A 72,089-nucleotide genomic window follows, 5' to 3' on the forward strand; every position below is an offset into this window, starting at 1 on the left:
TTTGTTGATAAAGGAGGAGAAATCGTGTTCTGAAAAACATGTCTGTCCTCCTTATTAGTACTGACTGAGCTCTGCCCTCTGCACAAAGAAAGCGGCTCATCTCGCTTCCGCTGCTGGTATCTGTGTGACCTCAAGATTTTGTCTGTGGTCTGCAGTTTTTTGGAGATTTTGGATGATGGGGACACATTGCTGTGGTGGATGACCTCATGTTCACAAATAGGGCATATGTCAGAAATCTTCTTTTTCTTTAGGGACTTCCTATGAACCAGCAAGGTGTGGCTGAGAAGTGTCCCGACTCTGTAACAAAGACAATGCAGATTAACGGAGGGCCCAGGAGACTACTACACGTACCACATGGGCAAGGATTCATTTATTTAACCCAACTGCTGGATGTTGGGCCAGTGCTGAGCAATGTAAATGTGTATGTGAGGGGCAGTCTGACCCTGCCCAGTTTGGAACCATACTCAGGTCTTGGTACAATTCTCTAACAAAATCTGTGCCACATTTATGGAAGAAAAATGAATGAGAGCTGTGGTTTTGTTCCCATGATGCACTCCCGTGGCCCCCCATGGAGTGAAAAAGCATTCTGGACTATACATACACATCATACTGTTTCTAATATGTATATTCCCAAATGCCTCATCTAGTTCAGACTCATAAATGTATATAACGCCATGTTTACTAAGCAGCCTTCTGTCATAAGGGAGCTTCCGCAACTAGAAGATACCATGCAACCCGTTGAGAGCAAGGAGATGAAAGGTGTCTTCCAGCACAAGAAGATGTCTATGTGGCAGAAAACAGCTTAGTAAATATGGCCCATAATCTTTCTGAATCATGGTAATTTCGAGTGCAGTTTATGACTTGTAGGACAGGAGTGGAGGCCGTTATTAGTCTCTCTTCAGATGCAGCTAACACAGAATACAGGAGATGAACCTTCGGGGGGACTTTAGGATGTCCACTAAACATAACAAAGGCTGGCACGGTGGTGACCCTTTACACATCCAGATGACATGAGGCTGGTTCCAACGAAATTATTTTAAGAGAAGAAAGTCTCTGTATGTTGCACTCTCATATAAAGGGAAGAGTAGTGATTAGAATGTAATAATTCACTTTTAATACAAATGATTAAAATATAGTCAGATTTGAGAACACAAACTAAATGGTCAATACAGTTATATACAGTGATACAACTCAATTCAAAGTGTGCATTTACCAAGGGCTATGGTAGAACAGTGGTGGTGTCTTATAGTATAATGACACTAATATTAGTATACGTTATATATTTGGATTCCAGATATTAGTGAACGGAATTTTACCCAATTTTAATCATGACTAGAGATTATCATAATAGTTAATCTAATTTAGAGCCATATGTAAGCGTACGGGTATACCAGTCAGTAACTAGTGAAATATTACAGCTCTGTTCATTATGCATACTGTAGAAAGGCAACAAGATGCTGTTTATGGTCTTTGTATATTCCCTATAGAGTAACAAGAATAGGGTAAAAATCCCTAGTTGTTGATGATAGGTATATATGTCTATGAATGGGTAGCAGTAGTGAACTGATTATCTGCAGGTATGATCGCCCAACGAAGGAACTTCGAGCAGTATAGTAGGACGCATTCAGCGTAGCAGTACAAGAAACTGCTTCGTATAAATCCAAAAATTAGTTACAGGTGACAACTCGTAAAGGCGACTGAAGTAACTGATTTCATATCACTGGTACAGTATACTAAGCAGGTGGCCAGATGGAGCCTCCAATGTCCATGGGTTTTCCCCATTAATTCATCTAACAGTAATAATAGGCAGCCGCCCGTGTGGATAAGGAGATACTGTATATATTAGTGATGTCATTGCAGCTGAGTGTGAATGCTATACACTCACTTAATAGACATGGAGTGTGCAGCTCCAGTGCACAAGGGCCACGAACAGGTCAGGTTTTTAGGATATCCCTGCTTCAGCAATGCTGGCTCAGTCATAATGATTGAGCCACTAATTGAGCCAGCTGTGCTGAAGCAGTGGTATCCCGAAAACCTGACCTGTTGGTAGCCCTTGAGGACTGGAGTTGGCCACCTCAGCACTAGACCATGCTCTAATATAACGGGCTTAGAGGGACAATGACTTACGCTGTAATGGTGGCAGTCACCATGTGACTGACTATTAACCAAAGCCGACGCCAACCATCTCCGGAGGCTGCAAAGTATCAGGAGAGAGAGAGAGTATGAGAAGCCAGATTCCAAATCAGCGGTGTTATTGGGAGAGAGAAAAGAGAGCGCGAGAAGGGGAGTGACAGAGAAGGATGGGGCTGGAGGAGGAAAGGGACGGAATGAAGGAGGGAGAGAAAGAAAGTAGAGTGTACAGTAATTATGTGTCAGTGGCACTACATCTCTACTGACCAGGATAAGGATAAACAACATATATATATATATATATATTTAGTAGATGACGTTGAAAAAAGACATGTCCATTGAAGCAGCAGTCCAAGCAATATCCTACGTGTGTGTTTTTTAGTAAATCAGTTCTGTACTATGAGAAAATAGTTGTTGCATTAAAAAAAAAAACAACAACTCTGAATTACATTTTTAATGTATTCTAATGTAAGAAGCATTTTTTTGTTTCTATAGCAACCATTTACAAAGTCACATCCCCTTCCTCTTCTGAAATAGGCTCTGGCACACTGCTTTTTGAGCCCTGCCCTGTCTCTAGCAGTGCACCAATTGTATCTAGTGACTGCCTGGTCACATGATCTTCCCCACACAACTTTGCATCTTTGGTCCTCTTCTGCTGCGCTGACAGCCATTTAGTGAACCCCGGAGCCGAATCTTCGCCGATCGATCACAGGAAATCGGATCGGTCGGCAACTTAGCTAATTACTTATCGTGTGGATTGTATTGATGCACATATTATAGGGGGGGAGGGGAACGCAGCTTGGACTGCGGCTTTAAGTTCAGCCTATGCTAAATTTAGACGACAGATACTTATTCTATATTTGTATTTACAGTATTTTAAACCAGAGGAAGGCAAACAAAAAAATAGGTGTTACGCATTATGCTGTATCAGGCTTGTGATCTGTGTTATTTCAGTATGTGACACAGCCTTGGGTTTTAGTGTGTGATAGTTACCAGGTTTGGGCGTCTTTATGTTCCTCTTCTTCACAGGAGAAATCTGGGCCTGTAGGTGAGTAAAGACAGCCTGGTTAGGACAGGGCAGCGGTGTGACGGATCAGACACAAAAGGTTCCTGAGAAACACATTCTTTGTTTCTCCTTTCAGCACTAAATAGGTTATCGAGAAGAGGCGACTTGTTTTTGCAGGATAAATGTACAAACCTTTTCAGAAGAAGCTTTGCCCCCACGCCTGATACATTCGGAACGTCTTGTACCACTACTTACCTAAACGTACTCTGAGTGCTCATTACACGTAGGGTTACGAGACGTCCGGATTTTCCAGGACATGTACTCTTTTTGGGTTACTCAAATTGGGCCTGGCTTTTGTTTTAAATGGTGTGTTGTCCGGGTTTTATGGTGTTATATCCGTGCCCATCGGCAGTGGGAGCGTGAGGAGGTGTCCAGCGTCACTGTGTTGGGTGGGCCAACGACTGTCAGACAGTGTTCAGCAGGAATGGCCCTGACGGACACTGTGCATAGACAAGCCTCTCTGTGCACTGGGCTGAGCCCGATGCACGGCTTTCTTTCACATACTTTGGGGGAGATCCACAGAAGTCCGTCACTTTTGCGCTAATAGCGATCGTTACTGAAATAGGGAACGGCTGTTATTTTTCTTCGTTTTAACGGGTATCCTCACAGCTAACGAGATGCAAAAATAACGTCCATTAGTAAAAATAGCAGCGCTATTAATGGGGAATTTCATGTCTGAGAGACACGTTCTCAAATATACTGCACATGCGCATTAGTCAAACGGTAACGTGCGTTATTAACTCTTGCAATAACGATGCGTTACTCATGTGCGTTACCAAAAAGGAATGCAAATCTTGTTATAATATCGAGAAAGTTTCATTTTTACACTTCTTAGTTTTTTGCCATTATTTATAGTTTCCCTTCATTTATTTTAATTGTACATTAAAACAAATGAAATATTAATTATTATTGTTGAGGTATGTATGGATATACATTATTGTACACCCATACTTAAAACAGTCATTATTACATTATATACTATGTTAGTTCACACAAAAATACCACTTTATTCACTAAAACCATACTACAGTTTGTGATGTTTTAGACATTGTGAGAGAGCGGCCTGTAGGCGAGCTCAGATACGAGTCCACACATGCATTTTTAGGGTAAACCGAATGTTGAGTGGTTTTATTTCTCCACAAAACAGCATCCAAATCATTGGGGCTACTGCCCCTTTAAGGCAAAACACAAAATCATAAAAAACAAACCCTACTCCATGTTAGGAGAATAAATAAACATTACTCTGGCCCTTTCTATCTGGGCCACCAGATTATCTGGTTACCAACCCCAAAACATATGGACAAATATATAGTCTTATCAGACTGATGCTGGTATTGCATCTCCAATTTCTCCAGCTGCAAGTTTTGAAGTCCTGCTGCTCCGAGTAACGTATTTTGCCCTATCCATGCAGGCTTCTCTGCTGTGTGGGGCTTTGGGTTCTCCATTGCTGCCAGGCCAAATCCTCTGGTCAACAAGCCTGGATCCCTGCAGACAGGCACTCTGTTGTCTGTGATCCTCTCACAGAGCTTCCTACAGGGACTCTGAAAAACAGCTACTTCTTGCCTTTTATCCCGTTCAATCAGGCGTTTTACACATCACCTGCAGGAAACCCGACACCTAGTTCAATCTCCTGCCATGTAAAGGGAGTTTAACTCCTTGACTCCCTTACAGACATTTATATGATACCTCATATATATCTTTGTATGACACGTGTAACTTTTTGTAGTGAAAGGGTTAAGTCCTATCCTCATTACATTGCTTTTAGGCTGTTCCCATTAATATCGCAATGATAATCAAGAGTCTCTTGACAAAGGGCATTTGCGCCCGATCGCGTCAGAGTTCTTTTTACCCCACCAAGTCTTTGTCTGTCTCCCATGTTTAGCCCTAATAAATTGATTTTTTAACCATGCTCGTGGGTGTGCCGTACCCCTAATTTTTTTCACCCCTGCATGCAGTTCTCCATGTCTCTCCACCGAGGATTCTACTATCAAAACCATTCCATGATGGATGCACGCAGCTGGATGCAACAGTACTTCAATGTGTGAGTAATGTTACCCTATGGAGGTGTTTTTACCTCTGCTTTAAACACAATTATTACCATTATACTCTAAGTTCTCTTTTATAAGTGTGGTGGTCAAAGGGTTAGAATAGCTCTAAAGGATTCATCTTTCCCAATTACACCATACATCCCACTTAGAGTTTTAAGCCCTGGTGTTGGCAACTACTATCATTTGAGTCATATGTTTGGTAATCAGTGTTAATTATGACTGCACATGGTATTCATTACATGCTCCAATTACTCCATTCTGTGGTTGGCTCTAATTAAGGGACATCAAGATATGCTTTATGATATCATGTTCAACGATCTGTCGCATGGATCCAGGGCTTGATCGTTCAAACCTTTCTATATATGTGTTATAGATGTAACACCTCTACTCCTGGCCAACAGAAGAGGGGCCGCACCAAACTGATCCACTGCCTCTGAAGTGGGGTTGGGTATGTGCACGGTGATGATCATAGTTACATAGTAGATGAGGTTGAAAAAAGACTTCCGTCCATCAAGTTCAACCTATGCTAAATTTAGACAACAGATACTTTATCCTATATCTATACTTATTGATCCAGAGGAAGGCAAACAAAAAAACAATTAAGGGGAAAAATGAATTCCTTCCTGACTCCAAGAATTGGCAATCGGATTAATCCCTGGATCAACATCCTTCCCATGTATACTTATTTGGTATATCCCTGTATACCTTTCCCATCTAAAAAGATGTCCAACCGTTTTTTGAACAAATCTATTGTATCTGCCATCACAGTCTCCATGGGTAATGAATTCCACATTTTAACTGCCCTTACTGTAAAGAAACCCTTCCTTTGTTGCTGGTGAAATTTCCTTTCCTCCAACCTTAAGGGATGGCCCCGAGTCCTTTGTACTGCCCGTGGGATGAATAGTTCTTTTTTTTTTCAACTTTCATTTTTTATTTGTGGATATCAGATATACAGAAACACACCTCCCATAGGCGTACATTACAGATATTCCACTTTTAACAACCGTCAACAATGACAGCATCAGACGAACGACATAAAGGGAAGCAGGACAAGACATACTGGACTCACTGGACTGGTGGGGTGGCACAGAGGGTAGAAGGGGGAGGGGGGGGTGCTCTTGCCGGATTCTGAAGAAGGGTTCCTGCGATCCGATGCGACAACTTCATGGCACTGCTGACCTTACTGCCTATTGTAACTGCTGGATGGCACTACCTAGTGTATCCTTACGTCAATGTCCTGTCTGTCCCATCCAAGGAGAACGCATTTGTGAATATTAATGCAGAATTGTAGCGGCGTCCACCCCTGGGATGTTGGATTGGTCTAGCCACGGGCTCCAGACTTTTAGAAATTTGGTGCCAGAGTCGTTGACCCAACTCGTCAACTGTTCCATCTGGCAAACTTGCCAAATTCGGTTCCTGATTTTGGGGATAGATGGAATCTTATTCTGCTTCCACAGTGCTGCGATCTCACACCGGGTGGCGGTAGCGAAGTGCGTGACCAGTTTGTGTGTCGTTCTAGACATTTCCTGAGGCCGCCTGCCCACTAGGAACAGCCACAAGTCCAGGGGGATCTCTAATTCGAGAATCCCTTGCAGCCAGTCTCAAATTACTTCCCAAATCGGGGCCACCCTTGGGCAAGACCACAGCATGTGTTTCAGGTCAGCCGATTCCCCGCACTGTTTTGGGCAGAGCGGCGAATAACCTCTGACAAATTTAGCTAATTTCACTGAGGTATGGTACCACCGCATTAGGACCTTATATGCGTTCTCCTTCAACGTGACACATATTGAGCTCTTTGCGGCAGCTTGCAATATGTGGTCCCAGTCTTCGTCCTCTAAACCATTCCCTAGATCTGTCTCCCACTGTCGCATGTATCGCAGTCGGGGGCGCTCTATATGAGCCGGACAGACTACCTCCCTGTACATCCGAGATGTCAGTCCCCGTGTGTCCGTTGGTCTGGAGCACAGCTGTTCAAAATTAGTTCGTGCAGGACGAACCGGAAATTTGTTATAAAATGCCCTGACCTGGAGGAATCTAAATAATTCTGAATTTGGGAAATTTGATGTCTCTTTGAACCAATCGAACGTCTTGATAGATCCCTTACCCCCCAGGTCCTTTAATCGATTGTACCCTGCCTGCGTCCACTTTACAAATTTATCGCTCAACAGCCCCGGAGCAAAGTCCGGGTTGCCCCATAGGGGGGACATTAATGTGTGGGGGGTGGTTAAGTTAGCTTTAAATTTAGATGTCTCCCAGACCGCTAAGGAGTTCGCCACTGCGCAGAGCGGCGTTCCAATGTCTTTTTTGCATCGTTTTGGTAGCCAGATCAAGTTATGGAGTGCAACTGGCGCACAGCATTCTCCCTCCAATTCTGTCCATCGTCTATTTGTGGGGTCCGCATGCCACAGAATGATTTGGGTCAATTGTGCCGCTTTATAATACGCCATCAAGCAAGGTACCGATAGTCCTCCCTTTGTCACTGGTTTTGTCAGTAGACTTCTTGCAATTCGTGGGCGTTTTTTATTCCAAATAAATTGTATGATGTGAGTTTGAAGGGCTTGGATCTCTGATTTAATTACCGGTATTGGTAGGGTTTGAAACAGATATAATAGCTTGGGCAACAGATTCATCTTTACGCTGTTAATCCTGCCAAACCAAGATATCCCGTAACCCGCCCAAACCCTGAGATCCTCCTTTAACTTCTTCATCATCTTGGGGAAATTTGCCTTATACAAGGTATTGTAATCCCTGGTGATATATACCCCTAAGTATTTGATTGCGGAGGTTTGCCATTGAAAATTAAAGTTACAGTAAGTTCCAGTAGTTTTTCAGTTGATTTTGGCAAGTTGATATTGAGCGCCTCTGACTTAGCCTGGTTAATTTTGAACCCTGAGACCATGCCAAAGGTGCTCAGGATCTCAAAGACATTGGGCAGGGACGTCAACGGTTTAGAGATAGTTAGGATCACGTCGTCTGCATATAATGCAGCCTTGTGATGTTGCTCTCCCAGTTGGATTCCTGTTATATTGGGGCTTAGTCTGATATGGGCTGCGAGGGGTTCAATACAGAGAGCAAAAAGTAATGGGGACAGCGGGCAACCCTGACGGGTCCCACTGCGAATATTGAATATTTCTGAAGGGAAACCCTGATGTCTTACCCTAGCTGTGGGTCCTGCGTAGAGTGCCATTATTGCCTCCAGGAGGCGGCCCCCGAAGAATAGTTCTTTTGAAAGCTCCTTGTATTGTCCCTGAATATATTTGTATATAGTTATCATATCCCCTCTTGGACGCCTCTTTTCTAATGTAAATAAATCTAATTTAGCTAGCCTCTCCTCATAAGTTAGAATGTCCATCCCCTTTATTAATTTGGTGGCTCTTCTCTGCACTCTCTCTAGTTCCATAATGTCTTTTCTTAGGATTGGTGCCCAAAATTGTACTCCATATTTAAGGTGTGGTCTTACTAATGCTTTGTAAGGGGGCATAATTATGTTTACTTCCCTTCCATCCATTGCCCGTTTGATGCAAGATAAGATCTTGTTTGCCTTTGCAGCTACTGCATGACATTGGGCACTATTGCTAAGCCTGCTGTCTACAAGCACTCCTGAATCCTTCTCCATCAAGGATTCCCCCAATATATCTCCATTTAATTTGTAAGTCGCCTTTTTATTCTTGTATCCCAAATGCATAACCTTACATTTATCTGTATTAAACCTCATCTACCATTTACCTGCCCACGTTTCCAGTCTCTCCAAGTCCTTCTGAAGAGAAATTACATCCTGCTCTGATTCTATTACCTTACACAATTTAGTATCATCAGCAAAGATGGAGACTTTGCTCTCGATCCCAACCTCAAGGTCATTAATAAACAAGTTAAAAAGCAGGGGTCCCAGTACCGATCCCTGAGGTACTCCACTCACGACTTTAGCCCAACCTGAAAAAGTTCCATTTATGACAACCCTCTGTTGTCTGTCCTTTAACCAGTTTTCAATCCAGGTGCATATATTATTACTGAGTCCAACTTTCTTTATTTTGTACACCAACCTCTTGTGTGAAACCGTATCAAAAGCCTTTGCAAAATCTAAGTAGACCACATCAACGGCATTACCCTGGTCTAGATTCCTACTTACCTCCTCAAAGAAACAAATAAGGTTAGTTTGGCAAGATCTATCCTTCATAAATCCATGCTGACTATTAATAATAATTTTATTTTCCATTAGGTATTCCTGAATATTATCCCGTATTAAACCTTCAAGTAGTTTCCCTACTATTGAAGTCAGGCTTACAGGTCTGTAATTTCCCGGTTGTGATCTAGCTCCCTTTTAAAATATAGGCACCACATCTGCTTTACGCCAATCTTGTGGTACTGAGCCTGTGGAAATGGAGTCCTTGAATATTAAATATAATTGTTTTGCTATTACTAAGCTCAACTCCTTGAGAACTCTTGGATGTATGCCATCGGGGCGAGGTGCCTTATTAACTTTAATTTTTTCAAGTCGCTTATGAACTTCTTCCTCAGTTAACCAATTGTTCATTAATATGGAGGTTGTGGCTTCCTCTTGCGGCACTACTATTAAACTTGATTCTTCCCTGGTAAACACAGAGGCAAAGAATTTGTTTAATACCTCAGCTTTTTCCTTATCTCCAATAATCTGCCTACCCATCTCACATTGAAAGGGTCCTATATTTTCTTTTCTCATTTTTTTGTTATTAAGGTACTTAAAGAATTTTTTAGGGTTGACCTTACATTCTATTGCAATCCTTTTTTCATTATCCATTTTTGCTAATTTGATTGCCCTTTTGTAATTTTTGTTACATTCCTTATAATTCTGATACGATGTCTCTGTCCCTTCTGACTTAAAGAATCTAAACGCCTTCCTCTTCTTGTCCATTTCCTCCCTTACCTGTTTATTTAGCCACATTGGTTTTGACTTATTTCTTTTATACTTATTACCCAAGGGTATACACTGATAAGTGTGCTTTTCTAACAATGTTTTAAAGACTGCCCATTTATCTTCTACATTTTTCCCTGCAAAAATATCACCCCATTGTATTACTAATAGATTAGACCTCAGTTTATTAAAATCTGCCTTTCCAAAGTTGAAGGTCTTTGTTGAACCCAAGTAATCTGTTTTTTGATCATTTATTTCAAATGAGACCATGTTATGATCACTGTTACCCAAATGTTCCAGGACTTGAATATTTGTTATTACTTCTACATTGTTTGATATGACCAAATCCAAAACTGCCCCTCTCCTGGTTGGTTCCTCAATAATTTGGGTCATATAATTGTCTTTAAGCACCCCCAAAAACCTGTTCCCTTTTGTTGTAACGCTAATCTCATTGCCCCAGTCTATCTCTGGATAATTAAAATCCCCCATTATGCAAACATGACCCAGTTTTGATGCCTTCTCCATTTGCAAAAGTATTTTAGCTTCCTCAATCTCACAGATATTTGGTGGTTTATAGCATATTCCCACAAACATTTTCTTTATACTTTTACCTCCACTGCTAATTTCTATCCACAAAGTCTCTACATTTTCATCATTCCCTTCATAGACATCATCCCTTATAATAGGTTTTAGATCCGGTTTAACATATAACCATACTCCACCTCCTCTTCTATTTGTTCGATCCTTCCGAAAAAGGGAATAACCCTCTAAATGAACTGTCCAGTCATGAGTTTCATCCCACCATGTTTCTGTAATGCCTATGATATCATACTGCTCCCTTGTAGCTATTAATTGAAGCTCCCCCATTTTATCTGTCAGGCTACTTGCATTAGCAAGCATGCATTTCAGGTTTTTTTCTGCCTGTACTATTATCTTATCTGCTCCTTCCTTTCTGCGCCCACTTTGTTTAGTCTTTAGAAGTTTACTAGTATTATCTGTGTCTCCGGGTGCTGGAACCCCTGCATGGCTGGCATGGTGAGCAATAATAAAACTGGGCGCCAGGAACTTTCTATTGATTTGTTTGAACAGGGTAAATCAATCCTTATGCATGAACAGGACCGGTTTTCATGCCGATACAGAAAGGCAGCTTCTTGTTACAGATCAGACACATGTAGACAGGGCAGCTCTTTTTCAAGTCTTCCAACCTGCTGCTGGGAACAGAACCAGGACCTTCCCTAATAATTCCCCAGCAACTGCTCCAGGTCTCCTTAATGAGAACCTGTAACGAGGAACCCGCTGTTCTGCTGCGGTAAATGACCGATTCCGGAATGTATGTTATAGGACCCCTTCACTGGGATACTTTCCCTAACAACAAATACCTGCGCTTACCCTTAATTATAGAGTTGACTAGCACTCGAGATCCCCCTCCCATGGGTCCACAAAGATCTGAAGGTGGCATGTTCCATCCCTAACTTATATACTCCAAGTGACATCACTATCCTTACCCCTGTAACTGGGCAGAATAAGGGCAGCCTTAGCCTATGCGGAGTCACCTTAGATGAGGTGACCCTTCCAGCATGTTCTAGTGGCCTAGCACCTGCCTAATTACTTTGCAACATTAACATCCTGACTACGGCAACATTCATCTGTGACCTTACCAGGATTAGCTCTCTAGGAACCATTAACCTAGTTAAATAACATAGCATACCACCAAGGGTGCTACATAGATAAGCCCCAAGTTCCACACTTTATTGAATTTAGGCTAGGTATTATGCACTCAACTCAATAATGTTTCCATTATTCTCTTTTCTGAGATTTTATTTCAATAAGTGAAAGAGAAGTGGGAGACACTCGTTTCCAATTTAGTGGCGTTGAGAAGATGCGTTATCAATGTATCTGTACGTTTCTTTATATCGGGAAGAGGCTTATTAAGTAGGAATAACGAATGGTCCCAGGGTAAGGAGCAGTCAAATCTAAAATCACAGTGAGGGTTAACATGGTGTATGAGGTTCATCACCCTCCTTATATTCTCAGAGTACATTCAGGCACAATGCCTACCTTATCCAGGTAATACATTCCCCGTGTATATTCAGCCAATTGGCTAATACTTACAGTATGTGAAAATGTTAACAGCCACATTAACTAAAGAAATGGGTCTACAGCTGGAGTACAACGTGGTATCAGATATCCGATATCGTGGCAGAGAGCATCTTGAGAGGCAACACTGCCCCATCTAAAACATCATCAACTAATATTTAGTAAGCAAGGAGCTAAAATGTAGGTAAACCTTTCGTAATACAGATTGCAAGAGCCATCACGCCTTGGTGCTTTCAAAGGCTCAAGGGATTTTACAGACTGCCCAGTTTCTTATAGTGTAACAGGATGACCGAACAGCTCAGACACTTGAGGACTCAAAGTGAAAATGAGTGGAGTGATTTGTTTAAATATTATAAAGTGACTTATAAAATGTAACAAATTCATGGGTAATATCTTTAGGATTATAAATTAATGATCCATAGCAGGTGCCCAGGTATAGGAATCGGCATAGCAGGGGAATAGCAGAGTACAGTATGGGACATACAGTAGCGAGGAATTTAGAACCACTGTCCCTTGGGACATATTAACACTTAAAGATCAATAAAAAGGAAACCGTCATAACCCTAGAAACCTTTTTTCCAGAGATGAAACTAATGCTAACCAGATTACAATATGAGAGGGATCTGAACCTTATGGAAGAATGGGGGAAGTGTTGGCAGCCCTAAAAATGGGGGCTAGCTGGATTGTTCAAATATAGTTAGGAAGGAGAGAATGGGCGTTGGACTTAAAACTAAAAATGTAAATATATTAGGGGATGAAGAGAAGAGGAAATAAAAACACCTCTTCAAGCCTATATTTTGTATGGACGTATAGCCAGGTCTCCCCTCTGGGCATCCCCTGGGCTCCCCTCAGGCTTCTCTTTACCTCCGCTGCAGTGGGAGATGCGGGCGCATGAGCCTCTGGGACAGGAACACATGGTGCCCAACAGCCAATAGGGCTGCAGCTTTCCCCCTGCTTGCTATTGATACATTTGGCTCGCTGCAAGCCATGCCAGTCGGAGCTGGGACGCCAGCAAGGTAGGTTGTGTATGTGCTGGTGTCTGTGGCACCTGCACTAGGCCACAGACCCCCTAGGCCCCAGCTAGGCCCCGACTCCCCTCAGTTTGTGGCTGCTGCAGGGACAGGCCCAGAGATAGGGACACTGCCCTGTAGCATCAGTGTGAGGGACACAGGCAGTAAGCGGCTGCATCCTGGCCTCAGGTGGTCTAGGGCCAGACCACCCATCTGCTACACAGAGACATTCTGCATGGTGGTACACTCCACGTGGGACCCACCCAACGTAGAGGCGGAGGCTTCGCAGGTAACATCACTGGATCCATGGATCCTAGCTTACGGCAACAGTAGATCGATAGATAGACAGATAGAGATATAGATAGACAGATAGATAGAGACATAGACAGACAGACAGATAGGCAGGTAGTCATAGAGATAGATAGAAACATAGATACATACAGACAGATAGATAGATAGATAGATAGATAGATAGATAGATAGATAGATAGATAGAATAGATCATTCCATAAATGATTTTTAGAACTAGATCATTTCATAAATGATTTAAAAATGGAAATCCTCAATGGAATGTTCAAACGCACCCAAGAACGGAAACATTTGAACTCAGAATGATAAGACTCTTTGACACCAAAACAAAAGGACTTAATGCGGTTATGGGGTTTCTCACACCCTATCACAATTGTTTGTAGCATCCTGCCTGCCTCTCTTCTTATCCACACCTTCCCCCTCCCCCCCCAGCATCCCCCTCCATGCTGTTCCTTGTCACCCTTTCATGGCTTCAAACACTTTATCACACTACTTTACAGTATCTACAGTACATAGCTGTTATCTTCCCCCCGCCCCCCTGCTCTCCCTTACACTGTTTTAGCCATATTCCTTTGTTAATCAGTATTGCCGACCTGAGGAAGAGAGGAGAACTCTCGAAAGCTTGTCCTATGGCATAAATTGTTAGTCCAAATAAAAAAGGGTTCACCCAATACTGAAGAACTCATTATATATATATATATATGTATATATATATATAGAGAGAGAGAGAGAGAGAGAGAGAGAGAGAGAGAGAGAGAGAGAGAGAGAGAGAGAGAGAGAGAGAGAGAGAGAGAGAGAGAGAGAGAGAGAGAGAGAGAGAGAGAGAGAGAGAGACCCCCACTGTCAGTAATAAAGTACATTTTTCCAAACCCCACACATTGTGTAGGTGTCCCAGGCACTAACTGAACTCACAGTCTTGTATACTAAAGACAAGGCTCTTAACCCCCACACTTCCCCTGAGCAGTCTTCCCTGCCCGGTTAGCTGAGCGACTGGTGCTTACCCTGATGTATCCGCCCATTGACTCTCTGGTGCCTACGCTTATTCCTCTGAAGAGCAGCAGGAAGAGCAGCAGGAAGATCGGGAACATGTAGAGGAGATTGGGGAGAGTGGGGAAAGTGGACGGTATATCGGAGACTCGGTGTTCTGAGTGCTCCACGCCCTGCATATTGGGAGTAATGCGATTAATGCGAGTACGATACATCCTTCTGCCAGTAAATGCAGAGAGTTCTGAGGACCACTTCCCACTGCGCATCATAGAGACCTGCCTGTAACACTGTGACATCATCATCGCATCACAGCTGCAGTGTTAATGAAAGGACTCAGTAATGCAAAGACTCCTCTGTTTAACTCTTTGGTGGCTGAGACATAGGGAGTTAAAGTGTTCTATAAATATGTTATTTAAAGGGGCTTGTTGCCATGGAAACACATGGCTCAATAGTTTTAAAGGAAATTCATTCCATATAGTTTTTCACAGCATTATAATGTTAATAAAATAGAAATACTATGGTCTAGGGTGTAAAAGCATTTTTCTAATCCAACATTTGAATTTCAGTGCAAATAACAATGTATATTTATATAAATTAACATATTTGCCTGAATTCATATAAAAATAAGTACTCTAAATATTCCCTCAAAAATGATCCAAGTTCTTAAAAAACTACTTTTACTGTATCTTTACAAACATTCAAAACATATTACTTTATTAAATATTTAAACAAATACAATTAATATAAAAACTATATAAAATATCTCTTAAAATATATTTTTTTAAGTTTTGGCCTCCCCTCCGTGAGATATGGCTCATCAGTGATACCCTAATTCCCGTAGTCTGGCTGCAGATATGCAGAGCCGGATAGCTGTAATATTTACACAGAAAGCAGACAAAGGGCCCCATGCAGTAAGCAGCGAAAAGCCCCTTATCCCCAAAAAAGCCTACTGCGACTCAGGAAGCCCTGAGAAGCTGGCGATAAGAGCAAAAATCGGCGATTTTTTTTGCTGGAAAATAAATTGGCAGACGCGCGGCGATAAGCCACTTTTTGGCACTGATCGCCAGTTTTTCAAACACGCTCAATTCTGTAAGCCCCGACCAGCTTATCGCGGCTGATCGGATTGATGCCGGGCGTCTACGGAGCTGATACCCATTAGGCTGCGTCCCCGCTAGCGCTGAGCGCGCGGCGCTTGCGGCGGTTACTTACATATATAGCTATATGTAAGTCCCCGCTCACGCTGTGCGTGCCCGCTCGTGCGCGGGCACACACGCTCACCCACGCTCGGTGCTTAGGTAAACAAAAAAATTATACTTTCCCGCACACTCAACTACCCGCAATGCCCCCACACCCGCCCCGCGCACACGCGTATATTGAGGACACCCGGCGCTCATGCTTGGAGTGGACTCAGCCTTAATATCGCATGAATTAGATGCATGAAAAATGCATTTATAGGCAACTTCATTACCTTAGTGGCTGACCGCTAAGGCAATGAAGGGGTTAAACACCCGTGCCAGGCTTATTGTGGGTAGCGGGGGTAGGTGAAGGTGGTATTTTGTCCTTGATGGGTGTTTAGGCCTTGCACGGGGGGGGGTAAGGTTGCGGTTGGACTTAACCTCTTCATTACCTTAGCGGTTAATACCCACTCGGTAGGCCTAAACACCCATCCTTGTGGCTAATAAATTCACCCACCCCCGTTACCCACAATACAAAAAATACACACACAACAGCCCTACTACCCACCTCCTAGACCCCAATAAACCATTACAATATCTAATAAACACCAATACACAACCCGCCCCCTGTGCCACCACATACTGTAAAATCATGATATATTTTTTGACACACATGATTAATACCCCAGGCCGGCAAGGGTCCCTGGGTGGTCCCGACAGGTGTCCGCAGGCCTCACAGTGCACACCAGAGGGTACTCACTGGTGTCTGGGAGCCTTCAGGTGGTCCCCGCTAGGCTCCGTGGGCCTCCAGGGGGTCACCGCGGGCCCCCATGAGGTCCACAGGTGGTCCTCACGGGTGTCTTGGGGTCCCCGGGTCGTCCCCAGTCTCAACAGATATGGATAATAGATTATTTGCCCATTATTAAACACAACATTAGCCATGCAGCATAAATCAAGTAAATAAAAACAGTTCTACTTACCCCTGGCAATGTGAAGGGCGTCCTCGTCAGCTTACTGCAGGGCCATGTTCACCGATGTGAGCAAGAATACATAATAAATACAATCTAATGGCCCCTAACCCCTTAGTCACCTTAGTGGTTAATAACCGCTATAGTAATTAAGGGGTTTATCCACCCTGTCCCGCTACCCACCCTGGACTCACTTTACCCACCCTTCACCCATTCATTGGTACACTGGGTACATCATGCTCATATAATATGGGCATGATTTACCCCTATAGCAAGAAATGGTGAAGGAATAAAAAAACAGGTCCAAATAAAACACATAACATTGCCAAATAAAACACATAACATAGCCAACTAAATACATAACAAATGACAATAAAACAATTAAATGGCACAGTGGGTACATCATGTCCATATAATATGAGCATGATTTAACACTATGCCAGTCATTGGTCAACTTTAAAAAAACAATTACAAACAAACTCCTATGCATTCCAAACAATCATAAACAATCTCCTATGCATTCCAAACAATAACAAAATAAAAACGAAGAAGTAAATACAACAAAATTAACACCAATCAATTAATCTAATCCAAAAAAAAACAAAACAGAACAAACAATTAAAACACCAAAGCAAAACCACGAATAAATAAAATAAATATCCAAATAAACTGCATTATTTGAAAACAAAAGTCACAAAATAAACCAACATTAAAAAGCAAACACCAATCAAAAGCCAGAAATAAACCATTTAAAACACCACCAAAAATGCCAGCATACTAAATACAAACACTAAATAATGAGCAAAAGAAAGAGACAGGGGGAGGGGGGGGGACGCAAACCAATATCATAATAAAATATTGATAATAAATAACTAAATGAAACATGCAATGAGATCACATGTGAATAGTAGTGGAGTAATCAATATATGTACTCACACGGTCATGTGTGGTACCGGATCTCTGTAAAGGTATCTTTGTTCCTATGCTGCTCTTTCCATGCAGCACACAGTCTCCCTTTCGCGTCTTTCACCCGTGTAGCCTCCCAGTGGGTATACAATGGAAGACAGCGCCACGCATAAAAGTTAAAATGTGAATTTATTTAGATTAAAAAGTGAGTAACAGTGTGACTCACATATAGATAGCTGCTCTGGGACCGCGCCGCCAGCCTCCCGCTCTCCGGGGCAGTATGCTCCTGCTCCCTGCGTCCGGTACACAGGACTGCAATCCCGAAGTGAAGGCGCCAGCTACGGTGTCCATGTGCAGTCAAAAGGCTCCAGGTCCAGGTCTCTGCATGAGCTACGCGTTTCGGATATGGTAATCCTTTGTGAGCCTGACAATGGATTACCATATCCGAAACGCGTAGCTCATGCAGAGACCTGGAGCTTTTTGACTTTTTAGTACCCCCCTGCTTCCCGAGATACAGGCCCGGTATGGGGTGCCAGTATCCCTGTGCTTTGTTTAGCTCCCACGGTCACGTGACCCACAGGATTATAACATGGGGATACCGGCATCCCATAACGGGGCCTGTATCTCGGGAAGTAGGGGGTCCCCGGACCTGAAACCAATACGGTTCAGCCCCGGAGACCCCCTGCTACATTACTGTAATGTTAGAATTTTAATAAAACCCCTGCGATCGCCTGTGAGAGGCGCGCAGTTAGAGTGACTGATTCAGCCTCTTACTGCGTGTCTATTACATAAAGGCAGACCCCGGTAGGACTCACACAGCAGGGACCCCTGCAGTGTTACTCCGGCAGGCCATTAGTCTGCCCCGGCACAACTCGCAAGTATCTCAGGCATATCCCGAAATTCCATTTCGAGATTTGTTAGAATAACGGCCGTTGCATCTGTATTTCCAGGCTGTGAGCGCTCATTCTGTACTGGCCCAAAGTCTGTCTCTGCTTTGGGTCTTTTACCTTCAGTAGGTAGGGTGCCAGAGTGTATTCTCTCTGTAGGCTGTGGTACTGTACGTCTCCAGCTTCTTTGAGCGCTGGATATCATTTTCCCACACAGTCACATACTGCTCCTTCATTTCGTTGGCGATTGAGTTGATTTGTGTTTTCGGCAGGATCATATATCTCTATCGCCATCTAGAAATCACTGGCCATAATGCACTCTAATTCAATCTCAATACAGAGAACCAAATATAAATGTAACCAGAGTAAAAGGAACAGACAAAATTACTAGAGATGTGGAATGTTAATGGGAATTATTAAGGAGATGTAACAATGGGAACAACTCATATATTAAAGTAAAATCAAAATATGATGCCTAACATAATACTACCAACTCTATAAAAAAGAAATGAATAAGTAAATAAAGTGGACAAGTCATATACCCTATTCCCCAACATAAGGGAAGAGACCTCAAATGAGAAATATAGGAGTTTTTAGAAACAAGTATCTGCAGCCCATACTGGTCTCATAAGCTACCTAGTGAGGAAGGGGCTGTGCCCCCAAACATTACTGCAGATCTTCCTATTACTGTGCAACAAAACTTAGAAAATGTTTGCAGTACTACTTATATGCCTCCATCCTTTCCCAATATATTTCTCCCCCCAGGTCAGTGTGTGTCCTCTCTCTTTCTCCCCAGTCAGGGTCCGTCCGTTCACTTTCTCTCTCTCTTGGTCTGTGTGTGTGTGTGTCTCTCTCTCCCCAGGTCTGTGTGTTTGTTTGTGTGTGTCTCTCTCCCTCCCCAGGTGTGTGTGTGTGTGTGTGTGTGTGTGTCTCTCTCTCTCCCCATGTCTGTCTGTGTGTGTGTGTGTGTGTGTGTGTCTCTCTCTCTCCCCAGGTCTGTGTGTTTGTGTGTGTGTCTCTCTCGCTCTCTCTCTCTTGGTCTGTGTATGTGTGTGTGGATGTGTCTCTCTCTCTCTCCCCAGGTCTGTGTGTTTGTGTGTGTGTGTCTCTCTCTCTCCCCAGGTGTGTGTGTGTCTCTCTCCCCAGGTCTGTCTGTGTGTAGGGTGACCAGATTTTCAAAATGAAAAACAGGGACACATTAAAAAATTATTTATAACACAAATTACATCATGTGATGCCCTCCGTTGCCATGACAACGAGACACTGACATCAGGCGGTGACATGTTGCCATGACAATGTGGCATCACGTGATGCCTCGGCGCCATAATGCGTCCCGTTGTCATGTCAACTTGATGCCGCGTGACGTCACGGAGCGTCTCGTTATTATGGCAATGTGCATTACGTGACATCGCGCGGCCATGTTAATGGAATTTGGAGGGGAGGATAAAGCCAAAGGCAAGATAAATATATAATAAATAGATCTAAAAAAATGTTATCTCCACACAAAGCCACTGACCCACAAACCCACACACACACAGAGCCACTGACCCACAGTCACTGACCCACACACACCCACACTTGTCTCAATTTATTACTCATAGGGTAATGACTTTTATACCAGAAAAAGAAGATATTGGTTAGAGGTGTAACATAGGCGTAACATAGGCGTAACATAGGCGTTACCTGGGTGTGTCTTGGGCGTAGCATTGATTAGAGGCATGATTTAGGGGCAGGACATATTAGTGGCATGCTTTTGGGACGTGTTTCTCCCAATACAGGCAATGTCTGAATACATAGCTTATTCATTGTCTGTTATCAAAAGAGACCTTGAATCTTTAGCAACTAATTATACTATTTTGTCTCTTTCAGAGAATCAGTCTATTATATTCTAACTAAAAGAGCAGGAGACTGACAATACAAAAAGTATCTTAGCAATATCCTGAGCAGGAAGAAAGGAAATGTAATTTGGCAGAAACTGAGTGCATTAGGAATTATATTTCAGCAAAAGGCTGACTACAGAATCTTAACTAGTTATAATCAGACAAAATGGATGCTTAACACAAGTGTAGATTCTGGCCTGACCTACTGGTCCTAACACACACATACACAGAACCAGTGACACACACACACATACACAGAACCAGTGACACACCCACAGAACCAGTGACACACACACACATGCACACACACACACACACACACACACACACACACACACACACACACACACACACACACACACACACACACACACACACACACACACACACACACACACACACACACACAGAACCAGTGACACACACACACACACACACACACACACACACACACACACACACACACACACACACAAAGAGCCTCTCTCTCCCTCTCTCTTACCTTTCACTCTGGAGCATGGAGGGGGGGAGCCATTTTAGCTGGCAGCAGGACCTCACTTCCGGCTCTCACTGCTGAGGCTCCGCTGACACTAACCCCGCCCCCACCCTCTGCCTCTAACCCCGCCCCCACCCTCTGCAGATAACCCCGCCCCCACCCACTGCAGATAACCCCGCCCCCACCCTCTGCTGTCAGACCGGCCTCCGCTCTCCTCCTGCCTGCATTCTGTGCTCTCTGCTGCCCCCACTGCTTTGATGGACAAATCCGGAACAGCCACAAAAACCCGGGACCTTTTAAAGAATACGTGGCAGCCGGGACAGCCATTAAAAAACCGGGACAGCCATGAAAAACCCAGGACTGTCCCGGCTAAACCGGGCCAGCTGGTCACCCTATCTGTGTGTTTTTATCTGTCTGTCGCTCCCTCTCTACCCAGGTCTGTGTGTGTCTCTCTCCCAGCATTGTATCTCTCCAGACCCTACCTATCACTTGAGCAGGGGGAAGTCCATTGTTGGCCCTAGTAGCAGATACCAGAAGTACTAACTGACTTCCGGGTCTTACCGAAAGGCTCCTCTGCTGCTAACCCTGCCCCCACCCTCCCTGCCAGGCCAATCAACTCCTCTGCTGCTAACACTGCCCCCACCCTCCACTGCTAGGTCACTCCTCTGCTCTCCTCCCTGGGACATTTTGGGGAATGTCGCGTAGGGTTGCCAGGTGTCCAGTATTGAACCGGACTGTCCTGTATTTTGTCTGTCCAGTAAAAAAAATAGTGGCAATACTGGACTTGTATGTGTCCGTTGTTACCTCTATGGACATCGTGACCTGACTGGCTTGGGGGGCCGTGGGATTTCCCTGAGCAGGGCTGTTGCTAGGGGGCCTGGTATCTTCCCCCTTCCTGATTGGCTGCGTTACCCAGCAGCAGCCAATCAGGGGGAGGTGTCAGTAACCTGATCGTGGGGCCAAGGAGGAGGAAGAAACCATATGGAGCGGAGGGGTGTGTGCCTTGAGCGCCTTGCACCTTTCACCATTGTGTCCAGTATTTTTGGAGAAGACACCTGGCAACCCTATATGTCGGCCCACCGGGACACATCATAAAAAAACGGGACATCTGGGCATCCTGTACCTCGTGTAACAAAGGAAAAAGAATCCCCAACAAGGAACTATTTGCTTATAATTGGTTTAAAACAATGTGGACGGCTCCAGAGAGTAGTAGGTGGATCTAGGATTTCACAAACGGTATTATAAACCTAACAAATACATATCAAAAAAGGATAATATTACAATCTCTTGGGCACATTTGTTTTATAGAAAACACCTGAAATCCAAAGATTCATTCACCCCCCTTGGATGAATATTATCAAGGAGAAAAATCCATCTACTTTCTCTCTGGAGCAGCCGTTCTTCACTATCACCCCCTCGTTTTAGGGGACCCACTGAATCAATGATCTGGAATTTCAGTTGGCTAACATTATGTTCTGCTAACCAAAAGTGTCTCATGGTGACTGTTAGGAATTCGCTCCTGGCTTTGGTTCTAGCCTTGCAGACCTCTGCTGTTTTCAAAGGCTTCCTCTGGCAATCAATGGCACATGTGTTGCCTCTCATTGCTACTTCAGCCCTGTGCTCCGTCTTTGGAGGAATGCTCACACACCTCCTGTGATTGAATCTCTGCCCTTTATATACTAGGCTTTAGCACTGACTCAGTACCGAGCATAATCCTTCTCTGGACATTACTGTGTTCCGCCACAAGCCTGCTGGCTTGTCTCGTTGGTGTACTAACCTTTCTAGTTCTCGTTATTTGTTCCCAGAGGCCTGCTGCTACTCTCCATGCAGAGGCCTGTGTTCCAGAGGCCTGCTGTTACTCTCTACGCAGAGGCCTATCTTCCAGTGTTCCAGAGGCCTGCTGTTACTCTCTACGCAGAGGCCTGTCTTCCAGTGTTCCAGAGGCCTGCTGTTACTCTACGCAGAGGCCTGTCTTCCCATGTTCCCGAGGCCTGCTGTTACTCTCTACGCAGAGGCCTGAGTTCCTGTGGTCTGCTGCACGCAGAGACCTGTCCCGGATTCCTGTGCTGAAGCATTGGTTTGTCAGCACTGGTTCCTGATACCTGCTGCATTCTCCCCTAGCAGAGGTTACCTTTCGTTTCCTGAGGCCTGCCGCTACTCTCCACATGGAGGCCTGTTTTGGACCCCTGTGCTAAAGCGCTGGTTTTCCCCAGCGCTGCCCTGCGGTGTTCCTCAGCCAGCCTGCTGTCTTCTCCTACAGACACCGGCGTCATGGGCCGAAGCCGCTCCTCGGGCAGAGGTCACTCCCGCTCTCACGCTCCTACGCTGAAGCGGGAAGCTCCTGTCTACCCGTTGCCGAACTCCTGCTTGAATAACGACGATGCTGCCTTCTCCAATCCTGACCCTGCTATGTACGACTACAAACTGCGCAATCGGGATCCGACTACGTGGTCTCAGGTCGGTGATTATATAACCTCACCTCAGCCCCGCGGTCCGGTCCTGGTTTGTGGCGAGCACAACCATAACAGTGACACGGGCGTCCGTCTGTCTCCGGTTAAACTTTTAAAAAGCAGCTTGGCTATTCCCGTTTTAGGAAAACCGCCACTGGCCTTGCCAGGATTATTAGAGTGCAGACCTGGTGATGTGGAGTTGGTTTCGGTCTCGTAGGGTTAATTCAAAACGTTTGTGCCGCGGTCGTATTTTTTTTTTTTAATCGTTCTATGAAATTGGTGTTCCTGCTGAAAAGGAACAGTCGCCATTTTTGTTAGAGGCCATGGGGGGAAATTAGTCCTTTTAGGATTAGGATTTAGTAGATTAATTACTCCCTGTTTTGCTAAGCGATGTACAGCACAGTATACACAAGCAGGACTATCATATGTTATGTATTTTATTGTCTGCATGGAAAGAAATCTCATTTAGACGAAAAGACCATTTTACACTCTGTTATTGGAAAACTGCATTGGTGCAGCGCTGACACCTTGTGGTTAAAAAGTATAATTACTGCAAATACTTTAAAGCGGCAATCCGTGTTATTAATAATAATAATAATAATAATAATAACTTTATTTATATAGCGCTTTTCTCCCAATGGGACTCAAAGCTTCACAGTTATAAAAATGGGAAAAGAAGAAAACATTTAAGGTTATAAACAAGACCAAGCACACGGAAAGATACAATACAGGATGGGACGGTGCTGTAGCTATTAAACGCCAGACAGGTTGTGGCTGATTAATTAAATACTCGGGTAAGCAGGTAGTTCCTGAGCCTGTTATAGATTCCCAGAGAGAGGCCTCTGGAACTGTACGAGGCAGAATGTTCCAGAGCGTAGGAGCAGCGCGGCTTAGAGCTCGGGCGCCAAAGGAAGTCACAGAGATTCTAGGAACTGTTAGGAGTCCCTCACCCGCAGGTGGAAGCGAGCGAATGGGGGTGTGGGAAACTAGAAGCTCTCAGATAGCTGGGAATGTCGGGCTTTGTATGTCAACAAGCCAATCTGGAAATAAATCAGCCATTTTACAGGCAGCCAGTGCAGAGAACGGAGGACAGGTGTCATGTGGCAAGAACGGGTCTGGTTAGATAACAACCTGGCCGCACGGCTCTATCCTGGTTCTCATCGTACCTCTCCCATCGCACATTCTCCGTCTCTGTCGCTAACATGTCTGAGTCTCCTGTGATCTGTCTGTTGATTTTACCTCCGGACTCTGTTCTGGGACCTCTCCTTTTCTCTCGCTACACACCATCACTTGGTGACCTCATCAACTCTTTGGGCCTCAGGTATCATCTCTATGCAGAAGATACACAGATATCTACCCACCCCGACCCTCACACCTGCAATCCAGTCCCAAGTCTCAGATTGCCTCCTGGTTATATCCTCATGGATGGTGCCCCGCTGCCTTAAGCATAATATGTTTAAAACTGAGCTCCTCCTATTTCCCCCTAAATCTGTCCTAATAAACCCTTTTGACATCACAGTAAATGGTTCTACCATCTATCCTGTGACCAAAGCATGTTTCCTGGGTGTGACTTTTGACTCCTCCCATTCCTTCTCCATTTGCATTCATGCCACGGCTAAAATTTGTCGCTTCTTTATCCTTAACAATGCCAAGATCTGCCCTGTCCTCAATCTACGGCTAAAATTCTAATGCGTGCCCGTATCCTCTCCCGTCTGGATTAGTGTAACACTGCTGACAGGCCTCCCTGCCTTGAACCTTTCTCCTTTGCAATCTATCCAACATTCTGCTGCTGGAATAATTTCACTTTTTCTCTCAGAACGGTCTCTCCTCATCCCTTAAATTTTCTAGATGATCCCTCCCCCAAAAATATATCATCCATATATCGTAGCCACAGTGACACATGTGTCCAAAACCCACACAATGCCTCTGAAAAGACTGCATGCAGCTCCCACCAGCTAAGGTGGGGGCACATGGGGTCCCCATAGCTGTTCCCTGGGTCTGTAAATAGACCTTCCTCTCAAAAAGTCATTTTTTTTCAATACAAATTGCAACAATGTAAAGACAAACATATGATGATCTTTATATTTATATTCTCTGCTTTCTAGAAAGAGTTGAATTGCCTGAAAGCAGCAGAACATGGTGACACTTTAAAAAAATAATAATAGGTTTTGAAGCAGTGGGTCTCAGGAGCTGAACCACATTGATTTCAGCTCTGGGACACCCTGCTTCGTCAGATACTGACATCAAGAGGGGTGCCGCTAGCAGCTCCGGATGAGGCTAGTTGAGGCTATTGAAATGTCGGCTTTAAATGTCCTGTGGGCCAATAGGAAGCTGTGACATCATCCCTTGTGTCTTCCTATTGGCTCACATCATCCCTTGCGGCTTCCTATTGGCTTGCGTGACTGGGACATTTAAACCTGCAGAGCTGCTACCAGCACTACCACTGGAGGTCAGTATCTCAGGGAGCAGGGTGTCCCCAGACCTGAAATCAACGCGGCTCAGCTCCGGAGACCACCTGCTTCCAACCTGGGAAGGGGGGAACAATGACTTTTTTTTTAAGAGCACAATCTCCTTTAAGGCAGAGGGATCGAAGTGTACAAAATATCTGGTCCCAAATGAATATGAATTATATGTCTGGAAACATCTGTAGTGTCTTGGACGTAAGAAGATCGGGTGTATAAACAGGGTCTGGATACTGTGTCTCAATATCCACAGGCGGTCCTGTGTTATCCGCCGGAATCCGTTCCGCAAACCACCTTCGGAGAGCAAAACGTGGGATTGCAGATCCAATGTTAATCCGCGGCGAATAATTAGTTCAGATAACGGAACGACGGATAGCTAGGACCACCTGTACTGTTAACAGACCAAAGCGGATCTGAGGCTTAGCACACACTGCCTTGTATTAAAAAACTGCATTGGTGCAGCACTGACACCTTGTGGTTAGAAAGTATAATTACTGCAAATAGAAACAAGGCATTCATATTAGGGATTCGGGGTTTAAGACGGAATATAAGGGAGTGGGGGTGTATGTGTGTATAAAGGTGTATGTATATATATATATATATATATATATATATATATATATATATATATATATATATATTCCCTTGGCATTAATGGCCAGGTCCTGTCTTGGGGAGATTATGGCAGCCCATTTTAAGTAGCAAGCAAAATGGTGTTTGAAAGGGAGTTCAAAAGGAGTGAACAAGTGGGCAACACCTACTGGCCCTGAATTCTGGATTTGATCTACGCTGGAAAGGAGAATATTATCTATCCCAGACTGCACATCTCAGCACTTTACTATTGCTGTGATGCCGCCTTTACTATTTATATTTGCTATGGCCTCACTTCTTTTCAAATTATGCACTTCCTTCTACCAGCCTCATTATGCCTCTAACTCTATTCACACATCTCCATCTCTCCTCTCTTCACCACTTCTCAGCTCACATGAACTCCTTTCTTACCTGCGCCCTCGTCACTACACAGTTATATCCCCTGCAAAAAATCACACCCCTACAAATCATCCTCACACATACTCTCTCTATCCATGCGTCTCCTCCTTGCTTCTGGGGATATCTCTCCCAATCCTGGTCCCTGCCTTATTTCTACATGCTCTAGTCCTCGCCTGCCAATTGCAACCTCTACTCCTTCTGGTGTCAACCCCTCTAACCTCATACCCATACCCTGCCACCCTCCCTCCTCTCTCCCTTTCTCCTGTGCCCTTTGGAATGCTCGCTCCCTTTCTAACAAGTGCCTCTCTGTACATGACTTCTTTCTCTCTCACTCTCTGCTCCTCTTTGCTATAACTGAGACCTGGCTCACTCAGTCTGACTCTGCTCTGGAAGCTGCCCTCTCCTATGGTGGCCTTTCTCCCACACTCCGCACCCTGATGGCAGGGGTGGAGGCGTGGGGCTCCTCCTCTCCTCTCTCTGTCGTTACCGAACCCTTCCTATTCCTCCCTCCCTTGCTTTTCCCTCCTTTGAGGCTCAAACTGTCCATCTATTCTCTCCTCTCCCTGTCCACGTGGCGGTCATCTATCGCCCACCTACCTCTACTCATCCCCCTTCTGCCTTTCTCTCTCACTTTGAATCCTGGCTCTCATTCTTTCTCTCCTCAGACTCCCCTGTTCTTCTCCTTGGGGACTTCAAATGCCACATTGATGACCCCTCTCTCCCTTGGGCTTCCCGCTTTCTCTCTCTAACCTCTTCTTTTGGCCTTCAACAGTGGACTGCGGCCAGCACCCACAAAGATGACCAATAACCTAGACCTGGTTTTCACTATAAACTTTTCTCTCACCGATTTCTCCATGTCCCCCTTTCCTCTCTCTGACCATCACCTCATTATCTCTCTCTCGCTTCTCCCCCTCTCCATCTCCATCTAGACCTTGTTTCTGCAGAAACCTGCGCTCTATTAACCTACCAGCCTTTGATTCCACTTTACACTCCTCCCTCTCCTCTCTCAGTTCTGCTACAGACCCTGACAACCTGGTCAGGAACTACAACTCTGCCTTATCCTCCTCTCTTGATCTACATGCCCCGCTTTATCTCTGCTGTCCTCAGCCTTCTAAACCCTAGACCCTGGCTAAATTCCTACATGCGCATGCTGCGTTCCTCCACTCGTTCCTCTGTACGCCTCTGGAGGAAATCTCACAATCTCGCAGACTTCCTTCACTACACATTTATGCTATCCTGTTTCAACTCTGCCCTCTCTCGGGCTAAAAAAACTACTTTTCTTCACTAATCAACACGCACAAGTCTAACCCACACCGACTCTTCCCTGTCTTTGACTCTCTACTCAGACCACCCTCAGCTGCCTCTTCTTCTTTCGCGATCTCACCTCAGGACTTTGCTGACTATTTTAAGAAAAGTTGGCATCCATACGTGAGAAATCCCCTTTGTTTCCTCCTCCCATCCTACACCTCTTCCTAACTCTCCTCCTGCCTTCCTTGACTATTTTTCCACTGTCACAGAGGAGGATGTATCACTGCTGTTCTCCTCTTCTCCTTCTACCACCTGCCTTCTTGACCCCATTCCCTCCCATCTCCTAAAACCTCTTGCTCCTACTATAATCCCTACGCTCACACACATTTTTAACTCCTTCCTCTACTCTGGTACCTTTCCCTCCTCCTTCAAACATGCAACAGTTATACCATTACTCAAAAACAGCAAGCTTGACCCTACCTGTCTTTCTAACTATCGACCTGTCTCCCTCCTGCCTTTCACCTCTAAACTCCTTGAACGTCTTGTATTCTCTCGTTTGCTCCATTTTCTCAACACCTATTCTCTCCTAGACCCTCTAAAATCTGGCTTCCGCATTGCTCACTCCACTGAAACAGCCCTCACTAAAATAACTAATGACCACCATGCAGCCAAAGACAGAGGTCATTACACTCTGCTTATATTACTCGACCTCTCTGCAGCATTTGACACCGTGGACCACCCTCTTCTCCTTCACATTCTCCATACTCTTGGTATTCGTAACAGAGCTCTATCCTGGATCTCCTCTTACCTCTCCCGTCGTACTTTCAGTGTCTCTTTTGCTAACACCACCTCCTCCTCTATCGATCTCTCTGTGGGGGTACCCCAGGGCTCTGTCCTGGGACTTCTTCTCTTTTCTCTGTACACACTCTCTCTATGTGACCTAATCACATCTCTTGGGTTTAAATATCACCTCTATGCCGACGACACACAAATTTACTTTTCAACCCCTGACCTTACACCTGCTGTACAGACTAAAGTTTCTGAATGTCTCTCTGCAATATCATCCTGGATGGACCTCCGCCAACTTAAACTTAACATGGCAAAAACAGAGCTCCTCATACTTCCTTCCAAACCTGGCCCTACTACCTCCTTCCACATAACTGTTGGAAGTACGATCATTTACCCAGTAGCCCAAGCACACTGCCTAGGGGTCCCACTCTACTCCTCTCTCACATTCTCCCCTCACATTCAAAACATATCTAAAACCTGTCACTTTTTCCTCCGCAATATAACAAAGATACGCCCTTTCCGCTGTTTCTCGACTACTAAAACTCTGACTCAAGCCCTCATTCTCTCCCGCCCCGATTATTGTAACCTCCTGTTGTCTGGCCTTCCTGCCTTTCACCTGTCTCCCCTACAATCTATCCTAAACGCTGCTGCCAGAATCACTCTACTCTTTCCTAAATCTGTCTCAGTGTCTCCCCTGCTGAAATCACTCACTCTCCTGGTTTCCGATCAAATCCCGTATCTGACACTCAATTCTCCTTCTCACTTTTAAAGCTTTACACTCTTCTGCCCCTCCTTACATCTCAGCCCTAATTTCTCACTATGTACCAACCCGACTCTTGCATTCTGCTCAAGGATGTCTTCTCTCTTCCTCCTTTGTATCTAAAGCCATCTCCTGCCTTAAACCTTTCTCACTGACTGCCGCACACCTCTGGAATGCCCTTCCCCTCAATACCCAACTAGCACCCTCTCTATCCACCTTTAAGACCCACCTTAAAACATACATGCTTAAACAAGCATATGAATAGCACTGTGGATATCACTATACGCATGATACATAAAGCTTGGCCCCCTGCAGACGCACTTACCAGAATTCCCTCCTACTGTCTCTGTACGTTCTACCTACCAATTAGACTGTAAGCTCTTCGGGGCAGGGACGCCTCTTTCACAATGTTACATTTATGTCTGAAGCACTTGTTCCCATGATCTGTTATTTGTATTATTTGTTAGTTATATGATTGTCACGTGTATTACTGCGGTGAAGCGCTATGTGCACTAATGGCGCGATATAAATAAAGACAGACATACATACATACATACATACATTATTGGACTAATGTATTATAATTATTTTTTATTATTATTTTTTACCAAATAAAAATCCCACGTGGGAACATATTCACGCCTCAGACGGGTCTGGAACCTGCGCTTCCCCATTATCTCTTAGCATACAATTCTCCCACTGCAGCCAGGGATTCTGGGTAATGACATACACATGAGCACTCAATAATTTGGGGGTTCTTGTCCATTTTAACATGAGCCCCTATAAATATATGCCTGCCGCATTACACAGCTTTTCAGCAAAGCCTGGGTTATAGAAGTGCAGAACCAGCAACCCTACTGACAGACAGTTGTTTCGACCTTTTGGTCTCATCAGTGTGAGGCTGGTTGTACTGGATCTGCAATATGAAACTGGAGTAATATTATTATCATTATTTTGTATATCTGATTTATTTAGAAGCTTTTTTTCAACGCTGGATAAAAAAGGTTGAAACTTTCTGTTGATTGAGAAATGGGACGTAATTGTCATTCTGCCAATGTTCATTAAAATAGTTCCTGCAATTCAACCGCATAGAAAATAAGGCCAAGTTGTCCAGATGTCAGTTTAAATAAGATGCAGCAAAGTGCAGCTATTTTATAATATTACATCGATTTTAGAAATATATTTAATAACAAACGTATTATTTAAACTTTATTTTTAAATTGTGACAAAGTGAGAATATGATGCAAGGAGGGGGGGTCTGACATAAACAGCGCTGGGATCTAAGCCGCCATTTTAAGTCAGCATCCATCTTAGGCGCCTGATATTGTCTATTGTCTGTATGAAAGTTGGTATGGAAGTTAGTTTAAAGACATTTTTATTTTTTCTGCTCCTGAAGTCTTAATATCATTTAAGCGGTTCAGCTAAGCCACAAGACCTTGAAGAGAAGAGAAAAAGCGCAAATGTTATGAAAATAAAAGATAGATAACACCATGTCTCGCATTCTGAGGGAAGTGCCCATGAAGTCCCGTATGTAGAGGAAAAGTCATCGGCTTGTATAAGGAATATTAGCTGAGTCATTTAATTTGTAATATGAATCCCATAATAATGTTATTAACTCGTGTTCATGTTCATATTTTGTTTATCTTATATGCTTACGTAGTGACGCACACGCAACCTCGTATAGGGGGCGTGGGCTTAGTATTTTGTGTATAAATAAGGCCTGTATGCCAGTATCTCATTGGGGGAGTTTTATTTTGAAACTGCCTCCTGCGTGTGCACCGCACAATGCAATAAATGTATCTGTTATTCTGCAAAATAATCCCCAGATGACTCTTATTTATTCGCGATTTTTACAGATGGCGCTCCGAATAGGAACCCAAATATACCGGAAGCTGAGCACCTGAAAAAAACACTCCTCGGTCACTCAAACCTGAGCGCTCATAAGAATCAAGGTAAAAGGCACCTTTTTGAGGAAAGCCTGAGTTTAAAAAGTTGTTTTGAGTGGTGTGTAGAGAGATGTGTTTTGAAGGTGTCTCAATCTGGGTTGACGGGTTTACCTAGCAGTTTCAAATAAGTTTATTTGTCTGTTTCTGTATCCATTTTAAAGTGTTATAGTTATTTAAGTTTTATTGGGACTAAGGTGAGAGTTCCGTTAAAAGTTTAGGTGTTTTTGTGATGAAGGTGAGTGTTTGTATGCTTAAGGGACTGTTTTCAGACCGTCCTGGGTTGTGATAAATATTTTTTGTTGTCTGAGCAGGAAGGGTCCCTGATTGTACATTTGCTCTGTCTTGTCATTAACATACCAAGTGAGTTTATTTATAGATATCTGTTTAGAAGGTCTTATCTGTATCCATGTAATAAAAGTATAAGGTTTATCAGGACTGGGTTGGACCCGCTGAAGTAATTCAAGTGTTTTCTTGGGTATAGTTATGGTGAAAAATTCAGAACAATAACATGCCAAAAGAGTTGTACGCAATCAGCTTGCGCTGATTATTGTATCAGGAGTATTGTACAGGTCAATTAAATGTGATTACTGTAACAGGAAAATAATGGGAAACCAAAGTTCTCAAAATTTGCCGTTAGAGGTTGTGTGTCTGCAGACAAAAATAATAAAGAATGGATACAGAGAACAAGAAGAGACAATATAAATATGTTTTGTTGGCCAATGACAATACACATGCAAGTTCAAATGAAAAAACACATGCAAGTCCCAGTAAAAAACATGCCACCCCAATGAAAAAAGTTTGTTTGCAATAAATTACTATGGAAGGAATCGTGAACCTATGGGCAGCCGCACCGGTTTTCTTATTCGTAAGAATGCGAACGCAAGGGCTCATAGTCGAACCTTCTAACTTTCAGTAATCCCTGTGTGTCTGTGGCAGTATAAATCTTTGGATTTTATGAGGTTTTTGTGGCTAAAGTCATGCATGGCAGGCCCGGCTGACTGAAAGCCGCAGAAATCAGGTGTAAACGTATCAGCTTTTCCTTCCATTTCCCCACAAGCAATAAGTGGTTATAAATCATTTCCTGATATAAACTCAAGTTTCGGTGCCGGCAAGTAAAATTGTTGCGCCCTTAATGGAGAGTTGCCAGGTGGATTTGATACCCTAATGATTTTTTCCTGAATGATTACCTGTGTGAAAGATAAACCATGCTAAGTATCACGTACGCACAAATCACCATCCAAAAACTTGCAAGTACTTACAAAAATCATGAATATTATTTGCTCACAATGAAGTCTAAATTTTTAAAAGGTGTTAAAAGGTGTACATACTGTAAAGTATAGAAGGATTAAAAAATGCGGAAAAGAGAGGGCCTATATTTAGCTCTGTCACTGGTGAAAGTTTAAAGGGTTTATTCGTTTTGACCAGACGGATAAGTGTTTTAAAACCAGGAGATACAGTATTCTTTTTTCCTTCTGCTCAAATGTCTGCAAGAAAGAGAATCAGAACAGCAGCAGCACAGATCGTGCCCCCACCTTTTTCTCCAGCGCGAGGAATGTGCCAAGATACGAAAGTTAACTCAAAAGCTCTGGAGCATCAGAGTAGTTTTAAAATCAGGTTATTTATGAGAATAAAGAAAGAGAAGGGAATTTTTATTAATTTAGTTGCAGGATGAAATTGTTTGGTAATAGGTGAAAAATGTTTTTCTTTTATTTGTTCGTTATTTTTGTGATGTTGTTTGGCTGTGTATGAGAGGAGTTTTTGTATTGTGTGTTCTGTATTGTGTGTAACCAGTAAAAACACTTTTCAATTTTATTTCTATAGGATTAAGATATGTTTGGGAATATTTTGTGTTGAAATATGCGGGTAAAAGCTCACAAGCATTGTTTGAATTATATATTGTACTAGCTGAGAGACCCGGCGTTGCCCGGGATGTAAATGCGTAATAGGTAGTATTATTTATAAATCGTGGAACAATAGGTGACTGTTTGTTGTAAAGGTTGGATAATAATGTTGAAAAGAAAGATGGAATAAAATGTTAATACGATGTTGTATAAAAATGGTTTATTGTAAACGCACCACAGTACAATGTATATTTTGGTGACATAAGTGATGTGAAAATGTGAGGCGTGTGTCCTGCTAGGGTGTGAGCGTGTGTGAGGCGGCGGGTGGGTGTTCAGTACGGGTGGTGCGTGGGTAGTGAGTGCTGGCTGTGGGTCGGGGTCCTGCTAGGGTGTGAGGCGGCGGGTGTGTGGCGAGTGCAGGTGACAGCTGGTCAGTGATATTGTTGCGTAGGGGCAGGATGTGGCAGGTGTGTGTTGAGTGTGTGGGGTGGGTGAGAGGCGGCGGGTGTCTGTTGAGTGCGTGCGGCGGCTGTGTGGCGCAGGGGTGTGAGCGGTGGGCGGGTGAAAGGCAGAAGTGCGGGTGGGCAAAAGGCAGAGGCGGGAGGGCGGATGAAAGGCGTTGAAGGAGGGGAGGTGAGGTCGGAGGGGTGGTGGGGGGTGGTGGGGGGTGGTGAGGGGAGGTGAAGGAGGGAGGAGGGGAGGTGAGGATGGGTGGTGAGGGGGGGGTGGTGGGGGATGGTGAGGGGGGGTGGTGGGGGATGGTGAGGGGAGGTGAAGGAGGGGCGGAGGGGAGGTGAAGGGGGGCGGAGGGGAGGTGGAGGGGAGGTGAAGGGGGTTGCCGGGAGAGGGGGGTGACAGGAGGTGAAGGGAGGGGGGGTGACAGGAGGTGAAGGGGGGGGGTGACAGGAGGCGAAGGGGGGGGTGACAGGAGGTGAAGGGAGGAAGGGGGAGGTGGGGAAGGGGAGAGGTGGGGGAGGAGGGGAAGGGGGGAGGAGGGGAAAGGGGGAGGTGGAGGAGGGGAAGTGGGGAGGTGGAAGTGGGGAGGTGAGGAGGGGAAGTGGGGAGGTGAGGAGGGGGATGGGGAAAGGGGGAAGGTGGAGGAGGGGAAAGGGGGAGGTGGAGGAGGGGAAGTGGGGAGGTGGAGGAGGGGAAGTGGGGAGGTGAGGAGGGTAAGTGGGGAGGTGAGGAGGGTAAGTGGGGAGGTGAAGAGGGTAAGGGGGGAGGCTCATTGGCCTGGCCCAAGGTCCAATGAGATTGCCGCTAGGGACACAGGGAGGGACACAGGGAGACACATACAGACCCGGACACATAGAACACTTTCAGAAATATATAGTAGATTGTATGTTTTTATGTATATAACGCCATTAATATGCATAGCACTTCACAGGAGTGGTGCACGTCGTAATCATATGGGTAGCAAATGGTAGGGGTAAGAGGTCATGAAATAAGTGATCCAGACATAAGAATAACATTAAGGAAGAGAAGTCCCTGCTCTGAGGAGCTTACAATCTAATTGGTAGGTAGGGAAAGCGTACAGAGACAGAAGGATTTGATTAGAAGTCAGGAGAGGAATTTCAGGAGGGGAAACGCAGAATAAGAGTTTAAAGAGTAGAGTGATTCTGGCAGCAGCGTTTGGGATAGATAGTAGGGAAGACAGGTGAGAGGCAGGAAGGCGGGATAGCAGGGGATTACAGTAATCACGATGGGAGAGAATGAGGGCCTGAATCAGAGTTTTAATAGTTGAGCAACAGAGGAACAGGTGTATCTTTGTGATATTGTGGAGGAAAAAAGTGACAGTTATAGAAATGTTTGAATAAGAGAGGAGAATATGAGAGAGGAGTTGAGTGTGACCCCTAAGCAGCGTGCTTGGGCTACTGGATGGAAGATTCAAGAGTAATGTGGAAGGAGATAATAGGGTCAGGTTTGGGAGGAAGTATGAGGAGCTCTGTTTTTGCCATGTTAAGTTTAAGGCAAAAGAGAGCCTTCCAGGATGAGATAACAGAGACATTCAGAAACGTAGGTTTGTATGGCAGGTGTAAGGTCAGGGGTTGAAAAGTAAATGTGGGTGTCATCAGCATAGAGGTGATATTTAAACCCAAGAGATGTTATTAGGCCACCTAGAGAGTGTGTACAGAGAAAAGAGAGAAGTGTGGTCCACAGAGGCAAATGCTTCAGAGAGGTGGAGTAATAGGAACAGAGTGTAATGACCTCTGTCTTTGGCAACATATAGGTCATCAGTTATTTTAGTGAAAATTGTCTCCGTGGAGGGAGCAGTGTAAAAGTCAGATTGTAGAGGGTTAAGGAGAGAATGGGTGTTGAGAAAATGGCGCAAGCAAGAGAATACAAGAAAGTCAGTAGTTAGAAAGAGAGGTAGGGTCAAGCTTGCTATTTTTGAGTCATGGTATAACTGTTACATGTTTGAAGGAGAATGGACATGTAGCAGAGTAGAGGGAGAAGAGGAGATCAACAGTGATGGTGACATTCTCTTCTGATACAGTGGAAAAAGAGTCAAGGAAAGCAGGAAGAGAGCAGGAAGTGGTGTAGGATAGGAGGAAAAAGAGGGAATGGTCTGGTGTATGGATTCAACCTCTTTCTCAAAATAGTCAGTAAAGTCCTGAGATGAGATGAAGGAAGAGTTAGTGTGGGTTAGACTTGTGAGTGTTGATTAATGGAGAGAAGGAGGGTTTGTTTAGCGTGAGAAAGAGCAGAATTGAAACAGGATAGCATAAATTTGTAGTGAATGAAGTCTGTGAAAGTATGAGAGTTCAAACAGAAGGCATTAAAAAGAAATGAGTGGAGGGAGATAGCATGAGCGTGGGGGAGCTATTTGTGTGTTAATAAGTTATATAACCTCAGCTATATAAAAGCCCGCTATTTAATTTTTGAGAGGCCATAAAAAATTTATTTCTTAGGGCTCTGGATAAAGCTCCATGTATTTAAACTTTAAGCAAAAGTTCCAATCCAATAATTATTATTTTTCAGGAAGAAGCCGTGGTGTGCCGTTATCTTATCTGTTCAGGGTCAATTGGCGAAATGCCCAGAAACAAGATGGCTTTTTGCCCGGGAACAAGTCTTATAAAATTATTTTTCTTCTTTAATCAGATGAATATGCGGAGTGTCTTTAATAATATAAAGCTGACCATGTGCTCAGCACTGTGCAAAGAGATTATATAAAGCAAGACATTAGTGTGAAGTCTTTTACAAAATCATTTGTCTATTAATTGAATGTGATGTATGTTATAACTTTTAACCATTTATTTTTTTCAAAGGTGTCCGTAAGCAGTGGTTATTGTCAAAATTGCTGTGTAATCTAGAATGAGTTTGCCAGGAAGGGGTGAATTTGGGAGTCACCTCTCATTTGTGGGTGTGTCTTGTGCATAGGGTTAAATACAGGGGATACATAGTTGCAAAAGCAGTTACATAAGTGAATAAGGTATGCATTATTTAGCAGAATAGTTACAGTGGATTGTTTGGGTAAAAGCCAGATGGGGATTGGCTAGGGAAATTTGTATGGGTAAAATAATTGCTTAATTGGGGGGTGAATATTTTTTCCATGACTGTGGATAGTATTGGGAGAAGAAGGATTGGCCTGTAGTTTGAGACAGTGTTTTTTGTCCCCACTTTTGAAGATTGGGACAAACTCTGGCAGTTTTCCAGGTCTTAGGGATATGGCCTGCAGACAGGATAGAATTAACTATGGAAGCAATTAGTTGGGCAAGGGATGAGGCCCCAAAATTTCAGGAACTTAGATTGTATCAAAGTCAGGTTCACATTGGCTACTTAGTTTTAATTTGAGGAACATTAATAGGGAATACCTCTGTCTATATGCGGATGCTAAGACAGGAGTAAACACATTGATACAAGAATTTATTCCTAGGTATAAATTATCTCCATATGAGACACTATGGGAGGACTTGTGACTATCAGCAGTCAAAGGAAAGAATTAAGGACCATGTTATTGGTAATAAAACAATAAGTCGGATGCAACTAATACATTTTTTGAGTTTCTCTAGGCAAAGTTGAAAGTGCACCTACTCGAGACGGGGTTAATAGTCACATATGTCCTACGCAAGCATGCTCTGTATCCCAGATGAAAAGGCCTATACTAACCACCAATACAGCAATTAAAGTGGCAGAGTTCTTTTCCTGGACCCAAAGTACAGTAAAGCTCGTTCCAGCTCCACCAAAGACCAAAGTCACCTAAAGCACAGCCGCATCAAGTTAACGTCTTGCCGAGTCAAAACTCTAACCATTAACCAACGAGGAAAATAAGACACCAGGCTAAGGCCCGGTCTTAATCCGAACATTTATTTTCACTTTTCTTCTTTCAAAGACTCAATATTTTTATTTTTAGAGTGTGTTAAGTTAGAAATTTAAGGTGTATGTAGAATTGTGCCTTGATGGGAGGATTGGTTTCCTGGAAGCGTGGCTTGTGAAAGCTCTTGTATGTGTTTTGGCTGTACTCATCACTCTCTATGTATGTGTCATGTGCAGCAAAACTTTGATCCAGAAGTGTGTTGCACCTCCACCGAGAGGAGGGGGTCACCCAGGGGCGTGTGTCAGCCACAAGGAAAGGATCATAAGTCAGCCATTTTGACCCATCGCAGACATCGTCTGTTCTGATATTCTGAGTGAATGATGTATACAATGCGTGCAGGGTGAGGATCACGCATTCGCTTCCACAGATACCAAACCCCCTTCAATTCTCAGTAATAGAATGTTGTGATGATTCTGAAAATATATAATAATAGAGATATATGCCATTTTCTTTTATCTAGCAACTGCATACCAAAGAAAGGTTGCTTGCATAAAATAAGGTTTTTAGTATTATGTGTATAATTTCTGTATTTTCCAATTTTTTAAGGGAACCTCTTTAAAGGGTGTATCACACACTAGGAACAAGAATCAATTTATGGGTCAAGTGTCTCCACCAACCAATGAAACCTGTGTAAGAATGTATTTTTAGTCAGATAACAATTTACAGGAAGGATGTGGCCTTAATTTTGCAGTTTTTAATGTCATCATTAAACCAAGAACAGGTTCAGATTAGGCTTATGGCCTTACAAAACAGAATTGCTTTAGACTATGTTTTAGCTTCAAAAGGAGGGGTATGTGTTGGATCAAAGAACAATGTTGTGTTTTCATTCAAGATCAGAATGGTAGAGTGCAGCATGAACTAGATGAAATACAAGAGATTCAAAAGAGGCTTACAAAGGGAAGGGACAGAATATCACCCTTGGGGTTAGGTGGATGGCTTAAATCACTTGGAGCAAAAACTTATGAATGCTTTGGTGTGTTTGGCAGTGTTACTTGTTGTCATATATGTGTGTGTCACGTGTTGCAGAGGTATGATCCACAAATTGCTACCCCTCCTCCAATCTGATGCCACTCTTTGCAGATGCCAGAAATAGCAGTCCCTTGAAGAAAGAAGATGCCGATCACAGTTATTCAACTCCAAAAGATATGTTGGGGCCACAGCGCCTTACGAGACTATGACAGTGAAGGGCACGCGCCCTTCTCCTCTGAGTTATACCAATGAGCCGTATCAGATGATGGAGCACCGCAGTATACAATCTGTGTGTCCCTGGACTAACATTATAAACTTAATTCTCAAAAGCATGTTTTAAGAATAAAAAAGGAGGGAACTGACAAAGTGAGAATATGATGCAAGGAGGGGGGGGGGGGAGGTCTGACATAAACAGCACTGGAATCTAAGCCGCCATTTTAAGTCAGCATCCATCTTAGGTGCCTGATATTGTCTATTGTCTGTATGAAAGTTGGTATGGAAGTTAGTTTAAAGACATTTTTATTTTTTCTGCTCCTGAAGTCTTAATATCATTTAAGCGATTCAGCTAAGCCACAAGACCTTGAAGAGAAGAGAAAAAGCGCGAATGTTATGAAAATAAAAGATAGATAACACCATGTCTCGCATTCTGAGGGAAGTGCCCATGAAGTCCCGTATGTAGAGGAAAAGTCATCGGCTTGTATAAGGAATATTAGCTGAGTCATTTCATTTCTAATATGAATCCCATAATAATGTTATTAACTCGATGTGTTCATGTTCATATTTTGCTTAGTATTTTGTGTATAAATAAGGCCTGTATGCAAGTATCTTGTTGGGGGAGTTTTATTTTGAAACTGCCTCCTGCGTGTGCACCGCACAATGCAATAAACTTATCTGTTATTCTGCAAAATAATCCTCAGATGACTCTTATTTATTCACGCTTTTCACAATTGTTTATTAAAATTGAACCGTACACTTCCGGTGAAAATGCAATTTTAAAACGTGTCTTCAATTTAATTCTTCTACGTTGACTGTTTCTGGGTCAGTGTCGCTTTGAACAGGTTTTGATGTTGAAGAAACGTCATTATCAAGTTGATTTTGTAAGTCATTCAATGTAAGTCATACCACAGTCCCTGTTTATTAATGGCCAGGTAATTCCCACACTGAGGGGATTAATACTAATGGCTAAATGTAGAGTGCAGCGAGAGACAGGGGGAACAAGGTGGAGCGTGAGAGAGGTAGAGAGAGGGAGGCATGAGAGGCAGAGAGAGAGGGTGGTGGGATCATGAGAGAGAGAATGGGGGGGTGCTTTAGAGAGGCAAAGAGTGCGGAGAGGGAAAGAGAGAGCGGAGAGCGAGCGGAGGGTTGGGAGCAGGGAGGGGGAGAGAGGGAGAGCGAGCAGAGGAGGTGAGAGCATGAAGGGAGAGAGCAAGGAGGCGAGCGGGGGAGGTGAGAGCAGGGAGATAGAGGGAGATCGAGAGGGGGAGGTGAGAGCAGGGGGAGAGCGAGCGGGGGAGGTGAGAGCAGGGAGATAGAGGGAGAGAGCGAGCGAGCGGGGGAAGTGAGAGCAGTGAGAGAGAGAGAGGGAGAGCGAGCAGAGGGGGAGGTGAGAGCAGGGAGATAGAGGGAGAGCGAGTGGGGGAGGTGAGAGCAGGGGGAGAGCGAGCGGAGGAGGTGAGAGCAGGAAGATAGAGAGAAAGAGCGGGGGAGGTGAGAGCAGGGAGATAGAGGGAGAGCGAGCGGGGGAGGTGAGAGCAGGGAGATAGAGGGAGAGCGAGCGGAGGAGGTGAGAGCAGGAAGATAGAGAGAAAGCGCGGGGGAGGTGAGAGCAGGGAGATAGAGGGAGAGCGAGCGGGGGAGGTGAGAGCAGGAAGATAGAGAGAAAGCGCGGGGGAGGTGAGAGCAGGGAGATAGAGGGAGAGCGAGCGGGGGAGGTGAGAGCCGGGAGAAAGAGTGAGCGGGGGAGGTGAGAGCAGGGAGAGAGAGAGGGAGAGTGAGCAGAGGGGGAGGTGAGAGCATGGAGAAAGAGGGGAGAGCGAGCAGGGCAGGTGAGAGCAGGAAGAAAGAGGGGAGAACGACCGGGGGAGGTGAGAGCAGGGAGAGAGAGCGAGGAGCGGGGGAGGTGAGAGCCGGGGGAGGTGAGAGCCGGGAGAGAGAGAGAGGGAGAGCGAGCCGCGAGGGAGGTGAGAGCAAGGAGAGAGAGGGAGAGCGTGCAGATGGGGAGGTGAGAGCAGGGAGAGAGAGGGAGAGCGAGCAGACGGGGAGGTGAGAGTGGGGAGACAGAGAGAGGAAGAGCAAGCAGTGGAGGTGAGAGCAGCGAGGGAGAGGGGTGGAGAAAGGAATTAAACTTAATTTTCTTTAAAATAGCTTCCATTTTTGTTTAGTTTATGCGGACGCGTTTTTTATATATAAGCGCGGCTTGCTATCTAATTACAGTGCTGTGTGGATTATACCTCTGGGCATCCCGGGATATTGTTGCCCGGATTTTAAACAATAAGAGAGCAGGATTTCATTATTCCCTTTCTTTTATCCTATAATAGTCATTAAATACCCTTCACTTTAACAGCCACAATGGCGATCGTACGTTAGCGGAAAAACCCTGGGGAGCACACCATACTGCACACCTCGTGCACCATACTGCACACCTCGTGCACCATACTGCACACCTCGTGCACCATACTGCACACCTCGTGCACCATACTGCACACCTCGTGCACCATACTGCACACCTTGTGCACCATACTGCACACCTCGTGCACCATACTGTACACCTCGTGCACCATACTGTACACCTCGTGCACCATACTGCACACCTCGTGCACCATACTGCACACCTCGTGTACCATACTGCACACCTCGTGCACCATACTGCACACCTCGTGCACCATACTGCACACCTCGTGCACCATACTGTACACCTTGTGCACCATACTGCACACCTCGTGCACCATACTGCACACCTCGTGCACCATACTGTACACCTCGTGCACCATACTGTACACCTCGTGCACCATACTGCACACCTCGTGCACCATACTGCACACCTCGTGCACCATACTGTACACCTCGTGCACCATACTGCACACCTCGTGCACCATACTGTACACCTCGTGCACCATAATGTATACCTCGTGCACCATCCTGCACACCTCGTGCACCTTACTGTACACCTCGTGCACCATACTGTACACCTTGTGCACCATACTGCACACCTCGTGCACCATACTGTACACCTCGTGCACCATACTGCACACCTCGTGCACCATACTGTACACCTCGTGCACCATACTGTACACCTTGTGCACCATACTGCACACCTCGTGCACCATACTGTACACCTTGTGCACCATACTGTACACCTCGTGCACCATACTGCACACCTCGTGCACCCAGGATCCATACCGGCTTGTTACACAGAAAATAGTTTATTAGAACAAGTAGAGAATGAGAGGCATTGTACATCTCAAAAACAGCAGTGCTCGTGGCCAAGAATTAGACCCAATTTGGTTATTGTAGATACAAAACGAAAGTGACAAAAAATCCCTACTGTCCCCAAACCTACTTCATTCACTGCATTGTGACGTCATACTGCTCTTACTTACACCCCACAACTCCCCCCCCCCCCACACACAAAGCGCTCACCTCCCTCCACGCCCCACAATAAGCCTTCTCGCCTCTCCCCTCATCCACTTTACAACACCCCTAAAACATGTCAGCTGCTCACCCGGCGCATTTCGCGGGTGCTTGGAGATACATAGGCTCCTTTCCCTCTGTGCCGGGCTGAGAGAGGAAATGTGGATTGCAGGCTCTAGGTCTCCAGGCAGCGTGGGATGCGCCCGCTGAGCCGCCAGCAGAGTTTCTACCTGGGGCCGCGGCATCCTTGGCAGAGGGTCGCAGAACACCAGGGTACCGCGGCACTGTCATGGGGCCTCTGGAGTGTCAGGTCTCAGGATGCTACATCCTGGAGTACCTACAGGGCTAAATTAACCCCTTAGTTGTTTCAGGTATCCATTCCGTTACCGCAAACCTGACTAAATACGTTGATGACATTCATATCTAAGTGACAGTGAATGCTTTACATTCTTCAGAGCACTTTGATTGGTGTGAGGGATATACTGTAGATGGGTTACAGTGGAAGTTACTTCATTATATACTAGTGTTGGGCACTCTGATGGTATACAGGTTGCTTATTTTTCTCTTTATTCTGATAGCACCTTACCCATGGACAGATTCGCAGTACGGCAACGGTTACCTGATTTGCATCCAATTATGCGGGACCCTTTATGGGCCTTTGGGAGCTGGATTATATCTGGAAGAAGCCCCCCCTTACAAGAGGTTTATAAAATACTCGTAGCGTTATATAGACAATGTTTTACTTATTTGGTTTGGAACTGGGAAGGTGTTACAAGTTTTTGTACAATATTTTAAAACTTATAGTAGGAATATTAATTTTTCTTGTGAATGAAATACTGTATGAAGGTCATTCATTGTTCGGCCAACAAATTTGAAATGAGAGTGTTGAAGATGCACATTAAATTTAACGAAGATGTGCCAGGACGGCCTGTAGGCGAGGTCAGACAATAGTCCACATGTGCAGTTTCAGGGTAAACCAAATGTTGAGTGGTTTAATTTCTCCACAACACAAATAAACATTTAGGCACACTTTTCCTTTAAGGCAAAACAAAACTCATAAAAGGAACACCTACTCCCCATAGGGAGATCTTGCTAACCATTCCAAGCCCTATCAGGCTGGCTTTGTCCAGTTCCCAACCCCTAAACATATACCACAATAGTTATGGAACAATATTAAAGTCCTTACTGTACCTTTGTTTGGGAATCTCTGTCCATAGAGAGAGTTTAGGAAATCCTTCTGGATAGGAGCTTGCACAGGACTGCTCTGTAATCTGAGACAGCCACCTACTACAAGCAGTAGCCTCCTTATCTAGCTGGTTGTCAGCTGTCTCAGCTTACTTTCTGATTGCCCAAGTATTCTTACTGGGTTAACCTTCTGAGTACTGGATGAAGGACTTAGATGTATGTTTCCTAAGCATAATTATCAGTACCTGACTTCACCCTGTCAGAGGCGTTAACACCTCCTTAAGTCAATATCGGACCTCTGTAGTTCAGGGCCCAAGAAAGATATTTAGAAGTCATATATCATAAATCTTTGCAGGGAGAGTCCTCCTCAGCGCTGGAACTTTCACTTGTGCTCAACACAATGCATGAGAAATATAAACATGCAGAGAAACAATGAGGAGTAGCACACTTAATTAAAGATGCCGTCACCTCTGTGAGAATGGGAACACTAGATGCTATTTCACCCTAAACACTCCAGAATGGTGATGGAAATGACCATAAACATACACACACCACCAAGCAGTTAACCCTTTACAGCCTGGATCAGTAGTCTAGGTGTAACCCAAACAATAAAAATTTATTTTATTGCACCATAGTACTACTAGATTACACCTAGATTGCACCGTGAATGATGGTTAATAGAGAACACTCACATCAATGGAGTTGAAGATGAAAAAATTGCACCTCTGCCGGATGGACAATTCTCAGCAATGGTATGTGGAAAAGAAAAATGAAAACATAGCACAGAACTGCTATATATCAACATTTTATTAACCAACATTTAAAAACAAACACTTAGAATAAAACTCACGAATTCCTTCGTTCTTTGTAAGTCTTTCAACCCTTTAAGCCTGGTTGTGGGGGCCCTTTGATTTTTCTTTCCTCTGTGGCTGCTTGGATCCTTGCCTCTGTGGGTCCACGTGTAGAGCCTCCTCTGGTATTACTTCCTGGTAATCCTAAGCAGACCCTGCGACTCCAATACAGGAGTTCCAGGTTTGGCATAGAGTTTCACAGAGTCCCACAGCAAAAGGGTATCAATAAATAAGCTACTTAGGAATGCGTAACAGATAGCAAACCTCACCCTCAACCTCACCATTTTTCTTTTCCACATATCATTGCTGAGAATTGTCCATCCGGCAGAGGTGCAATCTTTTCACCTTCAACTCCATTGATGTGAGTGTTTTCTATTGTCAAACATTGCCGGTGTAATCTAGGAGTACTATGGTGCAATAAAATATATCTTAATTGATTGGGTTACACCTAGACTACTGTAAGGTTCTTATAACAAACAAACAGTAGATGGCGCTCTAATACTTAAACTAAAAAATAAATGTGTATAAAATATACAAAAGTGCAAAGTGACTAATACATATAAAATCAACAAGTGCAATATGGGTACAATAAATCACTCAAACCCTTAGATGGACTGTTTCAAGGTCCAGAGAAACAGTATATACAGGAAAACCAGGGGAGCGCTTGTACCTTAAAAATAAAAACAAAATCTACATGGTGTGATATTGTTAGCACAATGAAGTGGTTCTAAGAAACTTAGAAAGCTTGGTATAGGCTATGTCACGTATAACCAACAAACCAAAGTGGTTAAAACCACAGGAGGAGCTACGATCTCAAGCAGAGACAGAAGACAAAGGTAAGGATAAAACAAACACTTTTATCCACACACGAGCAAAATGGAGGCTTACAGAATCCAAAAGGATAAACAGCATAGGTAGTTGGTGATCTTCCGATCACTGCTGCTGCTGCACGCCACCCGACTGCGTCTCGAACAGCCGTCACGTCACTTCCGGGATTCCGGCCGGTTGGAGATGACGTCACGGGCTCAACGTTCTCTCTCTCTCAGTCGTAAGGTCACGCTCTACGCGTTTCGACGTTCTAAATGACGTCTTCATCAGGAGTGTTTGTGACCTGCTCTAGGGGGCTTTTTATACCCACTTGAACTCATAGTAACCCCTCCTCCAAAAGGTTAACTATTAAAACACCCTAGGCTTCTGGGCAGCTATATTGTCTCTCCCATATGTCTAGGTGTAGTAATTAAGAATAACATTTTTATACAATTCATAATAAAAAAGATTCTCCCTTGAAATACATAAGGTAAGAATCATATTGACATTATACATACAATTTTATTATTATACACAAATAATCAATAAATATTAAAAATATATTTCAGAATATTTAAACTAATTATTAAAACTAATTTTAAAGGAACGACGATGGATGTATCTTGAAAGACATGAAACAAAAAGTGATTAGGTGAAGAAACTATTGGAAACAGGAATTTCATAAGTCATATATCAAAATATCAAAAAAAACTGTACACATATACAGAGCAGATGACACAGAATATAAATATGTAGTTTAAATATTCTGAAATATATTTTTAATATTTATTGATTATTTGTGTATAATAATAAAATTGTATGTATAATGTCAATATGATTCTTACCTTATGTATTTCAAGGGAGAATCTTTTTTATTATGAATTGTATAAAAATGTTGTTCTTAATTACTACACCTAGACATATGGGAGAGACAATATAGCTGCCCAGAAGCCTAGGGTGTTTTAATAGTTAACCTTTTGGAGGAGGGGTTACTATGAGTTCAAGTGGGTATAAAAAGCCCCCTAGAGCAGGTCACAAACACTCCTGATGAAGACGTCATTTAGAACGTCGAAACGCGTAGAGCGTGACCTTACGACTGAGAGAGAGAGAACACGGAGCCTGTGACGTCATCTCCAACCGGCCGGAATCCCGGAAGTGACGTGACGGCTGTTCGAGACGCAGTCGGGTGGCGTGCAGCAGCAGCAGTGATCGGAAGATCACCAACTACCTATGCTGTTTATCCTTTTGGATTCTGTAAGCCTCCATTTTGCTCGTGTGTGGATAAAAGTGTTTGTTTTATCCTTACCTTTGTCTTCTGTCTCTGCTTGAGATCGTAGCTCCTCCTGTGGTTTTAACCACTTTGGTTTGTTGGTTATACGTGACATAGCCTATACCAAGCTTTCTAAGTTTCTTAGAACCACTTCATTGTGCTAACAATATCACACCATGTAGATTTTGTTTTTATTTTTAAGGTACAAGCGCTCCCCTGGTTTTCCTGTATATACTGTAAGGTTCTTGCCAGTTAAAATGGGCCTGGGGACCTCCTTGGTCAGCCAGCCGTGACTGGAAACAGTGTTGCTCTACCCGGGGAGACTTAACCACGCCCTGGGCGGTTGAACCTCGATCGGATGACGTACGAGCGCTCGGACAATAAAGAAAGAAATACAGAGAGAGTGATTCTGATTCTTCATCTCAACTTTATTACGGAAAAGCAATGCTACTTATACAGGAAAATTAGGTGTTAATTAGAGGCGTAACAATATTAGCATATTACTAAATAACAGCCTAGCTGGGAATTTTCCACCCGTACACATTATCTATAGCCTTGGTTTCTGTAAGCGAAACTTGCGGCCAAGCCGATTCCAAGAAAACACAGTACTGATGCCCAGACAACAGAACTGGGCTGTTTTTCTGACAATAACTAGCGAAAGCTGATAAAACGGCCTGCATGTTTGGAGGTCGTTTCTTGCGTACATATATCACTTAGTTCAGGGAAAAATTCAGGTGGAAATGGTGTTCCTGGCAAGATGGAGGTCTGGCTTTTACGTTTAACCCTTTCAACGACTGATCCAGGCTGGAAAGGGTTAACTGCGTGGTGGCGGCGGTGTGTGTATGTTTATGGTCATTTCCATCACCATTTCTGGAGTGTTTAGGGTGAAATAGCATCTATTGTTCCCATTCTCACAGAGGTGACGGCATCTTTAATTACGTGTGTTACTCCTCATTGTTTCTCTGCATGTTTATATTTTTCATGCATTGTGTTGCGCACGAGTGAAAGTTCCAGCGCTGAGGAGGACTCTCTCTGCAAAGACTATTTCTATGAGGTTTGGATCATCCCAGAGGACTCACGGCTGCAGGACTTTACCATCTAAGTGGATACTCAAACTTTTTTCTTGATATACGACTTGATTTTATGTTTATGTTACATTAGATTGTTTGTAAACATTTTGTATGTTTGAGATATTTGATTTGTTTTGGGGTATGGCCAGCATATATCATCAATGCAGCATTCTCTATTATACGTAGACCAGGAGTGGCCAACTCCAGTTGTCAAGGGCCACCAGCAGGTTTTCAGGATATCCCTGCTTCAGCACAGGTGGCTCAATCAGTGGCTCAGTCTACGACTGAGCCACTGATTGAGCCACCTGTGCTGAAGCAGGGATATCCTGACCTCTTGGTGGCCCTTGAGGACTGGGGTCGGCCACTCCTGACATAGACTGATGCTTGTACCACCAATTACGTAAAGCAGTCGAGTGAAAACTGTAGGCCGTGGCTTAATGGGAGAGGTGAATGACCTTCAGTGCGTGGGAATAAGACGTGATATTAACGCACGAGGCTACAGATCATTATTATGTGATTACGATTACGACCACAAACACTCGCTTATCTTCTGGGTGGGATAGGAGTTCCTTGGGGGGGATTGGAAGATTCTTCACAATGTTTCTATCTTTATGGTTTCCTGCTTCTCTGATTCCACGTCGCCTACAAACAAATGGAAACGGACGAGTCCTTCTGGATTAAAGGTGCGACCCCACATAATAACCTATTCTAATTAAACAATTGCATTGGCTTCCTTGTCTGGTGAGCCCCCCCATTTAACACCTCGCGACCCCCCTCCTCTATTCCCCCCCTCTCCCCATGTATTTCCCTCCCCCCTTGTCTCTCTCTTACCCCCTCTCTTCCTCACTCACACCCCCCCCACTCCTCCCTCTCTCTCTTCCTCACTCCCTCTCTTACACCCCCTCTCTCCCCTCACTCACTCTCCCCCCCCCCACTCACCCCCCTCTCTCTTCTCACTCTCCCACCCCCTTCATCAATTACTCCACTCTCCCTCAATCCCCCTCCCCCCTGGCCACACCTACATTCCCCCCCTCAAAAACTGTAAATGCAAAACACTCGCCCCACACACAAATACATACAAAATACCCCCCCAAGAAAACACATTGAAATGAGCTGTGCTTTTGTGTGGTAGCGCTGGTTTATGACTATCGCACTTTATAGAATAACCCTTTGAATCTGTAACCCACATAACTCAATGGGGGGTGATGTGTTAAGGCAAATTTGGAGCAAGACTGCATCATTTTCATCGCGTGTCTTTTTTGCGCTAATGTATCAATGTCTTGTCTTTGCTCCAAGTATTGTGTCGCGTGCTTCAGCTTATAATTTGGCGAGTGACAATAGGAGGGGGGTAGGAACAGATTAAAATCATACAGTATGGCTCAAATCCCCCAGGTCAGGGCTCTTCCGTTTGCATCCCGTCGGAAAGTCGTTCTGACTTATGATGCAAACGGAAAATGAAGCAACGCGCCAGCACAAAACCTCTATTCACACTTCCTTTTCATTGATACAGCTCCCTTCGATTACATCTGCACTGCCATCTTTAGCTCACCTGAGCCGGCCTCTAATTGAACATCGGGGGCAGACCTCTCCCCAATCTGCACGCTCACGTCAGCTGGGAGGGTTTCTGGAATTTCCAAATGGCTCGGTCCAGGGTGGGTTCGGTCAGTCTGGGGTGTATCCCCTGCATTGAACAAAAAAGGGATTCCAATTTCAAACATGATTCTTGAACATCATTGTCATACCTTTTCGGAATATTTTGATGAATAGATGGAAAGAGCATAACTGTCCCGGATAAATCTCTAATAAAACCACACCTTGGGTATGAAATACAGTTTGGGGCACTTTCTCATCAAAAAAGAAAAACGGAGAAAGTCGCCAAATTAATGAAGGGGATGTGAGGTCTGACGTTTGAAGGTCAATACAAGGAACTTTTAAGGGGACTTTTCATCTCAAGAACAATACAATTGACACAGGGCCATCTGTTTATTTAACAGGGAAATTAGTTTCACCACGAGCAAATGAAAGGGTTTTGGGCAGTGAAAATAAGGACTCTACAGTCTCTACTACCTTTTGAGACTGAACTCTATTGAGAAGAAAACATGTTAGGCTGTCACTGGTAATCACTATGAGGTGGAAACCCTACTCCAGCAGTGCACTAGCATTGTCTTTCCTTAAGGGGCTCAGAGTAGGGAGACCCAACTCACCTGTAGTTGTCCGGTGTTTACAGCGCCTCTTCCAGAAGATGCAGGCACAGGCTACGATCACAATCAGGATGGATATACCAACAATGGCCACTAGTATAGTATATTTTGGCTCAAGGTACGGTGATGTGAAGAGTCGAGGCTGCTCAGGAGAGGTAGCCGGCATGGATGATATTGAGCTTGCAGTTGTTGGCGCAAGGTACGTTGATGTGAAGATGGCAGACTTCCCAGAAAAGGTACCCATAGCTGGTATGGATGCCATTGACGATGGTAACTCTGGTAAGATATACAAGCCCATATGTACTAATCAGGCTTGTGCCATAAGACGTCTTCCATTGCCAGAAGGAGTCTAATGGCACAAGATGGCTTAGTAAATACGGGCGACAGTGTGAAGATAAAAGAAAAAGTGATCCCTCCCATGGGTGTACCTCTCTCCTATGTACCTATAGCCCATGTATAGTACTTTAGCTACATATACCTTTCCTGCACCTCAGTCCCCTCCCTGCACCTCCGTCCCTCATAACTCTGTCCCCTGTATGTCTGCTGCCAGCATCTGTCCCCTGCACATCTGTCCCATGTACCTCTGTCCCCGGCACCTCCATCCCCTGCACCACCGTCCCCTGCTCCTCTGTACCCAGTACCTCTGTCCCTGGCACGTCTATCCCCGGCATCACCATCCCCTACACCTCTGTCCCCTACACCTCTGTCCCCTGTACCTCTGTACCCAGCACCTCTGTCCCCAGCACCTCTATCCCCGGCATCACTGTCCCCCTGTACCTCTGTCCCCCGCACCTCTGTCCTCGGCACCTCTGTCCCCTGCACCTTTGTCCCATGCACCTCTGTCCCCTGTACCTCTGTCCCATGCACCTCTGTCCTCTACACCTCTGTCCCCAGCACCTCTGTCCCCGGCACCTCTGTCCCCTGTACCTCTGTCCCCTACACTTCTGTCCTCTGTACCCAGCACCTCTGTCCCCGGCACCTCTATCCCCGGCATCACTGTCCCCCTGTACCTCTGTCCCCCTGTACCTCTGTCCCCTGTACCTCTGTCCCCGGCTCCTCTGTCCCCGGCACCTCTGTCCCCGGCACCTCTGTCCCATGTACCTCTGTCCCCGGTACCTCTGTCCCCGGCATCACTGTCCCATGCACCTCTGTCCCCTGTACCTCTGTCCCCGGCATCACTGTCCCCCTCTACCTCGTCCCCTGTACATCTGCCAACTGTACCTATGTCCCCGGCACCTCTGTCCCCCTGTACCTCTCTCCCCCTGTACCTCTGTCCCCCTGAACCTCTGTCCCCTGTACCTCTGTCCCCTGTACCTCTGTCCCCGGCATCACTGTCCCCCTCTACCTCGTCCCCCTGTACCTTTCCCCTGTACATCTGTCAACTGAACCTCTGTCCCCGGCACCTCTGTCCCTGGCACCTCTGTCCCCTGTACCTCTGTCCCCGGCATCACTGTCCCCCTCTACCTGTCCCCTGTACATCTGCCAACTGTACCTCTGTCCCCTGTACCTCTGTCCCCTGTACCTCTGTCCCCTGTACCTCTGTCCCCGGCATCACTGTCCCCCTCTACCTCGACCCCCTGTACCTGTCCCCTGTACATCTGTCAACTGAACCTCTGTCCCCGGCACCTCTGTCCCTGGCACCTCTGTCCCCTGCACCCCTGTACCACCGTCCCATGTACCTCTGTCCCCTGCACCTCTGTCCCCTGTACCGCTGTCCCCTGTACCTCTGTCCCCGGCATCACTGTCCCTCTCTACCTCGTCCCCCTGTACCTCTGTCCCCTGTACCTCTGCCCCTGTACCTCTGTCCCCTGTACCTCTATCCCCGGCATCACTGTCCCCTTTTCCTCTGTCCCCTGTACATCTGTCAACTGTACCTCTTTCCCCTGCACCTCTGTCCCCTGTACCTCTATCCCTGGCATCACTGTCCCCTCTACCTCTGTCCCCTGTACCTCTGTCCCCTGTACCTCTGTCCCCGGCATCACTGTCCCCCTCTACCTCGACCCCCTGTACCTGTCCCCTGTACATCTGTCAACTGAACCTCTGTCCCCGGCACATCTGTCCCTGGCACCTCTGTCCCCTTCACACCTGTACCACCGTCCCATGTACCTCTGTCCCCTGCACCTCTGTCCCCTGTACCTCTGTCCCCTATACCTCTGTCCCCGGCATCACTGTCCCATGCACCTCTGTCCCCTGTACCTCTGTCCCCGGCATCACTGTCCCCCTCTACCTCGTCCCCTGTACATCTGCCAACTGTACCTATGTCCCCGGCACCTCTGTCCCCCTGTACCTCTCTCCCCCTGTACCTCTGTCCCCCTGTACCTCTGTCCCCTGTACCTCTGTCCCCTGTACCTCTGTCCCCTGTACCTCTTTCCCCGGCATCACTGTCCCCCTCTATCTCGTCCCCCTGTACCTTTCCCCTGTACATCTGTCAACTGAACCTCTGTCCCCGGCACCTCTGTCCCTGGCACCTCTGTCCCCTGTACCTCTGTCCCCGGCATCACTGTCCCCCTCTACCTGTCCCCTGTACATCTGCCAACTGTACCTCTGTCCCCTGTACCTCTGTCCCCTGTACCTCTGTCCCCTGTACCTCTGTCCCCGGCATCACTGTCCCCCTCTACCTCGACCCCCTGTACCTGTCCCCTGTACATCTGTCAACTGAACCTCTGTCCCCGGCACCTCTGTTCCTGGCACCTCTGTCCCCTGCACCCCTGTACCACCGTCCCATGTACCTGTGTCCCCTGCACCTCTGTCCCCTGTACCGCTGTCCCCTGTACCTCTCTCCCCGGCATCACTGTCCCTCTCTACCTCGTCCCCCTGTACCTCTGTCCCCTGTACCTCTGCCCCTGTACCTCTGTCCCCTGTACCTCTATCCCCGGCATCACTGTCCCCTTTTCCTCTGTCCCCTGTACATCTGTCAACTGTACCTCTTTCCCCTGCACCTCTGTCCCCTGTACCTCTATCCCTGGCATCACTGTCCCCTCTACCTCTGTCCCCTGTACCTCTGTCCCCTGTACCTCTGTCCCCGGCATCACTGTCCCCCTCTACCTCGACCCCCTGTACCTGTCCCCTGTACATCTGTCAACTGAACCTCTGTCCCCGGCACATCTGTCCCTGGCACCTCTGTCCCCTTCACACCTGTACCACCGTCCCATGTACCTCTGTCCCCTGCACCTCTGTCCCCTGTACCTCTGTCCCCTATACCTCTGTCCCCGGCATCACTGTCCCCCTCTACCTCGTCCCCCTGTACCTCTGTCCCCTGTACCTCTGTCCCCTGTACATCTGCCCCTGTACCTCTGTCCCCTGTACCTCTGTCCCCGGCATCATTGTCCCCTCAACCTCTGTCCCCTGTACATCTGTCAACTGTACCTCTTTCCCCTGCACCTCTGTCCCCTGTACCTCTATCCCTGGCATCACTATCCCCTCTACCTCTGTCCCCCTGTACCTATCCCCTGTACATCTGTCAACTGTACCTCTGACCCTTGCACCCCTGTCCCCGGCACCTCTGTCCCTGGCACCTCTGTCCCCTGTACCTCTGTCCCCTGTACCTGTCCCCTGTACCTCTGTCGCCCTGTCCCATGTACCTCTGTCCCCCGCACTTCTGTCCCTAGCACCTCTATCCCCGGCATCACCGTTCCCTCTACCTCTGTCCCCCTGTACCTCTGTCCCTGGCACTTCTGTCCCCTGTACCTGTCCCCCTGTCCCATGTATCTCTGTCCCCTGCACCTCTGTCCCCTGTACCTCTGTCCCCTGTACCTCTGTCCCCTGTACCTCTGTCACCTGTACCTCTGTCCCCTGCACATCTGTCCCATGTACCTCTGTCCCCTGCATCACGGTCCCCTGCTCCTCTGTACCCTGTACCTCTGTCAACTACACCTCTGTCCCCGGCACCTCTGTTCCTGGCACCTCTGTCCCCTGCACCCCTGTACCACCGTCCCATGTACCTGTGTCCCCTGCACCTCTGTCCCCTGTACCGCTGTCCCCTGTACCTCTCTCCCCGGCATCACTGTCCCTCTCTACCTCGTCCCCCTGTACCTCTGTCCCCTGTACCTCTGCCCCTGTACCTCTGTCCCCTGTACCTCTATCCCCGGCATCACTGTCCCCTTTTCCTCTGTCCCCTGTACATCTGTCAACTGTACCTCTTTCCCCTGCACCTCTGTCCCCTGTACCTCTATCCCTGGCATCACTGTCCCCTCTACCTCTGTCCCCTGTACCTCTGTCCCCTGTACCTCTGTCCCCGGCATCACTGTCCCCCTCTACCTCGACCCCCTGTACCTGTCCCCTGTACATCTGTCAACTGAACCTCTGTCCCCGGCACATCTGTCCCTGGCACCTCTGTCCCCTTCACACCTGTACCACCGTCCCATGTACCTCTGTCCCCTGCACCTCTGTCCCCTGTACCTCTGTCCCCTATACCTCTGTCCCCGGCATCACTGTCCCCCTCTACCTCGTCCCCCTGTACCTCTGTCCCCTGTACCTCTGTCCCCTGTACATCTGCCCCTGTACCTCTGTCCCCTGTACCTCTGTCCCCGGCATCATTGTCCCCTCAACCTCTGTCCCCTGTACATCTGTCAACAGTACCTCTTTCCCCTGCACCTCTGTCCCCTGTACCTCTATCCCTGGCATCACTATCCCCTCTACCTCTGTCCCCCTGTACCTATCCCCTGTACATCTGTCAACTGTACCTCTGACCCTTGCACCCCTGTCCCCGGCACCTCTGTCCCTGGCACCTCTGTCCCCTGTACCTCTGTCCCCTGTACCTGTCCCCTGTACCTCTGTCGCCCTGTCCCATGTACCTCTGTCCCCCGCACTTCTGTCCCTAGCACCTCTATCCCCGGCATCACCGTTCCCTCTACCTCTGTCCCCCTGTACCTCTGTCCCTGGCACTTCTGTCCCCTGTACCTGTCCCCCTGTCCCATGTATCTCTGTCCCCTGCACCTCTGTCCCCTGTACCTCTGTCCCCTGTACCTCTGTCCCCTGTACCTCTGTCACCTGTACCTCTGTCCCCTGCACATCTGTCCCATGTACCTCTGTCCCCTGCATCACGGTCCCCTGCTCCTCTGTACCCTGTACCTCTGTCAACTACACCTCTGTACCCAGCAACTCTGTCCCCTGTACCTCTGTACCCAGCACCTCTGTCCCCAGCACCTCTATCCCCAGCATCACTGTCCCCTTGTACCTCTGTCCCCTGTACTTCTGTCCCCTACACCTCTGTCCCCCTGTACCTCGGCACCTCTGTCCCCTTTACCTCTGTCCCATGTACCTCTGTCCCCCGCACCTCTGTCACGGCACCTCTGTCTGCTGCACCTCTGTCCCATGCACCTCTGTCCCCTGTACCTCTGTCCCCGGCATCACTGTCCCCCTCTACCTGTCCCCTGTACATCTGCCAACTGTACCTCTGTCCCCCTGTACCTCTCTCCACCTGTACCTCTGTCCCCTGTACCTCTGTCCCCGGCATCACTGTCCCCCTCTACCTCGTCCCCCTGTACCTGTCCCCTGTACATCTGTCAACTGAACCTCTGTCCCTGGCACCTCTGACCCCTGCACCCCTGTCCCACCGTCCCATGTACCTCTGTCCCCTGCACCTCTGTCCCCTGTACCTCTGTTCCCTATACCTCTGTCCCCGGCATCACTGTCCCCCTCTACCTCGTCCCCCTGTACCTGTCCCCTGTACCTCTGTCCCCTGTACCTCTGCCCCCTGTACCTCTATCCCCGGCATCACTGTCCCCTCTACCTCTGTCCCCCTGTACATCTGTCAACTGTACCTCTGACCCATGCACCCCTGTCCCCGGCACCTCTGTCCCTGGCACCTCTGTCCCCTGTACATCTGCCCCCTGTACCTCAGACCCCTTTACCTGTCCCCTGTACCTCTGTCCCATGTACCTCTATCCCCGGCATCACCGTTCCCTGTACCTCTGTCCCCTGCACCTCTGTCCCCTGCTCCTCTGTACCCAGTACCTCTGTCCGTGGCACCTCTATCCCCGGCATCACCATCCCCTACACCTCTGTCCCCTACACCTGTCCCCTGTACCTCTGTCCCCAGCACCTCTATCCCCGGCATCACTGTCCCCCTGTACCTCTGTCCCCTACATCTCTGTCCCCTGTACCTCTGTCCCCAGCACCTCTGTCCCCAGCACCTCTATCCCCGGCATCACTGTCCCCCTGTACCTCTGTCACCCTGTACCTCTGTCCCCTGTACCTCCGTCCCCTGTACCTCTGTCCCACACACCTCTGTCCCCAGCACCTCTGTACCCAGCACCTCTGTACCCAGCACCTCTGTCCCCGGAACCTCTATCCCCGGCATCACTGTCCCCCAGTACCTCTGTCCCCCTGTACCTCTGTCCCCTGTACCTCCGTCCCCTGTACCTCTGTCCCCCGCACCTCTGTCCCCTGCACCTCTGTCCCCTGTACCTCTGTCCCCTGTACCTCTGTCCCCTGTACCTCTGTCCCCGGCATCACTGTCCCCCTCTACCTGTCCCCTGTACATCTGCCAACTGTACCTCTGTCCCCTGTACCTCTGTCCCCTGTACCTCTGTCCCCTGTACCTCTGTCCCCGGCATCACTGTCCCCCTCTACCTCGACCCCCTGTACCTGTCCCCTGTACATCTGTCAACTGAACTTCTGTCCCCGGCACCTCTGTCCCTGGCACCTCTGTCCCCTGCACCCCTGTACCACCATCCCATGTACCTCTGTCCCCTGCACCTCTGTCCCCTGTACCGCTGTCCCCTGTACCTCTGTCCCCGGCATCACTGTCCCTCTCTACCTTGTCCCCCTGTACCTCTGTCCCCTGTACCTCTGCCCCTGTACCTCTGTCCCCTGTACCTCTATCCCCGGCATCACTGTCCCCTTTTCCTCTGTCCCCTGTACATCTGTCAACTGTACCTCTTTCCCCTGCACCTCTGTCCCCTGTACCTCTATCCCTGGCATCACTGTCCCCTCTACCTCTGTCCCCTGTACCTCTGTCCCCGGCATCACTGTCCCCCTCTACCTCGACCCCCTGTACCTGTCCCCTGTACATCTGTCAACTGAACCTCTGTCCCCGGCACATCTGTCCCTGGCACCTCTGTCCCCTTCACACCTGTACCACCGTCCCATGTACCTCTGTCCCCTGCACCTCTGTCCCCTGTACCTCTGTCCCCTATACCTCTGTCCCCGGCATCACTGTCCCCCTCTACCTCGTCCCCCTGTACCTCTGTCCCCTGTACCTCTGTCCCCTGTACATCTGCCCCTGTACCTCTGTCCCCTGTACCTCTGTCCCCGGCATCATTGTCCCCTCAACCTCTGTCCCCTGTACATCTGTCAACTGTACCTCTTTCCCCTGCACCTCTGTCCCCTGTACCTCTATCCCTGGCATCACTATCCCCTCTACCTCTGTCCCCCTGTACCTATCCCCTGTACATCTGTCAACTGTACCTCTGACCCTTGCACCCCTGTCCCCGGCACCTCTGTCCCTGGCACCTCTGTCCCCTGTACCTCTGTCCCCTGTACCTGTCCCCTGTACCTCTGTCGCCCTGTCCCATGTACCTCTGTCCCCCGCACTTCTGTCCCTAGCACCTCTATCCCCGGCATCACCGTTCCCTCTACCTCTGTCCCCCTGTACCTCTGTCCCTGGCACTTCTGTCCCCTGTACCTGTCCCCCTGTCCCATGTATCTCTGTCCCCTGCACCTCTGTCCCCTGTACCTCTGTCCCCTGTACCTCTGTCCCCTGTACCTCTGTCCCCTGTACCTCTGTCCCCTGCACATCTGTCCCATGTACCTCTGTCCCCTGCATCATGGTCCCCTGCTCCTCTGTACCCTGTACCTCTGTCAACTACACCTCTGTACCCAGCACCTCTGTCCCCTGTACCTCTGTACCCAGCACCTCTGTCCCCAGCACCTCTATCCCCAGCATCACTGTCCCCTTGTACCTCTGTCCCCTGTACTTCTGTCCCCTACACCTCTGTCCCCCTGTACCTCGGCACCTCTGTCCCCGGCACCTCTGTCCCCTTTACCTCTGTCCCATGTACCTCTGTCCCCCGCACCTCTGTCACGGCACCTCTGTCTGCTGCACCTCTGTCCCATGCACCTCTGTCCCCTGTACCTCTGTCCCCGGCATCACTGTCCCCTTGTACCTCTGTACCCAGCACCTCTGTCCCCAGCACCTCTATCCCCGGCATCACTGTCCCCTTGTACCTCTGTACCCAGCACCTCTGTCCCCAGCACCTCTATCCCCGGCATCACTGTCCCCTTGTACCTCTGTCCCCTGTACTTCTGTCCCCTACACCTCTGTCCCCCTGTACCTCGGCACCTCTGTCCCCGGCACCTCTGTCCCCTTTACCTCTGTCCCATGTACCTCTGTCCCCCGCACCTCTGTCACGGCACCTCTGTCTGCTGCACCTCTGTCCCATGCACCTCTGTCCCCTGTACCTCTGTCCCCGGCATCACTGTCCCCCTCTACCTGTCCCCTGTACCTCTGTCCCCTGTACCTCTGTCCCCGGCATCACTGTCCCCCTCTACCTCGTCCCCCTGTACCTGTCCCCTGTACATCTGTCAACTGAACCTCTGTCCCTGGCACCTCTGACCCCTGCACCCCTGACCCACCGTCCCAAGTACCTCTGTCCCCTGCACCTCTGTCCCCTGTACCTCTGTCCCCTATACCTCTGTCCCCGGCATCACTGTCCCCCTCTACCTCGTCCCCCTGTACCTGTCCCCTGTACCTCTGTCCCCTATACCTCTGTCCCCTGTACCTCTGCCCCCTGTACCTCTGCCCCCTGTACCTCTATCCCCGGCATCACTGTCCCCTCTACCTCTGTCCCCCTGTACATCTGTCAACTGTACCTCTGACCCATGCACCCCTGTCCCCGGCACCTCTGTCCCTGGCACCTCTGTCCCCTGTACATCTGCCCCCTGTACCTCTGTCCCCTGCACCACGGTCCCCTGCACCTCTGTCCCCTGCACCACGGTCCCCTGCTCCTCTGTACCCAGTACCTCTGTCCGTGGCACTTCTATCCCCGGCATCACCGTCCCCTACACCTCTGTCCCCTGTACCTCTGTCCCCAGCACCTCTGTCCCCAGCACCTCTATCCCCGGCATCACTGTCCCCCTGTACCTCTGTCACCTACACCTCTGTCCCACGCACCTCTGTCCCCTACACCTCTGTACCCAGCACCTCTGTACCCAGCACCTCTGCCCCCTGTACCTCTGTCCCATGCACCTCTGTCCCCTGTACCTCTGTCCCATGCACCTCTGTCCCCTGTACCTCTGTCCCACGCACCTCTGTCCCCTACACCTCTGTACCCAGCACCTCTGTCCCCTGTACCTCTGTCCCATACACCTCTCTCCCCTGTACCTCTGTACCCAGCACCTCTGTCCCCGGAACCTCTATCCCCGGCATCACTGTCCCCCAGTACCTCTGTCCCCCTGTACCTCTGTCCCCTGTACCTCCGTCCCCTGTACCTCTGTCCCCCGCACCTCTGTCCCCTGCACCTCTGTCCCCTGTACCTCTGTCCCCTGTACCTCTGTCCCCTGTACCTCTGTCCCCGGCATCACTGTCCCCCTCTACCTCGTCCCCCTCTACCTGTCCCCTGTACATCTGTCAACTGTACCTCTGTCCCTGGCATCACTGTCCCCCTCTACCTCGTCCCCCTGTACCTGTCCCCTGTACATCTGTCAACTGAACCTCTGTCCCGGCACCTCTATCCCTGGCACCTCTGTCCCTGGCACCTCTGTCCCCTGCACCCCTGTCCCACCGTCCCATGTACCTCTGTCCCCCTGTCCCATGCCCCTCTGTCCCCTGACCTCTGTCCCCTGTACCTCTGTCCCCGGCATCACTGTCCCCCTCTACCTTGTCCCCCTGTACCTGTCCCCTGTACATCTGTCAACTGCACCTCTGTCACCTGTACCTCTGTCCCCGGCATCACTGTCCCCCTCTACCTTGTCCCCCTGTACCTGTCCCCTGTACATCTGTCAACTGCACCTCTGTCCCCTGTACCTCTGTCCCCTGTACCTCTGTCCCCTGTACCTCTATCCCCGGCATCACTGTCCCCTCTACCTCTGTCCCCTGTACATCTGTCAACTGTACCTCTGTCCCCTGCACCTCTGTCCCCTGTACCTCTGCCCCCTGTACCTCTATCCCTGGCATAACTGTCCCCTCTACCTCTGTCCCCCTGTACATCTGTCAACTGTACCTCTGTCCCCTGCACCTCTGTCCCCTGTACCTCTGCCCCCTGTACCTCTATCCCTGGCATAACTGTCCCCTCTACCTCTGTCCCCCTCTACCTGTCCCCTGTCTATCTGCCAACTGTACCTCTGTCCCCTGTACCTCTGTCCCCTGTACCTCTGTCCCCTGTACCTCTGTCCCCGGCATCACTGTCCCCCTCTACCTTGTCCCCCTGTACCTGTCCCCTGTACATCTGTCAACTGCACCTCTGTCCCCTGTACCTCTGTCCCCTGTACCTCTGTCCCCTGTACCTCTATCCCCGGCATCACTGTCCCCTCTACCTCTGTCCCCTGTACATCTGTCAACTGTACCTCTGACCCTTGCACCCCTGTCCCCGGCACCCCTGTCCCCTGCACCCCTGTCCCATGTACCTCTGTCCCCTGTACCTCTGTCCCCTGTACCTCTGACCCCTGTACCTCTGTCCCATGTACCTCTGTCCCCCACACTTCTGTCCCTGGCACCTCTATCCCGGCATCACCGTTCCCTGTACCTCCGTCCCCCTAAACCTCTGTCCCCCTGTCCCTTCTGTCCCCTGTACCTGTCCCCCTGTCCCATGTACCTCTGTCCCCTGTACCTCTGTCCACCTGTACCTCTGACCCTGTACCTCTGACCGCTGTACCTCTGTCCCCCTGTCCCATGTACCTCTGTCCCCTGTACCTCGTCCCCCGCACTTCTGTCCCCTGTACCTGTCCCCTGTACCTCTGTCCCCTGTACCTGTCCCCTGTACCTCTGTCCCCTGTACCTCTGTCCCATGTACCTCTGTCCCCCGAACTTCTGTCCCCGGCACCACCATTCCCTGTACCTCTGTCCCTCTGTCCCCGGCACCTCTGTCCCCAGCACTTCTGTCCCCTGTACCTCTGTCCCCCTGTCCCATGTATCTCTGTCCCCGGTAACTCTGTCCCCGGTACCTCTGTCCCCGGCACATGTCCCCGGCACCTCTGTCCCATGTACCTCTGTCCCATGTACCTCTGTCCCCTGTACCACTGTCCCATGTACCCCTGTCCCATGTACCTCTGTTCCCTGCACCACTGTCCCATGTACCTCTGTCCCATGTACCTCTGTCCCCTGCAGCTTCGCTTGTCCTGCGGTATACACAGCTCCAACATGTTTCAGTCAATTTATCATAGCACTGTGTCTTATCCAGACATTGGGAAGAATCAGGCATGGCAGCAAAGACTCCCGTAGTGTCTCTCTCTCCCTCTATCACTGTCTTCCTTCTTCCTCTCGGAATATCTTTTTCAAGCTGTGACTTTGGATCCTTCTTTCCCTGCAAATGTTGTCTACGTATCTCCAGTTTTCGCCTCTTTTCTCTAATGTCTTTCCTCCTGTTACTGTATTTGTGCTATCTGTCACTCCCTATCTCTATCCTAATATTATAGGAGGGGGGGGAGTTGGCCTATTTCTGTAAAATTTGACTATCTCTGTCCCTATTCTCGCCTCTCTCTATCTCTGAGTCCTCCCTTTGCTGCCTCTGTTTCTCCTTCTCTCCCTCTCTTTACCTCTTTAACCCTCTCTCTTTCCCTCACTATCTCTGTTTCTCTCTCTCGTCTTTGGATGCAGCTTCCAGGCCCTTTCTATCTTCTCGTAATTAGTACTTCTCTGTCTCTCTCTCTCTTATCTCTGCGCCTCTGCCTCTTTCTCTGTCTCTTATCTCTGCGCCTCTGCCTCTTTCTCTGTCTTGCTCCTAATTTGAGCCTGTCTCACTTCCTCTCTCTGTGCCTTGGCTCTTCTCTCTCTCTTTCTCTCCTCTCTCGCTTTCTCTTCCCCTACGTGTCTGAGTGTCTCTTCTTTTAATATAATTTGCATGTGTTGCTCCGTGCAGTCCTCAATCATGTCTGTCTTTTTTTCTGTACCTGTCTCAGTTATCTGTGTCCATCTCTCTCTACTATACTCCTGTGTGTCTCTATAAATACCTCTCTTTCTCTTTCACTCTCACTCTGTCACTCTCTTTCTTTCCTTTTTCTTGCTCCCTCACCAACATAACTCCCTGTGACTCTCTCTCTGCTGTAAGTCTCTCTCCCTGTGAGCCCCTCTCTCTCCCATACATTGTCCCAGCTGGCCGTTATCTGACCCTCTCTCTTTCTCTGTCCCTGCACTATCAGGGCCTGTCACCCTCTCTCCTCCCTTTCTCTCTGAGGTCCCTATTAATTATGTCCTGAAACCGCTTCCCAGTGCTGGAGAAGAGATCAACTCCATTCACATGGCCGGACTAAAATCTTCTCTAGTATGGAGAAGTCGTTTCACTGTATATTGAATAGGAACCTATTTGTTAAATGCAAGATAAGCCCCAAAAAATGTTATTCTCCCTTCTTTGTTTCTTTTTATTTTTAAAACATACAGAAGTTACTGTATCACCGTAGAAAAGGGGTTACCGTGCTGTCTCTTTGGTGGCGTTATTTATGATACAGGAAGTTCCAAATGTCCTAGATAGACACAGAGCAGCCAATCGCTTTCCCGGGGCCCAGGACTAGAGTTTCCACTGCCCCCCCTCCGGGATACATCAGAGATACCAGCAAGTACTAGGAAACAGGGTTCCTAAATTCCGTGCTTAGCCGCGGGGTGTCTCTGGATACATATAATTTATTCTAGTATATAACCAATGAATAAAGGAAAAAGGGAAACACTACACTCTTGACATATATGATCCGTGTCTCACTATTTGTCTCCTAACATGTGGGGAACCTGTGTAGTTAGGTAAAGGTCAGTAAAACATCTCTGACCTCCCAGTAACACAGTATAACACGTCCCCCTGGAGAAAGACACTAATAATGTATGACACCCAGCCCGTAGTGAATGGACTGGGGTACTCACGATTGAGAGTTTCTGTAAGGTGATCCCAGAAGCGTGCGTCACGTGAATAATATTGCAGCAGACGATTCCTCACGGGAAAAACGGAGCACAGCAAGTGAAGGAAAGGGGGCTAGACACCGATGAATAAAAGTCCTTTAATCCATGGTGGACATCATGGCATGGGATAAGTAAAAACTCCTACGCGTTTCGGGCCGTCGCCCTTTTTCAAAGAGAATATTTTACAGACTGCGTCTGCAGCAGCTGATATAGGAGATCCCCGCCTCCAGCTGATCAATGACGTGTATAACTCATGGCGCGAAATCGTCAGGGTACAATTTGATTGGCTCAAGCCCTGAACCAATCGGATGAAAGTACTGGTAATTACACGCTCGAGTAGGGGGGGCGTCATACATCAGATGCGCAGCAAGTGTATGCTGTAATACAACAGCACCCACGAGAAGAAATAATTAAATATTAAAACCAAATATATAAACATGTTAAAAACAATCTTATAGACTGATCTGGTAAGGAAGAGGATATCAATAAGTCATAATACATGCCAATATGAATAAAGTTATAATCCAAGATACACGTTTGTACAGATAGCAGAGAGAAGTTGTAAAATATACATTCCCATAGCCCATGTGGCAAAATTCTATTCAATAAAACTACCTTTGTATATCAATGGCAATATGTCTATAATACTTTATCTCAGGGTTTGATCATAGACAAGTATATACATGAAAAAATGAAAAAATGAAAAAATATATATATACAGAGGCATATCGTCCACTGATCAATATTATGGGAGGAAAATAAAGGGGTAAAAGGAAAATAGAGGGGGGGGGAGAGGAGGGAAAGGAGAAGTGGAAAAAGGAACCAAAAATACTACCATAAGTAGAGTTCCTAATGGGTTCTATAAATGTGGATCCTGTAAATTTTGCAAACATGCTCTACCTATTAAATCAATAAAAAGTATACACACTGGCCAAAAATATAGGATTAATTCCTTTTTGACCTGTTATACAAAATATGTGGTGTACATTTTAAGGTGTGCATGTGGTTGCAGTTACATTGGAAGAACCATTAGACCTCTGAAAATAAGAATCAGTGAACATATCAGCACCATTAAAAACAAGGATGATAAATTCCCAGTCGCTAGACATTTTAACCACTGTTCAATGGGTTCAATAGACCAACTTACATTTAGTGCCATTGAACACATAGCAAACCATCCGAGAGGAGGAGATAGAGAATCTCTTCTTAATTGTCGTGAAATGCATTGGATTTATACCCTTGGGACTTTGATGCCCAAGGGTATGAATATTGACTGGGAACTAAAGCATTTCCTTAAATGAATATGAAATGATATGTAACGTTATAAAATCAGTATATAACTAGATTGATATTACATGAGCATGACAATGGTTTTATGACTGTTTATATTATCTTATGATTGTGATGGGGTTTTTGCATTCATCTTCATTTCTACTTTCTTTTTCATTTCTTTGTGAAGTTCCTTTTTCCACTTCTCCTTTCCCTCCTCTCCCCCCTCTCCCCCGAGATACTACACATCAGAGATACATCAGAGATACTACACATCAGAGATACATCCGAGATACTACACATCAGAGATACATCAGAGATACATCCGAGATACTACACATCAGAGATATATCAGAGATACATCCGAGATACTACACATCAGAGATACATCCGAGATACTACACATCAGAGATACATCCGAGATACTACACATCAGAGATACATCAGAGATACATCCGAGATACTACACATCAGAGATACATCAGAGATACATCCGAGATACTACACATCAGAGATACATCAGAGATACATTCGAGATACTACACATCAGAGATACATCAGAGATACAGAGATACTACACATCAGAGATACTACACATCAGATACATCAGAGATACTACACATCAGAGATACATCAGAGATACTACACATCAGAGATACATCAGAGATACTACACATCAGAGAGACTACACATCAGATACATCAGAGATACTACACATCAGAGATACATCAGAGATACTACACATCAGAGATACATCAGAGATACTACACATCAGAGATACATCAGAGATACTACACATCAGAGATACATCAGAGATACTACACATCAGAGATACATTAGAGATACTACACATCAGAGATACATCAGAGATACTACACATCAGAGATACATCAGAGATACTACACATCAGAGATACTACACATCAGAGATACATCAGAGATACATCAGAGATACATCAGAGATACTACACATCAGAGATACATCAGAGATACTACACATCAGAGATACATTAGAGATACTACACATCAGAGATACATCCGAGATACTACACATCAGAGATACATCCGAGATACTACACATCAGAGATACATCCGAGATACTACACATCAGAGATACATCAGAGATACTACACATCAGAGATACTACACATCTGAGATACTACACATCAGAGATACTACACATCAGAGATACTACACATCAGAGATACTACACATCAGAGACACACCAGAGACACACCTCGTCCGCAAACCCTGGCGCCAAGCCACCCATGACCGGGGGGTCACTAGCACTCTCCTCATGTCCTTGCAGCCCCAGAGTTGGAGGGACCTCCTGCACTCCGGGCTGAATAGCATCAGCCAACACAGCAGCTACGGGGACTTGCCCCTCTGGTAGGACCCTGCGGTCCTCATGATGCTCCAAATCCTCCTCCAGTTGTGCCTTCGACCGCCCATCTGTCGGTAAGCCACACCCGCACATCTCTCCACGACTTTCTCTCTGGTCCATGACCTGAACCTTCCTGAGTGATCGTTCATGGTGCCTTCGAGGTATGGGTGAAGGGAACAGTGAAGTCTCTCATGCTCTTTAGACGTGTGTGTCAGTTGCTACTTGTCTGAGGAGCTTGCAAGCTACAAGGTCATCACTATATTACAGAGCCCGCAGGTAACTGCAATATAGGTTCAATCAGTATACCACCAGCTGCCACCAGTTTTTTAAAAGCTTGTCACGATGACATCAACTTTTATCAACACATTTATATTTCTGGGTACTTGATTGTAAAGAACAAGTTGCAAAATAAATTGTGATTTATTTCCTTAATAGACAAACACACGACATCTGCAGAATACACTTAAAACCACACTCACTGGGATCAGGAAACGAAATAAATTGTCCTTGGAATGAAAGAAATTGTCCTTTGTTTGCCAGTGCAAGAAATGCAACCTTGGTTTTAAAAGTCCTGTGGTTATTAACCCCTTCACCCCTGGACTGGTTGCTGCTGTACTTGAACAAAGTCTTGCATCTTTACATCATGGATTAAAATTCAGGAATCACACTGGGGATACCTGGGGAGCCACAGTTATAGACTGCCCAAAGCTATCTTTAACATGTGGATCCAATCCCCTCGTGGGAACAAAAAAAACCACGAATAGCCAAGTGACCCACAATTCATAAGACCGGTCAAAAGGGCTGTCCGGTGGGCAGGGCGCATGGGTCAGGTTGACGCCCATGCCACTTAGCATACCTGGGCTACACCCATAACTTGGGGCCACTGTGTCTGGGCTCTGTCTTAAAGGTGTCACTAGCCTGACATCTGCTGTGCATCAGTATGCCAGTATTGTATACATTATGGGTCTCTGGGTCTTGTCATAATTGACACTCTTTTAGACAAGGATCTAAATCTGTGGGAGCCTTTTGAGGCTCCATCATAAAAATAATTACAACCCTTTAAGGCTTGGTCATAAAAATACCGAAGCTCAATCACCCATATCACAGCTGGAGGTCCAAGTAATTCCTGCTTGGACTTACAAAAAAATACATCCTGCCTTACATTTAAGATCTGCCATCATGTGTCGGTTAGAGGTTATGGCAAGCAATGCATCTTGTCTTTTACCCTCGCAGACAGGGAATGGCCTGCACATGGGGAATAAAAATTGCAGGGACAGGGCAACAACAGTAATGCATGGCAAATCAGGTATTAACCCTTTCCTCCCCGTCACACCCCAATTTTGGGGGGATAGGTTAATTGATAGATCCCTTGATGCACAGTCAATGTATCCCAACAATGACAATTATTTTACAACCGTATATTTCTTTGGCATTACCCACTCTTGGGAGTTTGACATCTTCAATCTTGTAATCTGTATGCATTTTTTAATCCTCCTATTCATAACTTTTATATGTATTGCTGTGACACTTTCGGGCGTCGGAGACACCCATACGGTCCATTTCGGGTGCCTTCCATCGTTAGTAAACGTGGCCCATAACCCTTACTTATCTGCGGCATAATGTTTTTGGGAGGTTGACATTATCCGTAGCCAGATGCAGCGATGTTTGTCAGTGCTGTATATAATATAGCACAGCAAAGGATTGTGTTTTTGATGGATGGATAATTAAACTAGAGGACAGCACCCTTTCTATGTATTAATCAGCATCCTCTGACATCAGACCATTGGGGAGGGGGCGGAGGAAAGCAACCTTGAGTTTTAACCGTTAGAAAATGTATGTACTGTATGTATGTACAGTATGTCTTTATTTATATAGCAAACTTAAAATGATTTGTTACCGGCGCTAACCACACCCAATCTGTGATTAAATAGTGCACAAAAATAAAATAAAATTCAAAATAATTGTGTCAAGGTGATCACTGATCAAATTCTCAACCTTCCAGGAATATGTACAGATTCCTTTCAATAGTAGCTTGTCCGGGATGGGAAGGGAGCGAAGATAGCAGGGATACACCATGAAAAATAGAAAATGAAAGCATACAATAGTGCAATAAGTTTTTTTCAATCTGGATAAAGCATATATGTCTTGGATCTGTAGCAATGCCTACTTACAGCAGGTCAATTAGTAAACAGCATTGATCTACACAATAGGTAGAAAGGTGTCAGGATCTTCAGGAAAAACAGCCTTGGTTTACAGCATATGATGTCAGCACCTCAGCTCAGACGTCAGGAGATGTGAGAGGATCAAAGGCATGCAAAAGAAAGGCAGACCTTTTATTTATATAGCGCCATTAATGTACATAGCGCTTCACAGCAGTAATACACGTGACAATCATATAAATAACAGATAATAGAAATAACACATAAAGGGGAGAAGGGCTTCAGAAATAAAAGTAACATTTAGGAAAAGGAGTCCCTGCTCCGAAGAGCTTACAGTCAAATTCGTTGGCAGGAAGGACGTAGAGAGACAGTAGGAGGGCGTTCTGGTGAGTGCGTCTGCACGGGGCCAAGGTTTATGTATGAGGTGTTAATTATCAGCCATGGAGCATACTCAAAATGAAATGTTCTTTTTAAACCAATTAGCATAAGGGAGATATGGTTCTTCGCATTGAGGCAGCAGATAGCAGAGTGCCATAGGTGGGAAGTGGAAAATTCGCTTGGTAACATGCTCCGCTGCCCACCCATTAACTGAGACGTCTCATACTGAAACTGCAGGACAGACTGGGTTTTTTTTTTGTCTCTGTCATTTCCGAACAATACGTGAATAACAGCTGGAACAGGAAGTGGCCCAGCCCCCCACCTGTACGTGCAGACCCTTCCACTCTCCGATCATGGATACAGTGACCAGCTGACTCCATATTACAAGGGAGAGGCCCAGTCTGGTTCTGCTGATTGCAGTTTACCTTAGGGAGAGTCCTGTGCTTTTAAAAATAGAGATAATTAAATATAAGCACTCAAACGAGTCAATAATGAAGGCAAAGACAAGTTTGTTTTGACACACTGAGCCATTTTTTTTTTGTTTCAATTTTTTTTATTAGGCATATATACATTGAACAAACATAATGTTATTCCTTAGCCTAATACAGGGTTTTTGTTTTTTTATGTGGAAAGAATAGGATAGGATAGAGTAGGCCCTCGCAAGGCCTCTGATCCACTTAGTGGCCTGAAAAGGAAAAGCGAGAGAAAGGAGAAAGAAGGGGAGGGGAGGAAGAGGGGGTAGTGAGGGTGGGGGAGGGGGGTTGATTCTCAACCTCTCACCCCGGTCACCAGGAGCCAGTACCGCACCCTTCCTCTCGGATGCCTGAGTCGCCTCCTCTTCTAAGTATAAAGGTTTTTACCTTGTTGGTAGGATCAACCATGGTTCCCAGACTTTATAGAAAGTCGTTGTGGTTCTTTTCAGGAAGGCTGACAGTTTTTCCATTAGCATTACTTCATTGATCCGTGTTTTCACTGTTTGCTTGGAGGGGGGTGATACCTTCTTCCATGAGGCAGCCACTGCGCACCTAGCCGCTGTAAGAATGAAGGAGATTCATTTTCTCACTGGACGGTCAATGTTCTCCATTGGCCTGGCCAGCAAGTAGGTCAGCGGATCAATGGGTATTGTGAGGTCTGTGACCTCTTTTATTATAGTTTGTATGGTAAGCCAATATTTCTGAATCTCCGGACACAACCACCAAATGTGGGCCATGTCACCCTTTTGTCCGCAGCCTCTCCAGCTTAAGTCGGAGGCCAGAGGATAGATTTGTCTTCTTCTCACTGGGGTAAGATACCAGTGGAACAATATCTTATACATATTTTCTTTCGTTGTGGTACATATGGAAGTTCCTGAGGCAGATTCCCATATATCTTCCCAGTCCTCTCTGTCTATAACTGTATTCAATTCAGCTGCCCATTTGAGCATATATTCATGGACAGGGGGGTCCGCTGACATCTCCATTGCAGCGTATATTTTAGTTATTAGACCTTTTTGGTGAGCGGTGTTGCGGCACAGCTTCTTAAAATTAGTGAGAGGGGGAAATTCCAATGTTGGGGATATTTTCTGTGTGAAGTGTCGAATTTGGAGATATTTAAACGCGTCCAATTCTGGAATTTCATATTTGTTTCTTAATCCTTGGTAGCTCAGGAACTTTCCTAGACTCAGCAGGTCAGCGATCGCCTTGATACCTTTTGATTTGAATTGGTCATATTGTCTGGGTTAACAACCAGGAGGGAATTTAGGGTTTTTGAAAATTGGGGTGAGTTGGGAATTAGTGGTTGTGATCTTATATTTAAATTTAGATTTCATCCAAATCTCCCAAGTATGTCTCATCGCTTGTAATTTAAATTGACAGATTTGTGTGTCTCCTCTGGTCAGGGACCAAAGAAAAGTGACTTATGTAAAGTCACGATTACCCGCCGCAAAGAGCTACGACCCCTGACCATATTACTGAGGGACAATGAAATAAAATATAAGTGGGGGTTTCTGTTCAAACTCATTGCGAATAGGATCGGAAAATTTCTCAGCATCAGGCACCCTGAAGAGATGGTGCAATTCGCCCGTGCGTTGGGCCTGAACCCCCCTCCAGCTTGGGGTGCCGAAACCCCCAGGTCTCAGAGATCAGAGGCAGAAGAGGCGCCGGTCAGAGCCTCAGAGAGACTAGCGGGACAAAGACAGCAGAAGAATAAATAAAGTTTTTTCTTCCTCGTTTTTACCTTGTTTACTTACCTACCGTTTAGCCCTGTTGGCTACTGAAACCCTGGGAACCCGGAAGATGCCGACCGCTGAACCCAGATGCACCTACCTGGAGGAAACATAGAAAGACCCAACGACCAACAAGCTTGAAAACTGATTGAGCCCCAGTCGATGCACGTCTGGCCCCACCATTCAACTGACCACTCGACCGGAGGATCCAGTTTCGACGCAGGAGAGAGAAAGGCGGCTCCTCATCCTCTCTCACACACCCTCCTCATCCTCTCTAACACACACTCTCCTTGTCCTCTCACCCATCCTCCTCATCCTCTCTCACACACCCTCCTCATCCTCTCTCACACACACCCTCCTCATCCTCTCTCACACACATCCTCCTCATCCTCTCTCACCCACCCTCCTTATCCTCTCTCTCACACCCTCCTCATCCTCTCTCACACACCTTCCTAATCCTCTCTCACACACCCTCCTCATCCTCTCACACACCCTCCTGATCCTCTCTAACACACACCCTCCTCGTCCTCTCACCCATCCTCCTCATCCTCTCTCACACACACCCTCCTCATCCTCTCTCACACACCCTCCTCAACCTCTCTCACACACCCTCCTCATCCTCTCACCCACCCTCCTTATCCTCTCTCACACACCCTCCTCATCCTCTCTCACCCATCCTCCTCATCCTCTCTCACACACCCTCCTCATCCTCTCACACACCCTCCTCATCCTCTCTCACACACCCTCCTCATCCTCTCTCACACACCCTCCTCATCCTCTCTCACACACCCTCCTCATCCTCTCACACACCCTCCTCATCCTCTCTAACACACACCCTCCTCGTCCTCTCACCCATCCTCCTCATCCTCTCTCACACACACCCTCCTCATCCTCTCTCACACACCCTCCTCATCCTCTCTCACACACCCTCCTCATCCTCTCACCCACCCTCCTTATCCTCTCTCACACACCCTCCTCATCCTCTCACACACCCTCCTGATCCTCTCTAACACACACCCTCCTCGTCCTCTCACCCATCCTCCTCATCCTCTCTCACACACACCCTCCTCATCCTCTCTCACACACCCTCCTCAACCTCTCTCACACACCCTCCTCATCCTCTCACCCACCCTCCTTATCCTCTCTCACACACCCTCCTCATCCTCTCACCCATCCTCCTCATCCTCTCTCACACACCCTCCTCATCCTCTCACACACCCTCCTCATCCTCTTTCACACACCCTCCTCATCCTCTCACACACACCCTCCTCATCCTCTCTCACACACCCTCCTCATCCTCTCTCACCCACCCTCCTCATCCTCTCTCTCACACACCCTCCTCATCCTCTCTCACACACCCTCCTCATCCTCTCTCTCAAACACCTTTCTCATCCTCTCTCTCACACACCCTCCTCATCCTCTCTCTCACACACCGTCCTCATCCTCTCCCTCATGTGACGTGCAAGGGGGGAGAGTGATGTGACGTGCAAGGCGGGGGACAGTGATGTGGCGGGCAAGGGGGGTGGAGAGTGATGTGGGGGGCAGGGGGGGTGGAGAGTGATGTGGGGTGCAGGGGGGTGGAGAGTGATGTGGGGGGTAGGGGGGTGGAGAGTGATGTGGGGGGCAGGGGGGGTGGAGAGTGATGTGGGGTGCAGGGAGGGGAGACCACAGCTGTGAAGGACGGGGGGGACGGGGCTGTGCACGTGGGGGCCATATCGGCTAGTATATATATATATTCATTCATAATCTCCTTCTACTGGAAATGTAATGGGTTTTAATACATTATTTTGCTTATTATATTTCTAAATACATTATTTTGAATGGGTTTCTGGTTTCATTAAATTGATGGCTCTTTTAGCACTAGGTTCAGACTTGAATAAAAATCCACAACTATTCTCCACTCACCAGGACATTATTCCCGTATTCTTATACTTGGCAATATGTTGCAGGCCTGCCTGGCAACAAAGAGGGGAATAGGTCATCCCATTCTCCACGTGGAGGTAACAGCTCATTTGCATGTC

At 46.7% G+C, this 72,089-nt stretch overlaps 1 long non-coding RNA gene across 1 annotated transcript; it reads left to right on the forward strand.

The window, feature by feature from the left end:
- The first annotated feature begins 4,157 nt into the window (after nt 1–4,157).
- LOC142467918 (uncharacterized) lies at nt 4,158–39,453 on the forward strand. Its single transcript, XR_012788521.1, has 3 exons — nt 4,158–5,237; nt 31,403–31,498; nt 36,316–39,453. It is a non-coding gene; the product is annotated as an uncharacterized LOC142467918 (long non-coding RNA).
- Nucleotides 39,454–72,089: the final 32,636 nt, after the last annotated feature.

The sequence above is a fragment of the Ascaphus truei genome, chromosome 17 (assembly GCF_040206685.1).
Source record: "Ascaphus truei isolate aAscTru1 chromosome 17, aAscTru1.hap1, whole genome shotgun sequence".
NCBI lineage: Eukaryota > Metazoa > Chordata > Amphibia > Anura > Ascaphidae > Ascaphus > Ascaphus truei.